This window comes from Carcharhinus amblyrhynchos, chromosome 6 (assembly GCF_965287045.1).
Source record: "Carcharhinus amblyrhynchos chromosome 6, sCarAmb.v2.hapA, whole genome shotgun sequence".
In the NCBI taxonomy this organism is placed as follows: Eukaryota; Metazoa; Chordata; class Chondrichthyes; order Carcharhiniformes; family Carcharhinidae; genus Carcharhinus; species Carcharhinus amblyrhynchos.
This window is the reverse complement of record NC_137329.1, coordinates 51,682,890-51,753,906: the sequence shown is the minus strand read 5'-3', so window position 1 is coordinate 51,753,906 and position 71,017 is coordinate 51,682,890. Positions and strand designations below refer to the sequence as shown.

General features: G+C 44.9%; 1 protein-coding gene, 1 long non-coding RNA gene and 1 pseudogene across 3 annotated transcripts in view; 2 read left to right on the top strand and 1 right to left on the bottom strand.

Moving 5' to 3' along the window:
* Positions 1 to 30,846: 30,846 nt before the first annotated feature.
* On the bottom strand, positions 30,847 to 30,999 carry LOC145344604 (U2 spliceosomal RNA; annotated as a pseudogene).
* A 10,307-nt stretch (positions 31,000 to 41,306) lies between these two features.
* Positions 41,307 to 48,631, top strand: LOC145344470 (uncharacterized). 2 transcript variants are annotated; one of them, XR_013886873.1, is made up of 3 exons: positions 41,307 to 41,591; positions 45,857 to 45,928; positions 47,001 to 48,631. It is a non-coding gene; the product is annotated as an uncharacterized LOC145344470 (long non-coding RNA). The 2 variants fall into 2 exon arrangements; XR_013886874.1 differs by having other exon boundaries at positions 41,315 to 41,591; positions 47,115 to 48,631.
* An 18,256-nt stretch (positions 48,632 to 66,887) lies between these two features.
* Positions 66,888 to 71,017, top strand: part of mrpl23 (mitochondrial ribosomal protein L23) — a 51,341-nt gene continuing 47,211 nt past the window's right edge. Inside the window, exon 1 of the mRNA XM_080190448.1 lies at positions 66,888 to 66,960. Coding sequence (XP_080046574.1) covers positions 66,944 to 66,960 — 17 coding nt within the window. The 5' untranslated portion in view covers positions 66,888 to 66,943. The remainder of the gene's footprint in view (positions 66,961 to 71,017) is intronic.

The window sequence follows — 71,017 nt, the reverse complement described above, 5'->3', positions numbered from 1 at the left end:
AAAATGAAAACCTGTGGGAGGACTGGGCGATGCAGTGGGTAACATTGTTGTCTTGAACCTTGGGGACACAAGTTCAAATCTGGTTTACACAACTCTGGTTTTACAGACCTGATGTGAAATGAGTTTAGGCAGTCTCTCAAAACTGCTGGTAAGTTACCAATCTCATCAAAATACACTACAAACTGACTGCTGTGGCAAGTGTGGCAATCTTATGATGGTACTGTAGAGAGTCCTTTTCAAGTACTGTTGCAGCAAAGTACTGAGTGTAGTAAATGCTGGTACTTCATGTCCTGTCAACATCATTCACCTTAAAAAGCACAAGAAAACCTGAATGCTTAACACTTGAATTAAAAACAGATAGTGGAAGGAGGTAATTTAACTACATTAGATGCTGATTGATTGTTAACATTCTCAGCATTTGCTGTTTTTGTACACTACAGTGAAACTCTATTATAATGAAACACTTCAATAGGCTCTGTACGGTTACAAGACTAAGACTTGACTATAGATAAAGGATTGTTGGACAAATTTCACCTGATGCAGTATCCTGGATTATACTTAATCCTGTAGTTACTCCCTGGGCCAGTCACAAGATTAAATTCCTGAATTTTTTTCTTTGCCTTAATTCTGTTCTGGAGCACTGAGATAGTTTGTATTAGTGAAAGTCTTAAGTGTTCTTCAGGGTTTGTAGTTTGCACTTACAAGGAACTAATGGTGTTAAAAGGTGGTTGATGATACAATGGAATATATATAAATTTGATTCATATACTAATAAGCCTGCTTTATGGAATTGCTATCCCAGGTCCAGAATTTTTAGAGATGGTGCAGGCAGACTAGGTGATAATTGATTTGAAATTATCTTGATTGCTTTTGGGTTTAAATTAACTATGTGCTATCCTGAATTCTATCTCTTCCTTAATTTCCTTTTGTTTGGAAGGCAGTTAAGTAAACTATGCATTACTTGACCTCACTGCAAAGAAGCTTCAGATAACTAGCAGTAAGATTGAATCAACAATGCATGTATAAAACCTTGCAGTCATTCTCTCATCTCTCACCTCAACCCATGTTGCTTAGATCTCGTGTATCATTACTCTCCCTTGGGACTATGCTAATTTCTGAGTGCTACAGGATTAATTTCTGGTCCTTGTATCAAACAGAAGAGTTATATAATAAAGTGTTAGTTACTGCATTTGTGTGATAACTGCGCACATGTTGTAAAGTAACATCACATGGGTGCAGTCCATAATTCTATTTCCACAATAGAATTTTTGTTCTCGAACAGTTTCTTTTTTAACTACTTGCTATAACCATTTTAGTTAATCTATTAATAGTGCATATGGGAATATCACAAGTATGAAGAGTTGCTAATTTTATATAATTTTATGTCTAATATATTCTATGCTGCTGAATAATTCCCCCTAGAATTATTTGGAAAATACGGTATTTTCGTAAAGTGTTATTTTATATAATTCTGTTGGAGTTACGTTGTTTGCTTCTCCCACTTCACTTTTTAAAAGGAAAAGCAATATAGTTGGTGAGAATGAATTCAATGATTGACTGGATTGGTTTTGCATTAAGGACAGTCTGATGTTTTACTGCATTTACTTTCCAATGGTTGTTTTGAGTATGGTGAATCAGGCTAAATACAGGACCCTTCGGTTCACAAACAGTGGCAACTTTGAGTATCAGTAGCTCCACTATCAAGAACAATGAAAGAAAAAGAACTTGGGGCTTGTGTTACTGGGTAGACCAGGATGATATTCCTTAGAGTTTAGAAAAATAAGATGTGATCTAATTGAAATACATAGAATTCTTAAGGAACTTGGCAGGATAGATGCTGGAAGGATGTTTTCCCGGGCTGAGAAATCCAGAACTCAGGGTCACAATCTTGCAATAACAGGTTGGCTATTTTACGATCGAGATGGGAAATTTCTTCATTGAAAGGATTGTGACTGTTTGGATATCAAGGGAATCGAGGGTTCTGCAGGAAAGTGGGGTAGAGGTAGAAGCTTATCCATGATCCTATTGCAAAGTGGGGCAGATTTGAAAGACTGAGTGGCCTACTGCTGCCCTTACCTCTTACGGAAAATGGATTCTACATCAGAAATAGGAATTTGCCTGGCATTGTCACAGTGATATGATTAGTGCTTATCCACTTTTCCCTATAATTAAATACAGTATTGAGCAATTCTATATTGTGGGGATGAATGATAATTAGATAGAATACCATAGCAGAAATAAGTCACTTACCTCAATTGGTCAGTGCTGGGGCATATACACCACCACAAACCACCTTCCACTGTATTTACCTCTTGGCACCCTGTCCCATATCCTTCAATTCCTTTGATCTCAGGGTACAACAAGCCTCCCCTTAAATCTGTTTCAACATTTTATGTGGCAATTAGTTCCACATTCAACACTCTTGAGTAAACTAATTCTCCCTAAATTTTTTATTTGATTTGCTGATAGCTAATTTGTATTTGTGGCCCTTCGTTCTAGATTCACGCAAATGTGGAAATAATTTTACTTATGTTATTCACAAAGAAAATACATTTTTTTTCTGAAGAAGAATACTATTTACAGCCCATAAGTTTTTCAGTGTCGTAGTTTATTGAGTGAATCGTCATGTTTAAAATATGTATTTGAGAGCCTCCGAAGTTTGCCCTATCTGTCTATGGTAGATAGAACCTTTCACTGTCGTTTGTAGCGTTACCCTGAATTTGCCTACACTACCTCACAGTTTACACAATGAAGATGATTATAACTTCCAGTAGATTACAGGGCAAGTTCAAAACACACTCTCGTGCTCAAGTTTGAGGCCGCAGATGGAATAAAATCCTCTGAGTGCCACTCTGCTACTTATATCTTCATCCTGCTATTTTGTGATCCATCATTATTCCATTCTATCACAATCCATTCTATCTCTGTTGACCATGATTAATTGCTGCCTCTCTCGTCAGACAAACCTGTCATTAAGCAACTCCATGCATTTAATTTAGTAAAAAAATGTAAATTAGTTATATTTTTCATAAGCCCTAATTTAAGGTGACTTGTGCAATAATACTCTCCCGGTGGCAGTTTTGAACATTCAGTGTACTTCCTTCAAGTTTCAGATTTAAAGCCTGACCCATTGCCAGATGATAGCATGTGCTGCTGAGAAATGAGCCCCAGTTTTCTCATTGACATATTCTGCTTGAGCAAGTTATACAGCAGGAGTAAACTTCTGTTCTGCCTAATTGACAATAAAACTGAAGTGCAGCAATCAAGACCTCAAGAACCTTGAATAAATCACTACATTGGATAGCGATAGAGATTCAGAAACATCCATAATTGAGGGGTTTTATAATGAAATGCCAAGTGAAAGACAGCAAGAATTTGCTTCTGTTACTGAAGGAAATTTGAACAATGACCAAAGCTGCATTTGACTGCGTATGGCATCAAAGAGCCCTAGTAAAATTGGAGTCAGTGGGAATCAGATGAAAAACACTCTGCTGGTTGGAGTCATACCTAGCACAAAGGAAGATGATGTGTTTTTGAAGGTCAATTGTCTCAGCTCCAGGACATCATTGCTGCAGTTCCTCAGGGTAGTGTCTTAGGCCCAACCATCTTCAGCTGCTTCATCAATGACCTTCCTTCCATCATAAGGTCAGAAGTGGGGATGTTTGCTATCAGCATTCCCAGATGCTGAAGCAGTCCATGCCTAAATGCAACATGAACTGAACAATATCCAGACTTGGGCTAACAAGTGGCATACGTCATTATGCTACACAAGTGCCAGGTAATGACCGTGTGCAGCAAGAGAGAATCTAACCATCACCACTTGACATGCAATGGCATTACCATCACTGGATTCCCCACTATCACCATCCTGAGGATCACCATTGACCAGAAACTGAACTGGACTAGCCATATAAATACAGTGGCTACAAGAGCAGGTCAGAGGCTGGGAATCCTGTGGCATGTAACTTGCCTCCTGACTCCACAAAGCCTGTCTACGATCTACAAGACATAAGAGAGGGGAGAAATACAAAAGGGTGCAGAGAGACAATTTTTCATACACAGGGTTGAGAGTGTCTGGAACGAGTTGCTAGAAGTGGCAGTTGAGGCAGGTACAATTTTGTCTTTTAAAAAGCATTTAAACAGTTACATGGGTAAGGTTGGTATAGAGGGATATGGGCCAAACGTAGGCAATTGGGATTAGCTTAGTGGTAAAAACTGGGCGGCATGGACAAGTTGGGCCAAAGGGCCTGTTTCCATGTTGTAAACCTCAGTGATTCTATGACGTCTATAAGTCAGGAGTGTAATGGAATGCTCTCCATTTTCCTGGATGAGTGCAGTTCCAACATCACTCAAGAAGCTTGACACATCCAGAACAAAGCAGCCTTGACTCCAAAAGAGAAAATGCTGGAAAATCTCAGTATGTCAGGCAGCATCTGTAAGGAGAGAAAAGAGCTGGCATTTCAAGTCCACATCACCCTTTCTTGGTTTCAGATCCCAGCATCCACAGTAATTTGCTTTTATCCAGCCTATTTGATTGATGTCCCTTTCACAAACATTGAATCTATCCACTATCAACACACATGCAGCAGTTTGTACCACCTACAAGATGTATTGCAGGAATTCACCCATTACGACTCCCATCTAGAAGGACAATGGCAACAGATACATGGGAACACCACCACCTTGAAGTTCTCCTTCAAGTCATTCACCATCCTGACTTAGAAATATGTTGCCATTCCTCCACTGTCGCTGGGTCAAAATCCTGGAATTTCTTCTCTGACAGCACTGTGGGTCTATATAAGAACATAAGAACTAGGAGCAGGAGTGGGCCGTCTGGCCCCTCAAGCTTCTCCACCATTCAATAAGATCATGGCTGATCTTTTTGTGGACTCAGCTCCACTTACCCTCTGCCCACCATACCCCTTAATTTTTTTATTGTTCAAAAGTCTATCTATGTTTACCTTAAAAACATTCAATGAGGTAGCCTCAACTGCTTCACTGGGCAAGGAATTCCACAGATTCACAACCCTTTGGTGAAGAAGTTCCTCCTCAACTCAGTCCTAAATCTGCTCCCCCCTATTTTGAGGCTGTGCCTCCTAGTTGTAATTTCATTTGCCAGTGGAAGCAACTTCCCTGCTTCTATCTTATTTATTTCTTTTATGATTTTATGATTCTACAAAACCTACTCTCATTCTTCTAAATTCCAATGAGTCTAGTCCCAATCTAATTGGTCTCTCCTCGTAAGCCAACCCTTTCAACTCCAGAATCAACCTAGTGAATCATCTCTGCAGACTCTCCAGTGCCAATATATCATTTCTCAAGTAAAGAGATAAAAACTGTACACAATACTCCAAGTGTGGCCTCACCAGCATCTTATTCAGCTGCAACATAATCTTGCTGTTTCTATCCCTCTGGCAATGAAGGACAAAATTCCATTTGCCTTCTTAATTACCTGCTGCAACGGCAAACCAACTTTTGTGATTCATGCTCAAGGACACCCAGGTCCCTCTGCACAGCAGCACGCTGCAATTTTTTACCATTTAAATAATGGTCCATTTTGCTGTTATTCCTACCAAAATGGAGGTCCTCACGTTTTACCAAGAAGTCAGCTCACCACTACTACCTTGAGGGCAAGTAAGAATGGACAATGAATGCTGGCCTAGCCAGTGATAGCTACATCCCTTGAATATGCAAAAAAAACTCCATTTCTGATGGGATTTGTCACCTGCATCCACAAGGATCATATGCAATTGCCATGTATGTCTTACTGCCATATTCCCATTGTTCTCTAAATGCTGGCTTCAATGAATTGCCATGTAGAGATGGATGGAGAAACAAGTCCACTGAGAATTACTGGTGATGGACAGGAGGATCATGAGCGGCCTCTCAACTGTACAATACTCTTCCCATCATTTTTTTTTTCTTATTAATTCACAGAATGTGGACCTGGACAGCATTTAGTGCCTGTCCTTCATTTGACCTTGAGAGCTGCCTCCCTAAAGGAACAAATAAATGATAGTTAAGAGTGAACCACGTTACCGTAGGTTTGTAATTACATATAGTCCGGACCAGATAAGGACAGAAGATTTACTTCCCTGAAAATGTTAGTGAAACAAATTTGTTTTAATGACAATCCTATAGTTTCACGGTCACCATTGCTGACGGTGGCTTTTTTTTCCAGATCTATTTAATTTTAATTAATGTATCAAATAGAACTTAGTGCATTTAGCTTTGCACAATTTACGACCCAAGTTCTGCTGCATCTTATTGCATCCAGTAAAATGAATGCCCTTTGAATGATATGCAACTTCACAATTGGTTATCCTCTCAGTCAGTCCATTGTTTATTTGTCTTATATATTCTCTGGCCCATGAATAACCAGGCAATTTGTGCATTTGGTCTGGACTCAAAAGTTATGGTTTTCTCTTCTAATTCCAGTTACGGTGGGTTTCACATTGCCTTGTCAGCTACTGCATTTATGTGGAGTAGAAAATTCAGAGCATGATCCAAATGGTCCTGACATGTAATGGCACAATTTGACAATGAGAAAAATTGCTGTATGAATATTTTTGTTGAGCAAAAACAGAAATCAAAGCATTTTGGACAGTAAGTTTTACAAAGACTTGAATACAAGTTAGGCGCTGGGCAGATGGAAATATTGATCTCAGTGCAGAATTTGGTAATCATGAGCCATAGTGCCTGTGTTGTCTCTATTATGTGGAATTTTGAAAGGAATGGTGGGAATTGTGATAGGACTCTTACCAGGACAATGTTGCAAAAATGGTCAGGCAGGGCAAGTCGGGAAAAGGATTAATTTTAGGTGAAAAGAATCAATTTTAGATGTAATGTTGTCTGGGAAATGAATGTGCTTTGCGAGCGTGAAGTTGTTGATTGGTGATGTTTGTAACGTTAGCTTGAATTTTTTCATTGTAATCATTTAAAAAGAGAGCGTGTTGTGCTTTTTGCAGTATGTCATCATTGAGTTAATTCTCATACAAAATAATCTGCGCTTTCTGTGCTAGATATCATTTCAATATCATGAAATATTAGTGTTGTAATTCTTCCAGTTTACAGTTTAGAAATCCATGCAGATTATGTTTCATTGGACAATTCCATTTATTGCAACACAGTAATTTGTGCAATATCCCTGAACTAAGCTAGCAGCAGTTTGAAAAGTGAGCTTAGTGATTTTTATTTTGGCATATATGTCTTTTGTTGGGGAGAACGGTTTTTGGCAAATACGCTGACCTCACTATCTATATTTACACTTTTGCCTGTATTACATTAACTATTAATGTCCTCCTTGGTAGTTTTTTCAGATGTGCTTTTCTTCATACGATGTTTGTAGCATAGTGCAAGTCTTAGCACACTCATAGAATCTACTCACCTACTGGGTGAGAAATTTGTGGGTTTGCATGTGTGTAATCTTGGTGACACTCCAGTGCAGTAGAATGAGAGTGTTACCTGTACCTCAGGTGCAGTATTAAACTGAGGTGTCACCTGCCTGCTCCGCCACTATTTGAAGAAAATAATGGGCTTACCCCGGTGTTCTGGGCAGCATTCCTCCCTCAACCAATACTACCAAAAGAAACAACTCATTTGGTTGTTTATATCATTGTCCATGTGATCTGGCAGGTAAAAAGTGGCAGGCTACGTAATGAGAGATTTTTCTTCAAAAAGTACTAAATTACATGAAGCATTTTGTGATGTTTTAATGATATGCAATGGTGCTATATAAATGCAAGTCTTTTTTCCTCTCGTTTTGTAAATTCCTTAACTGCATTGTTTGCAAATTGCTGAAAGAAAATACTTGTTATAAACATTTTTTGTTTTGTACTCATTGGGGTAGATGCTTCTCAAAATGAGAAGCAATTTGTACTGTATGAGGAAAGGTTATTGATCAGTTAGCAAGTGAATTCTATACTAGCAAGGTGGAGAATGGACCAGGGAACAGTTATTCCCAGCTTATGTTTAAATTGAAAAAATGTAGGACGTGTCTGATCAGTTGAGATATTGCTATGCAGAATGCACCAGATCTCCCATGCTTCTGTTTAACTTCAATACCCTGGACATGTTCTTTCTGTTTTCAGAGGACAGGGCCTTGAGTAAGAACATATATAACTTCTAGCAAGTCTAAGTGAGCCATATTGCAAGCCTAATTGATAATCTTATGTTGGTAATAGTTGGGTGGGCTTGTTCAGTAAGTGCTGTCCAATTGTAGAATCACGTCTAATTGAACACTCTGTTCTGAGTTTGGTTAACACAAACTGGTTGAGTACAGTCAGTCTGCCAATCGCAAACAGTTAAAGGGACATGCCAGTTGGGCACTAAGTATTTCCTGGTATACTTTCCAAGGCAACACCTTGATCAACCAGAGTCCATTTGCCAACCAATCAGCAACCCTTTCATTGCAATAGAAGTGATTTTTCCCTTTAAAATTTGGCATTTTTGTGTCTATCCTGATGACTGCAAGAGAAAACGCTTCAACAGCATGTTTTTTTTTAAACAATACTAAAATGCTGTATTACCAAGCAGCTACTTGTTTGAATATTATTTACTGAGAGCAGAACAGAGACCACAAATGCAAAATAATGTTTGGTTCCTTGTCCTCCAGCATATGGCTGATGGTGGTCAGAAATGGCATGTGTGTTTGCGAACAAAACTATCACATTGGGGAATGAATAGAACATTTAATCAGAACTTTAAAAAGTGTTGAAATAGGCCTTTCTAAAAAAAAACAAGAAGAGAATTGATTGAATCAAAATTGTCCCATGTTTCTGCCGGTGGGATAAACTTTTTAAAAAATGATTCTAATAGTACAATGCAGAGAACTGAGCAGTTTGGGAATGAGGTAGTCACCCACAAAACAGCCTCTAAGTTTGAAAGCAGACTCGCTGACGGTTAAATTAACTAATGTGAAATTGCTCCACACTTTGGCATTGATTTTCTGCTTTTAAACTTTAGGGAATAAATGAAAATACAGATAATTATTGCAGATTGCATCTTAAAAGTGGATTCAGAATTTTAATGTCATACTTTCAATTAATTGCCAAGCAAGGCCCACTGTTTTAAAAATCCAAAATCCTGAACCAACACCTCTTTAAAATATGCAACGAACAGCACGTGCCCTGTTCTGATGGATGATGACCCAGATATTGCAAAGAAAAACATGGGTAAGCCAGCAAATGGCATCAAAGGGAACTGTCAGGTTGGTTGGGAGAGGAATGCATTTGACAATCTTGGGGGTATAATTCAGGATCTGAATCCTTTGACCATTGTAACTTCAAGTATTTGAATTGAGTTATGAAAAAGGTTGACACTGATGGTTAAGATTGAGAGTTGAATAAACTATAGATAATACTTGAAGAAAAATTGACTGAAGGAACTTAACCCTACATTACTAAATACACCCTCCTTAATGATAAACAATAGAGTGCAATTTAAAATTGTTTATTTTAAAATTGGTGGAAATATGTGCTGAACAATTTGCGCAGGGATATGGTTAAAATTATATTTTTGTGTGTTTGTCCACTACTGCAGAATAATGGAGGTAATGATTTGCAAATCATGAATTTACCATGTTTTATTTCCCACAGTGGTGGGAAGAGCTCCCCTTACATTAATTGATGTTTCAAAAGAATTTGGAGCTGACTTGTTTTGCGCTTATTGCTCTGAGCAGTGCGTGCTTCCCCCTTTTTAGGAAAAGTTTTTTTTAATAAATGGATGCATCAAAAAATTAGTATTTTCTGAAGTCTATGGAAATGTGAAATATTTTCCTCGGCAGTGGGTTGTTTAAATGCAATTTTAATTGAGATCCAAAGTTAACCCGCTGTGATATTGTGTGTGTAATATTGTGAATTGCTGTTATTTGAAGTGAAGCCCTGTACATTGCGTTCTGTAGCTGCTGCATAATGGCACTGTTTAAATCTGTATATGATCTGTATTAAAAGAATCATTGAATCGTGTAATTTATGTCATGTGGCAAAATAATAAAGGTCATTGAGACCAAAGCACTCAGTTGAATCATTTGTATCTAATCTGTATTTCCTTCCTTATTCCTCATGGTGGGCAGTATATCATCATTGTTCAGATACCTTGGCCTTTTGAGTCAAAAGGTTGAAGCTCCACTCTGTTGTTTACAACAAGTGAAATTCAGCTGATGATTCAGTGCATTTTTTTTAAGGAAGCTGTACATTTAGATAAACCAAGTCCACTGTCTGCCTGTTATTCTGGTGAGAATGCCAATGATCTGTTGAAACAGATGCCATGCTTCTCATGCAGCATTAAAATGCACCCATCCCATCAACTTACAGTATCAGCAGATGTATTTTGTAAGGCACTGGTAGGAATAGCAGTGAACCTTGGTGAAAGACTTGTTAGGGATATTAGAGTAACTTGGTAAAAGAGCAGTATGGGATATTAATAAAAGATGGTTATTTAACTAGGTACTGGCAGGCACAGCAAGGAATTTAATAAGGGAGTTACAGGACCAGCTGCAAGTACAGGACTTGGAACATTGCATACAGATTTAGTCTCCATACCTAAAGATGGACATACTTGCCTTAGAAGTGATACAGCATAAATTCATTAAATTGATTTCTGGAATGAGAGAGTTGACCTCTGACATTAAATTGAGTATAATAGGCTCATATTCTCCAGCATTAGAAGAATGAGAGGCAACTGTTAAAAATTAAAACTTGAACAAAGAATCTCTATGTTGAAACTGAAGACGGTTTACCCAAGTCTGATAAATAACCCATAAAGTGGTAACAATATGCTAGATTTGGTTTGAGTTATACATTGGATGTTATTTGGAAAAAGAGGTGTTTCTCAGAGTTCAGGAAATATAATTAGTAAAAAGGGGTATCTTCATGAGATGTGTGTATAGCCATTATTGTAGTGCTGTTGTGGTGTATAATAGAACTCCAGTAAATTTGTCAGACACGACTTCCCTTTAATGAAACCGTGCTGCGTCTGCTCTATCAAGCAATTCCCTTCAAGATGCCTCGCAATTTCCTCCTTAATGACGGATTCTAACATTTTACCTACCACAGACATTAAACTAACCGGCCTATAATTCCCTGCCTTTTGCCTGGCACCCTTCTTAAACAACGGCTTAACATTAGCCGTTTTCCAATCCTCCGGCACTTCCCCGGAATCCAGCGACGTCTGGAAAATAACCACCAATGCATCCACTGTAACCTCCGCCATTTCTTTCAGAACCCTCGGATGCATTCCATCCGGTCCTGGGGACTTGTCCACAATCAGCCCCTCCAGTCTGTCGAGCACCGCCTCTCTAGTAACAGTAATGTCATTAAGACCCTCCAGTCCTACCACCTTTCCATCACTAACACCCGGCAAATTATTCACGTAATCCTCCGTGAAGACAGAAACAAAAACATAAAATATACCCCAAAGTACGTAATTACAAAGTTCCCATTAGTCTTTTTACACTGCGATAGTGCATCATTCCATCTGAATAATATGCTGTGTTACCTTTAAATGTTTCAATGTCACCTCACAAGCCCCATTCAGTCTTTCTCTGAAATTTGATACACAGACCAAAAGTGTAATCTCTGATTTCTTAGATAATAGCTTTTCTGGGATTAGTTCTCTAACTTCATGTCAATAAACCAATTCAAAAGGACTAAATCTTAGTATTATTTAGTGCATCCCTAATGGCAAATAATAGTTGAATGCATCTATCCCAGTCCTGGAGGTTGTCTTGACTATAAGCCATCATCATTGTTTTTAAAGTTTGACGCAACCTCTCTATTATTCCCTGTGATTCTGGATTTTATCCCAGTCCAACACCGGCATCTCCACATCATTCTAGATATTACGTCAGTGATTTATATATTTTTATTTTGAGGCATCTTGAGGGGAATTGCTTGATAGAGCAGACGCAGCACGGTTTCGTTAAGGGGAAGTCGTGTCTGACAAATTTATTGGAGCTCTATGAGGATGTGTCTAGGGCGGTGGATAGAGGAGAGCCGGTGGATGTGGTCTTTCTTGATTTTCAGAAGGCGTTTGACAAGGTACCTCACAAGAGGTTATTGCAGAAGGTAAGGGGACATGAAGTTGGGGGTAGGGTGTTAGCGTGGATAGAGGATTGGTTGTCAAATAGGAGACAGAGAGTGGGGGTTAATGGGTGCTATTCGGATTGGCGGTTGGTGACTAGTGGAGTGCCCCAGGGGTCGGTGCTGGGGCCTCAGCTATTTACCATTTATATAGATGATCTGGAGGAGGGAACCGAGTGTATGGTGTCGAAATTTGCTGATGATACCAAGATTGGTGGAACGGCAAATTGCGACGAGGGTGTGGAGAGTCTGCAGAAGGATCTAGATAGGCTGGGCGAATGGGCCAGGAACTGGCAAATGGAATTTAATGTTGGCAAGTGTGAGGTGGTCCACTTTGGTAGGAATAATGGTAGGAAGGACTATTACTTACGTGGCGAAAAACTGCAGCAGGCGACGGTGCAGAGGGACCTCGGGATCCTTGTGCATGAGTCGCAAAAACCCAGCCTGCAGGTGCAGCAGGTGGTCAGGAAGGCAAATGGGATGCTCAGAAAGGACAGTAGGACTAGGGGGCACTATTCATGATCTCTTTAAATAGCCCTGACATAAAATTTGACCCTTGATCCCATTTTATCTCTTTTGGTAAGCCATACCTCGTAATTCTACAGCTTTCTTGGCTGTAATGTTTCTCAATGGAATGGCTTCAGGAAATCTCATGGATACCTCCATAATAGTTAACAAGTATCGATTTCCATTTCACATTTTCTAAAGTGGTTCATCTGCAGTTTGATTTTCTACAGGCTGTTCAACCACAGTAGGCATTACTATTATGTGATCCAGCTATAGTATTCTCTAGACTGAATTGAATTCCTGCAACGGGCGGCACAATGGCACAGTGGTTAACACTGCTGCCTCACAGTGCCAGGGACCCAGGTTCATTTCCCGGCTTAAGTCACTGTCTGTGTGGAGTTTGCACATTCTCCCTGTGTCCGTGTGGATTTCCTCCTGGTGCTCCGGTTTCCCCTCTGAATCCAAAGGTGTACAGGTTAGGTTGATTGGCCATGCTAAATTGCCCTTAGTGTCAGGGGGTTAGCAGGGTAAATAAGTGGAGTTATGGGGATAAGGTGGGATTGTGGTCAGTGCAGTCTCGATGGCCAGCTGGTCTCCTGCACTGCAGGGATTCTATGACTCAATGTTTCTATCACTCCTGTCTTCACTATTACTTCTGTGTTCAAAATGCTTCTTCAGTTTACTTTCACAAGGGGAGTATTGTTTACTTCCCTGTGAATACTGCTAACCAAAACCTCTTTTTTTTGAATATCCCTTTGGATCAACGAATATCTTTATCCCGCAACATTAGGAATTGACTTGCTGCTGTATCTCTCAAAATTTTAATACCTTTCCCCATTCCATTTTGAAAACATGAAACAACTGTCACATACAGAATCCAAAAACACATCAGCTACCTGTTGTTCACTCTAGTTGTCAGGATGGCCAAATGGTCTGAGGCGCCAGACTTATGCAATGTGGTTGTTTCCCTTGCGTTGTCCTGATGAGTTCTGGTGCCTTCCTAGGGTCATGGGCTCAAATCCCACTCCTGACATTTGGAGCAGCATGGTGTCGCAGTGGTTAGTACTGCTGCCTCAGTGTCAGGGACCTGGATTCAATTCCTGGCTTAGGTGACTGTCTGTGTGGAGTTTGCATGTTCTCCCTGTGTCTGTGTGGGTTTCCTCCCACACTCCAAAGACATGCTGGTGTAGGGTCATAGAGGTTTTACATCATGGAAACAGGCCTTCGCCCCAACTTGTCCATGCTGCCCTTTGTTTTTAAACCCCTAAGCTAATCCCAATTGCTCACACTTGGCCCATATCCCTCTATACCCATCTTACTCATTTACCTTACTGTCTAAATGCTTTTTAAAGGACAAAATTGTACCCACCTCTACTACTACTTGCAACTTGTTCCAGACACTCACCACCCTCTGTGTGAAAAAAATTGCCCCTCTGGACACTTTTGTATCTCTCCCCTCTCACCTCAAACCTATGCCCTTTTGTTTTAGACTCCCTTACATAGAACATAGAACACAGAAAAACTGCAGAACAAACAGGCCCTTTGGCGCATAAGTTGCGCCGAACATCCCTACCTACTAGGCTTACCTATAACCCTCAATCCTACTAAGTCCCATGTACTCATCCAGAAGTCTCTTAAAAGACCCTATTGAATCCGCCTCCACCACCACCGACGGCAGCCGATTCCACGCACCCACCACCCTCTGAATGAAAAACTTACTCCTGACACTTCCTCTGTACCTACTCCCCAGCACCTTAAACCTGTGTCCTCTTGTGGTAGCCATTTCACCCCTGGGAAAAAGCCTCTGAGAATCCACCCGATCAATACCTCACGATATCTTATACACCTCTATCAGCTCACCTCTCATCCTTCTCTCCAAAGACAAAAGACCAAGCTCTCTCAACCTATCCTCATAAGGCACGCCACCTAATCCAGGCAATATCCTTGTAAATCTCCTCTGCACCCTTTCAATGGCTTCCACATCCTTCCTGTAATGAGGTGACCAGAACTGAGCACAGTACTCCAAGTGGGGTCTGACCAGGGTCTTATACAGCTGCAGCATTATCTCCCAACTCCTAAACTCAATTCCTCAAAGGCCAATACACCATATGCCTTCTTAACCACATCCTCTACCTGCGAAGCCGATTTGAGAGTCCTATGAACCCGAGCCACAAGATCTGTCTGATCTTCCATGCTAAGAGTCTTACCCTTCATATTATAATCCTTCATCCCATTTGACCTGCCAAAACGAACCACCACACACTTACTCAGGTTGAAGTCCATCTGCCACTTCTCCGCCCAGTGTTGCATCCTGTCTATATCTCATTGCAACTTCTGACATCCCTCCAAACTATCCACAACACCTCCAACGTTTGTGTCATCAGCAAACTTTCAACCCATCCCTCCACTTCCTCATCCAGGTCATTTATAAAAATCACAAACAGCAAGGGTCCCAGAACAGGTCGCTGGGGCACGCCACTGGTGACTGACCTCCATGTAGAAAAAGGCCCATCTACAACCACTCTTTGCCTTCTGTGGGCAAGCCAGTTCTGGATCCACAAAGCAATGTCCCATCGGATCCCATGTCCCCTCACTTTCTCAATAAGCCTTGCATAGGGGACCTTATCAAACGCCTTGCTGAAATCCATATAAACCACATCTACTGCTCTTCCTTCGCCAATGTGTTTAGTCACATCTTCAAAAAACTCGACCAGGTTCATAAGGCACGATTTGCCTTTGACAAAGCCATGCTGACTATTTTTGATCATAGTATACTTCTCCAAATATTCATAAATCCTGTCTCTCAGGATCTTCTCCATCAATTTACCAATCACTGAGGTTAGACTCACCAGTGGATAATTTCCTGGGCTATCTCTTCACCCTTTCTTGAATAGAGGAACCACATCTGCAATCCTCCAATCCTCCGGAACCTCTCCGGTCTCCATCGATGATGCAAAGATCGTTGCCAGAGGCTCTGCAATCTCTTCCCTCGCCTCCCACAGTAACCTGGGGTACATCCCATCCAGTCCTGGCGACTTATCTAACTTTTCCTTTGGGAAAAGATATTGACTATCTAGCTGATCTATGCCCCTCATTATTTTATAGACCTCTATAAGATCACCTCTCAACCACCTACGCTCCAGAGAAAAATAACCCTGTCTATCAGCCTCTCCTTATAACTCAAACCATCAAGTCCCAGTTGCATCCTAATAAATCTTTTCTGCACTCTTTCTAGTTGAATAATATCCTTTCTATAATAGGGTGACCAGAACTGTACACAGAAACGTTTGGTGAATTGGCCATAGTAAATTCTCCCTCAGTGAACCCGAACAGGCGCCGGAGCATGGCAACTAGGGGATTTTCACAGTAACTTCATTGCAGTGTGAATGTAAGCCTACTTGTGACTAATAAATAACTTTACTCCATAAATAACTTTAATTTTACTCCGTACAGGTTGTGCACCCATTTTCACACCTTCATTCATTTCTATTTTGTTCTTCTCTGTATACAAACACAACCAGTTTTTTTTTTCAGTTTCTGCTTTAACATTTCTTGAGATTTATAGTTGCAACTGGTTTGCCATTGAAACTCAAGGACAATCATTTTGCATGGTCCATTTATCATCATGAAAGCACCAGACTTTCCTTATATCCCTTATTCCCTCAGTCTGGTCCTTTTCACTCTGAGGTGAAGTCTCCTTGGAATTTTCAACCACTTCCTCTTTCCATTGTCTGTTTTTGCTTGTACTTTCCCAGTTTCTAACTTCCTCAGATTTAAAAGTGTGCCGACAAAAGACCAATTGATAGTCATCAGCAAACTCTGCAGTTTGCCTCATAGTTTTAACTCTAGGGGAGGGATTTTACAGTCTCACTTGAGTGAGATTGGAAATTCCCACCTGAGGTAAACAGACATTCCCTTATCTGCCCCTCGTTGCTCCAATTCTGTGGCGGGCAAGGCAGTAGAATTCTGGCGTTTGTTCCAGCGATGAGTTCTTATCGCTGCAGGTGAGGAATCTTTGAATTCTTCTAACACAATTACCTCTCTAAATTGCCTCATAGGTTGCTTCTACTTTTAATGCCGTTACCCAGCTTTCAAACTTACTTTGTTTAACCCTTATAAATTCAACTGGAGTCTGACCTGGCTGTTTCCTTACAGTTCAATTCTTTGTCTGTAAGCCTCCAATACTAACTCATAAGCACTCAATATAGCTTTGTTCACTGTATCATATTTCCCGACCTTTCCACTGACAAAGATGCATAGACTTCATTAGCTCTACCTACGAGTTTACTCTAAAAGCAACATCCAAATATCTTGCAACCATTTCATTTGTCGCACTTTTCTCTCAAATATGTTTCTTTAAAAATGCCGCCATATCTTTTTTCTTCAAATTATGGAAGTGCCTGTACAAATCTAAACATCTCCCCTATAGGTTCATGTGTAGAGCTACTACTTTCCAACCTGCTGTAATGTCTCTGTTTAATTTCCTACATCTCCTTTTCCCTTTCTGTCATTCTGCATTTCCAATTGTCTTTGAAAAGCTCTCTTTATCCCTTTTTTCCAGCATTTCAAGCTTCTTTGTTTCTATTTAATAAGAACATAAGAACTTAAGAAGTAGGAGCAGGAGTAGGCCATCTAGCCCTTCGAGCCTGCCCCGCCATTCAATAAGATCATGGCTGATCTGAAGTGGCTCAGTTCCACTTTCCCGCTTTCTCCCCATAACCCTTAATCCCCTTGTCTGTCAAAAACCTATCTACCCATGACTTAAATATATTTAGCGAGGTAGCATCCACCACTTCAACGGGCAGAGAATTCCAGAGATTCACCACCCTTTGAGTGAAGAAGTTCCTCCTCAACTCCGTTCTAAACTGCCCCCCCCTTATCTTGAGGCTGTGCCCTCTAGTCCTGCTGACCTTTCTGAGCGGGAAGAATCTCTCTACCTCTACCCTATCCATCCCCTTTATTACCTTATACGTCTCTATAAGATCCCCCCTCATCCTTCTAAACTCCAACGAGTACAGACCTACTCTATTTAATCTCTCTTCATAGTCCAACCCCCTCATCTCCGGTATCAGCCTAGTGAACCTCCTCTGTACTCCCGCCAAGGCCAAAATATCCTTGCACAAGTGCGGCGACCAAAACTGCACACAGTACTCCAGCTGCGGCCTCACCAGTGCCCTGTACAGTTGCAGCAAGACCTCCCTGCTTTTACCCTCGCTATAAAGGCCAGCATCCCATTTGCTTTCTTGATCACCTGCTGCACCTGCAGACTGGGTTTTTGCAACTCATGCACAAGGACCCCCAGGTCCCTCTGCACCGTAGCATGCTGCAGCTTTTCACCCTTTAAATAGTAATCCCTCCTACTATTATTCCTGCCAAAGTGGATAACCTCACACTTGCTAACATTGCACTCCATCTGCCAGGTCCTTGCCCACTCGCTTAGCCTATCTAGATCCCTCTGCAGACTTTCCACACCCTCCGCACAATTTGCTTTTCCACTCATCTTTGTGTCATCAGCAAATTTCGACACCCTACACTCAGCCCCCTCCTCCAGATCATCTATCTGATGACACCAAGATTGGGGGAACGGCAAATTGTGCGGAGGGTGTGGAGAGTCTGCAGAAGGATCTAGATAGGCTGGGCGAATGGGCCAGGAAATGGCAAATGGAATTTAATGTTGGCAAGTGTGAGGTGGTCCACTTTGGTAGGAAGAATGGTAGGAAGGACTATTACTTACGTGGCAAAAAACTGCAGCAGGCGACGGTGCAGAGGGACCTCGGGGTCCTTGTGCATGAGTCGCAAAAACCCAGCTTGCAGGTGCAGCAGGTGGTCAGGAAGGCGAATGGGATGCTGGCCTTCATAGTGAGGGGGATTGAATATAAAAGTAGGGAGGTCTTGCTGCAGCTGTATAAGGCATTGGTGAGGCCACAGCTGGAGTACTGTGTGCAGTTTTGGGCGCCGCACCTGCGCAAAGATATTTTGGCCTTGGAGGGAGTGCAGAGGAGGTTTACTAGGCTGATACCGGAGTTGAGGGGGTTGAGCTATGAGGAGAGGCTGAATAAACTAGGCTTGTACTCGTTAGAGTTTAGAAGAATGAGGGGAGATCTCATTGAGACGTATAAGATGATGAATGGGATGGATAGGATAGAGGTGGAGAGACTCTTCCCGCTCAAAAAAGACAGTAGGACTAGGGGGCACAGCCTCAAGATAAAGGGGGGGCGGTTTAGAACAGAGTTGAGGAGGAACTTCTTCACTCAAAGGGTGGTGAATCTCTGGAATTCTCTGCCCGTTGAGGTGGTGGAGGCTGCCTCGCTAAATATTTTTAAGACGCGGGTTGATGGGTTTTTGATAAGAGAGGGGATTAAGGGTTATGGGGAGAGGGCGGGAAAGTGGAACTGAGCAGCGACAGATCAGCCATGATCTTATTGAATGGCGGGGCAGGCTCGAGGGGCTAGATGGCCTACTCCTGCTCCTATTTCTTATGTTCTTATGTAAATAGCTGAGGCCCCAGCACCGATCCCTGCGGCACTCCACTAGTCACCAACCGCCAGTCCGAATAGCACCCGTTGATACTAACTCTCTGCCTCCTATTAGACAACCAATCCTCTATCCACGCTAACACCTTACCCCCAACTCCATGCCCCCTAACCTTCTGAAGCAACCTTTTGTGCGGCACCTTATCAAACGCCTTTTGAAAATCGAGAAACACCACAACCACTGGTTCCCCTCTGTCTATCACTCTAGTCACATCCTCATAGAATTCCAATAAATTTGTCAAACACAACTTCCCCTTAACGAATCCGTGCTGTGTCTGCTCTATCAAACAATTCTTCTTTAGGTGCCTCGCTATTTCTTCTTTGATGACGGATTCAAGCATTTTTCCAACAACAGACGTTAAACTAACTAGCCTATAATTCCCTCCCTTTTGCCTGCTACCTTTTTTAAACAGCAGCGTAACATTAGCTGTTTTCCAATCTTCCGGCACTTCCCCGGAATCCAGCGAAGTTTGGTAAATAATCACTAAGGCCTCTGCCATTTCCTTCAGAACCCTGGGATGCATTCCATCCAGTCCTGGGGACTTGTCCACCATCAGTCCCACTGGTCGATCAAGCACTACCTCTCTAGTGACGGTAATTGCATTCAGGCCCTCAACTCCTACCATCCTTCTACCTTTAATATCCGGCAAACTATTCACGTCCTCCTCCGTGAAGACCGAGGCAAAAAACTTATTTAAGGCCTCAGCCATTTCCTCATCTCCCACCACTAAATCCCCCTCTCATCCTCTAAGGGTCCAACACTCACTCTAGCCGGCCTCCTCCTCTTTATATATTTGTAAAAACTCTTACTGTCCTTTTTTATATTTAGTGCTAGTTTAGCTTTATAGTCTATCCTGGGCCAGGAAATGGCAAATGGAATTTAATGTTGGCAAGTGTGAGGTGGTCCACTTTGGTAGGAATAATGGTAGGAAGGACTATTACTTACGTGGCGAAAAACTGCAGCAGGCGATGGTGCAGAGGGACCTCGGGGTCCTTGTGCATGAGTCGCAAAAACCCAGCTTGCAGGTGCAGCAGGTGGTCAGGAAGGCAAATGGGATGCTGGCCTTCATCGCGAGGGGGATTGAATATAAAAGTAGGGAGGTCTTGCTGCGGCTGTATAGGGCATTGGTAAGGCCGCAGCTGGAGTACTGTGTGCAGTTTTGGGCGCCGTACTTACACAAGGATATTTTGGCCTTGGAGGGAGTGCAGAGGAGGTTTACTAGGCTGATGCCGGAGTTGAGGGGGTTGAGCTACGAGGAGAGGCTGAATAAACTAGGCTTGTACTCGTTAGAGTTTAGAAGAATGAGGGGAGATCTCATTGAGACGTATAAGATGATGAATGGGATGGATAGGATAGAGGTGGAGAGACTCTTCCCGCTCAGAAAGGACAGTAGGACTAAGGGGCATAGCCTCAAGATAAAGGGGGGGTGGTTTAGAACGGAGTTGAGGAGGAACTTCTTCACTCAAAGGGTGGTGAATCTCTGGAATTCTCTGCCCGTTGAAGTGGTGGAGGCTGCCTCGCTAAATATTTTTAAGACACGGGTTGATGGGTTTTTGATAAGAGAGGGGATTAAGGGTTATGGGGAGAGGGCGGGAAAGTGGAACTGAGCCACGACAGATCAGCCATGATCTTATTGAATGGCGGGGCAGGCTCGAGGGGCTAGATGGCCTACTCCTGCTCCTATTTCTTATGTTCTTATGTTCTTCCTTTCTTTATCAACCTCTTAGTCAATGTTTGTTGATTTTTAAACCTCTCCCAATCTTCTATTTGCCCACTACTTTTAGCCACTCTAAACGCATCAGCTTTTAATTTAATACTCTCCTTTCTATCTCCTTTTCCTTTTTATGCATTTCTAATTGTTTCATTTCTAATTGGGTTTTAGCTAATTCAATTGCATCACTTTTTAGAGAACTTGGTCTAGGTGACAAATCTTACACATTTAAATGTTTTGCTATTCTTTCAATTGCCTCAGCTTTCTTAGTCCCTCCAACTGATTGTATTCATCAATTCCATCCATTTAGCTTTAGGTACACTTTGCAAACTTTCCAAGTCTACTCCCAAATAAGTTTCAGCCATTGCAAGAGCCTGTTTCAGTCACATTATTTTAAATCATACAACATCTCATTTGGTTCAACGTTTTCCTCACTATGTTTTTCGAAATCCTGGATAAGCCCTCAATTTTATTAAGAACCCTGATGATATTAAATGTGTTGGATCCCAAAACCTAGAAAGGTAACTTGGAACACTGGTGCTTAATGGTGTTCATTTTCAATTTAGTATAATGTGAGAAAAGATGTACAAACCAGGGAGGAACAGTCTAATCTGCTTGTGATCCATTAATAAAGAATATTAACTTATAAGAAAACACACAACAGGAAAGATTATTTTCTCCACAATAGTATCCCAATTTTTAATTTTATTCCCAATTTCATTTTGTAATCTTGCTTTTCCTCAATTCTTATCCAATGTTCTAATAACTCCTAAAAATGTCAAAGGGCAGCTGATTAGAAGGAAAGATAGATGGCTGCTGATACCTAGGGAGGAGGGATGGAGGTTGGAGGCCCCTTGGCATTTAGATTGGAGACCATGGTAGAAACCATGTTAATGATGATTGAAGGCCTGGTTTGGGGCATGGTGGGGTGCCAGGGAAGGAAGTTAAAGTTCTTCTGGTAGAACCTGAGACTTTGAGACATGGCAAGGTGGTTATGTAGAAGAACAATGGACTTGATCTGATTGTCGGATCTCCTCAGGAAGGTACCTCTGTCCCTGAGTACACCAAGCCCTCACCTCAACGAAGCTGCTGAGTTTTCTGACTCTCAGGAATCCTGGCTGTAGCAGGTCAAGCCGAAAATCTGAATGGTAGCAAGGCAAGCAGCCTAATTATTGATATGGTCCAATGCACCTCCTTTGATCAGGTTGCTCACTCAGTTAAAGCTGGAACTGGGTAAGTTTGAGTTGGGAGACCGATTCCTCAGACCCCTAAACCTTGATTTCTCCTCACAGATGCTGCCTGACTTGCATAGAATTTCCAGCATTTGCCGTTTTAATTTCAGATTTCCAGCTTCTGCAGTATTTTAATTTGTGGTTTTGTCAAATGGGTGTAGAGCATTGATAGGCAGCAGTATAATATGTAGGTCACCTCAAGATGGGACAAATTCCTCTAAGTTTTCTTCACTACATTTTTATTATTATTGTTTTATATTGGGTGCCATGTCTTATTCAAAGCCAGTTTGCAACTGGCCCATGAATTCTACAGAGGAGCAGGAAGTCTGGCGTCTTTTCAATTCCTCCACCTCCCATTGGTATTGTTGAGGTCAGCTTTGTACAGCTCAGTACTGGGTGGAGTGGGGACACTAGGGAAGGTTCTAATTAGTGTTTAACCAAACCAGCAAAGGGTCGACAGGCAGATTTCATTTGAGTTGCTAGACATCATAACTGAGTAACCTCGTCAGTGAATCCAAAATGTAACATCAGCACAAGTGCCAGAGAGAGCTACAATCTATTTTTAAGTGTACGTCAAGCCCCCTCTACTGAACAAGTCACAATCTGTTCATATGCAGTAACTTCCGTTCTGCAAATCAAATTCCCCTCAGGAATTCTACAAAAACAGTTATTGGAAATTTCCTTTCCGATTTGGGTGTTTGTGCATTCTCCTGCAGGGCATTGTGAACAATTTGTAACCCATTAGTGGCCGCAGTTCCCACAGAGTGTGTTTTGTAAAGAAGATCTTTGCTACCTTGCTCTCAGGGTGTCCGTTTATCAATAAATATTGGGATTAATGGCTTAGTCTTATACCTAAATCCTTGGATATATATTCTAATTTCAGCTTTGAGGAACAGATAGCAACTTTATAGAGCCTTTCCTCACTTATACTGTGCCCTGCCATATTAAAATGTCTCAAAGTGCAGCAACTATTGAACGTAAGAACAAAAAGCAGGGTTGTACCAATTAACTTGGGAAGGAATTAATTCTTTCTGTTCTGCGTCACTGGTGTTTGTCAAATGCACTGTGGGAAACATGGGGAAGGTAGCAGAGAGGGAGGACAGGAGAATATAAACTTATACACTTGGAATATAAATAAAAGTAGTAATTTGGTGGCTTGCTCCACTGCTGTTCAGTTACATCACAGATGATCTGACCTTCTATTCTATATTCTTCATCCTTGACCTGGTTACCTTCTTTGGTATAATATCCCAGGTTAAAGTTCAGCCATAATTTATCAAAGTTAAGTCATGATCTTGTTAAGTGGCAGAGAAGGCTCAAGGGGCCAAATGAGAAACCCCTGCTTCCATTTCTTGTGTCTTTTGACGTTGTTGTTCCTCAAGCTGCCTGTATAATTTTAACACTCATTCCACCAACTCGTCTATTCCTTTGAAGTTCTACCTTCCTCATAGTTCACAATGCTTCCAAGTTTCATTTCATCAGCAAACTTTGAAATTTTGTCCTGTACACAAGCTTATAGGTCATTAATATATATTAGGAAAAATCAGGGTCCCAACACTGACTCCTAAGTAACTAAAGTCTAAACCTTCCTCCAGCATGAAAACCATCCATTAACCACTCCTCAATGTTTCCTGTTGCCCGGCCATTTTTGTACCCATGTTGTTACTATCTGTTTTCTTCCATGACTTACAACTTTGCTCTCAAGTCTGTTGTGTGGCACTGTATCAAATGCCTTTTGGAAGTTCATGTACACCACATCAACAGCATTGCCCTCATCAACCCTCATTGTTACCTCATCAAAAAATTCCAGAGAGTTAGTTAAACATAATGGTTTCTTAAGAAATCCATTCTGGATTCTTTTAATTAACCTAAACTTCTCCATTTGACTATTCTTGTTTCTAGAAGTTTCCCTATCACCAAAATTAACTCGACTGGCCTGTAATTGCTGGGCTAATCTTTACACACTTCTTTTGAACAAGGATGTAACATTTGCAATTCTCCAGCCTTCTGACACAACCCCTGAGTCTAAGGAAGACTGGAAAATTATGGCCAGTGCCTCTGCAATTTCCACGCTCATTTCCCTTTATCCTTGGATGCACCTCAGTCAGTCTTGGTGCCTTATCCATTTTTAAGTACAGGCAGCCTTCCCCTTCCTCCTTATCTATTTTAAACACCTTAGTATCTGAATTACTTCCTCTTACAACTTCAGCTGAGTTACACCTTCTTTCTTAATAAAGACAGTTTCAAAGTATTCATTTAATACTTCAGCTATGCCCTCTGCCTCCATGTGTAAATCCCCTTTTAGTTCTGAATCGATCCCACTCCTCTTAGTCTATCACTCAAACCAACCTCCCATGCATTGACACTGTCTACAATTCCGGCTGCCTCGGAAAAGCAGCCAATATAATCAAGAACTCCACGCACCCTGGACATACTCTCTTCCACCTTCTGTCAGGAGAAAGATAGAAAAGTCTGAGAATGTGTTCCAACCAACTCAAGGACAGCTTCTTCCTTGCTACTATCAGACTTTTTAATGGGTCTCTACCTCACATTAAGTCAATCTTTCTCTATACTCTATCTATGACAGTAACACTACATTCTGCACTTGTCCCTTTCCTTCCATTCTCTATGTATGGTATGCCTTGTCTGTATAGCAAGCAAGAAACAATACTTTTCACTGCACACCAATACTTGTGACAATAATAAATTAAATCAAATCAAATTCTTTTATCACCATTCTCCTATTATATGTAGAAGTTCTGGGATTTCCTTTTATGTTAGCTGCCAACTTCTTTTCGTACTCCCTCTTTGCTTCTCTTGCGCTTTTTTTTGGGGTAATTTTGATATGTTAGCTTCACCTAACTCATAGCACTGCTTTTCATTGTTTTTTTTCATACACAAGATCTCACCAGAGCAGGTCCAAAGGCGATTTATGAAAACATTGCTTTGCCTGGTCTTCAAAATTTTAGCTTTGAGGAAAAATTGGACAAATCAGGATTGTTTTCCTCTGGAATACAGGAGGCTGAGGGGGATAAAATTTTGAGGGAGCAAGAAAGAATGCATTGGAAAAACCTACTTCTCTTGAGCAGACAGGTCAGTAACAAGGGAACATAGGTTTAAAATAATTGGTAGAAGTAGTGGAGAGTTAAAAAGAAATACTTTCACCTGGTTAGTAGTGGGGGTCTGGAATTCATTGCTCAGGGTAGCAAAAGCAGAAACCCTTACAACATTTAAAATGTACTTGGATATATACACTCGAAGTGCTGTAACTTACAGGGCTATGAACCAAGATCTGGAACGTGAGACCAGATAGGATATCTGTTTTTCCAACCAGCAGACACCCAAAGAGCCAAAAGGCCTCCTTTACATACTGTAAATTTCACTCAATTTTTCATTTTATGATCATTCTTTAATCAAGCTGCATTAATGAGCTTTAGGAAAACCAAACATATTTCTAAATTGAGTTGTCTCTGTTTTAGATGTAATTTGAAGTGCAAGTTTCATATTATTTTAAATTTGACAGCATACTTTGAAGCACAATATCCTCAAGCCTACATGTGCATTTTTTCTTCTAAATGGCTTTGTTGCCAGGCACTATTTCTGTTGTGGTTGTGGACTGTTTTGACAATTCAGAAAAAGCATTCTCCTTAAACAGAAACAGAGATTGCTGGAAATACTCAGCAGTTCAGGCAGCAACAATGGAGAGAGGAACAAGAGTTTACGCTTCAGGTTAATGATCGGCTGTCTCTCCTTTATTGAGTCTTTCCTCCTAAGGCCATCGTTGCAGAACCTTGATGCATGCGCTATTTACATGTCCAACTATTTGTCAAATTGTCATTGCCCAGGTTGCCTTTTCACAACACTGCCACTGCTTCTTGGAGCAAGACTGCAGCTCCCCTTTCAGAGATACAGGATTCGGTGGCACTCACACTTATGATACTGGGCCCTCTGCTGGTGAGTGCAGTCAGCGAACTGCTCTGGCAGCACTATGCAGCAATCACTTAAAGCAGCAGTCAGCACCAATTTAACCCAATTAATCACATACTGTGATCCCCACATCCACTTTTATCCAAATTTAATCCCCAATAGGTGGTCATTTTAACCCAATCGCTCCTCGGCCTTTTGGCTAAGATCAAGCTTCAGATCAAGCCCAAGGTGGGGTGTAATCCCCTTTCTTGTCAGCTTGGATCTTGTTTGTCTCCCTTGTAGGGACCATGATTTGGATTCAATTGGAATTTGAATTTAGTTCTTGGAGCAAGCAAGAAGATGGATTCGAAGCTCCCTGGTCCACTCTGAGCATTGGCTTTGGAAGAATGGAGTAAAAAAATTTAAAAAAACTCTTGTTAGGCTGACCAAAGTTTTTCCCCCTTTACTGTCAGGTCAGGTTACCTGAAGTGCTGGCAATATGGTTTGGAGTGGTAGAGACATGTGCCAAAAACTAAGAGGAGAGCATTGCCAAGGTGAGGCAGAAACTGGGCATGTCGGAGCAACGCTCCCTCTCCACTGGGTATAAGAACCTGGTTATCAGGTGTGAGGTGCTCTCCGTGTTACTGTATGTGGTGCAGATATGGCCCATACCCCCATCTTGTGCCATAGCACTCTCCTGAGCCATCATATGGAGACCGAAGATGCATTGGGACACCATATACTAATCTCTGGATAAAACGGGGAGAAACATACCCAATGCCACCCTCATCCTGATGGCAACAGGATTACGTGCTGAGGGGCACACTCAGGCTTGGGGCAGCCGCCACCAAGACGCAATGGGGAAAGACCACTGTGTAAGGCCTTTCAGCCAATGTAAACCAAAGGGTTGGTAACCAGGTAAAACCTCGTGGACTGTCAGCTTAATCCTGATTGTGTTGCAGCACCTCAGAGTGCAAAATGACCAATATATATAATTTGTACTCTCTGCACTGAAAATACTGGAATGTTACACTGTTCTCATAACTGAACTGAAGCTCCTCAGACTGCATTGTGATCTCTGTAGCGAACGTGAGTACCTTTGCACTTTCCTGTTACGACAATTAGAAATGTTTTGGAATGTCTCTTTCAGATATTTTATGAATAAAGTACATTTTTGCAAAATAATCTGTTTTTATCAGTTTACTATGCAATCTGGAGGGTCAAATATTAAATTGATTTCGGGACAGGGAGATGGAACAGGGGCTCCTTCCATTCCCAGCCTCAGTCTGGCATTGCACTACTTCCAGGAATGGGGCACTTTGCCCCCTGAAGTAGTAGGAAACCCAAAGACACCACTTACTGGGGAGCTGATGGGACAGGGTGCATCACCACTTCTATGCTGTGCCCGATCTGACACTCTATTGAATTTAACAGAGATAAATACTGGGCTGGTGTAACACCACTGTTCCACAACCCAGGAGGTGAGTTAGGTGAAAATCACTCCTGACATTTTCCAACTTACCACAAGAAAACGGGGACTGAACTTATATGTTGTGTGTGGACTTTTAACCTGAAAGAGCACAGGGATAGGGTGAGGGTGTGGGCAGGCAGCTTAGATGCACTGACCAAGCTAAATTCTCCCTCAGTGTACCAGAACAAGCAAGGGGATTTTCACAGGAATTTCATTGCAGTGTTAATGACAGCCTACTTGTGACATTAATAATGAAGAAAATCAGAAAAATGTCAGCCTATCAGAAAACTGCCGCTGTGTTACTGACACACACCTTTCTGGATTTAGTATCAGGGGTTCAGGTTTCTCAGGCTTCGTGTAACTCTCCAACCAAAGCAAAGACAGCAACTGAAGGGGCTGAATTATCCTCAGGGAAATGAACCAATAAAAAAAAATTGCAGTCCCATTTGCGCTGTGGGCGGGGCTTAGCACGCCCAAAACCATCAGAGCTCTGAAATGTGCATGTGCAGTCAGAAAAAATTGTGAAAAATCGCGCCCATGTCAGATCGCTCCCAACCCTGAGAAAGCGGGAGCAATGGTGCACATACACATCACTGCCCCCCTTACCCATCCCCCCACTACCCACACACATCACTGCCCCCCTTACCCATCCCCCCACTACCCACACACATCACTGCCCCCCTTACCCATCCCCCCACTACCCACACACATCACTGCCCCCCTTACCCATCCCCCCACTACCCACACACATCACTGCCCCCCTTATGCAACCCCCCACTACCCACACACATCACTGCCCCCCTTACCCATCCCCCCACTACCCACACACATCACTGTCCCCCTTATCCACCCCCCCACTACCCACACACATCACTGTCCCCCTTATCCACCCCCCCCACTACCCACACACATCACTGCCCCCCTTACCCATCCCCCCACTACCCACACACATCACTGTCCCCCTTATCCACCCCCCCCACTACCCACACACATCACTGCCCCCCTTATCCACCCCCCCACTACCCACACACATCACTGTCCCCCTTATCCACCCCCCCACTACCCACACACATCACTGCCCCCCTTACCCATCCCCCCACTACCCACACACATCACTGCCCCCCTTACCCATCCCCCCACTACCCACACACATCACTGCCCCCCTTATGCAACCCCCCACTACCCACACACATCACTGCCCCCCTTACCCATCCCCCCACTACCCACACACATCACTGTCCCCCTTATCCATCCCCCCCACTACCCACACACATCACTGCCCCCCTTATCCACCCCCCCACTACCCACACACATCACTGACCCCTTATCCATCCCCCACTACCCACACACATCACTGTCCCCCTTATCCATCCCCCCCACTACCCACACACATCACTGCCCCCCTTATCCACCCCCCCACTACCCACACACATCACTGACCCCCTTATCCACCCCCCCACTACCCACACACATCACTGCCCCCCTTATCCACCCCCCCACTACCCACACACATCACTGACCCCTTATCCATCCCCCCCACTACCCACACACATCACTGCCCCCCTTATCCACCCCCCCACTACCCACACACATCACTGCCCCCCTTATCCACCTTCCCACTGCCCTCACATGACTGTTCCCCTTATCAACTGTTCCCCCCCCCCCCGTTACCCAGACTGGTTATCACCCCTACCCACTTCTCTGCCACTGATTGCCCACAGAGTGGCAGCGGACCCACCCCCCACCCCCCCGCCACCCCCACACACACAGAGATTCATCTTATCTGCCTCCCTCCTCCCAACCCCACCTGAAACCAATCTGGCCTGACTTCCCACCCCCCTACCCAGAGAATAGAAATCATAGAAATCATAGAAACCCAACCGTATAGAAAGAGGCCATTCAGCCCATTGAGTCTGCCCCGACCACAATCCCAACCAGGCCCTACCCCTACATCCCTACATATTTACCCACTAATCCCTCTAACCTATGCATCTCAGGACACTCAGGGCAGTTTTACCATGGCCAATCAACCTAACCCGCACATCTTTGGACTGGTCTGGCCTCACTCAACACTCCCCCCAGACAACGATCTGGCCTCACTCACCACCCCCCAGACAATGATCTGGCCTCACTCATTCCCCCCACCCCAGACAACGATCCGGCCTCACTAAACCCCACCCCCCACCGAGAATGAACTTGCCTCACTCACCCACCCCACCCACCCCCCAAAGGAACATCTGACCTGCCTCCTCCTCCCTCCCCACCAGCAAACTACCCAGCCTTCAGGAGAACAGTGACCACAACACCACACAACCCTGCCACAGCAACCTCTGCAAGACATGCCGGATCATCGACACGGATACCATCATCACACGTGAGAATACCATCCACCAGGTACATGGTACATACTCTTGCAACTCGGCCAACATTGTCTACCTGATACGTTGCAAGAAAGGATGTCCCGAAGCATGGTACATTGGGGAGACCATGCAGACGCTAAGACAACGGATGAATGAACATCACTCGACAATCACCAGACAAGACTGTTCCCTTCCTGTTGGCGAACACTTCAGCAGTCACGGGCATTCTGAATCTGATCTTCAGGTAAGCATTCTCCAAGGCAGCCTTCACGACATACGACAGCGCAGAGTCGCTGAACAGAGACTGATAGCCAAGTTCCGCACACATGAGGACGGCCTCAACAGGGATCTTGGGTTCATGTCGCACTATCTGTAACCCCCATGACTTGCCTGGATTTGTAACATCTCACTTAGTATCCTGTCTGGAGACAATACACATCTCTTTAACCTGTGCTAATGCTATCTCCACTCACATTGTCTGCATCTTTAAGACTTGAATAGCAGGTTAGCTGTAAAGACTTGCATTCTAATCAGTATTCTGTAAACTGTGTGTGACTTTATATGCCCTTCTCTGATCAGAACCTTCCACACACCTGACGAAGGAAAAGCGTCTCCGGTACTTGTGGGATTACTATCAAATAAACTGGTTGGACTCTAATCTGGTTTTGTGAGACTTCTTACTGTACTTTCAGTAAAGTGGCAGCTTCCAATAGAACACCATCTGCTGGCATTCCAAGGAAATGCAAGAGCTCAGGGTCAGGGTATGAATTTGATTTGAGTAGCTCCAGCACATGCAGCAGAAACTTCTGAAGGAACGCTATCCTGATGTCACACCGTCCTACCTGATGACTTCCTATTTGCACCATGTAGATCCATTGAATAATTTTTTTTGTGTTTTTATTCCAGTTCAATCAAATCAAGTCCAATTCAGAGTCCCAACAAGTTGGGACATTCCCGATCCAAGCTGACAAGACAGGGCTCTCACCTCCTGTCTTGGGCTTGATCTACATGATCCAAGCTGATTGGAGTAGGCATAGCTCCTCCTCCAAGGTTTGATCTCATTTGCATCTTAGCCAAAAGTCCAAGATGCCGCTTTTAAAAATTGCTTCAAATGAAGCTGAAATGTAACCTAGTGACTTCAACCAAGCACAGCACGTCCATACTACACTTTATCTTAGCCAAAAGGCCAAGAAGCGATGTAGATCCATTGAATAAGTGTGTGTATCTCTCTGCAAAGAAGCATTGAGTTGAAAGGTGGGCCCTACACTCACATTCTTTAAAGGGTCAGGCATCCACCTTGTAGGTAAGGCTATTTTGAAGAACCTATGCTTACTCCAAACTGCCTGGGAGTACTGTGCAGTGTTTCTGATTTCCTGGAATTAACAGGAGATGCTGGATTTAACAGCATCCTCACAGGCAGGGCAGGTGAATAAGTAGCTGACTTGTTCACACCAAGGCTGCAACAAGTAAGGGGCCAACAGCGACAAGGCCTCTGGGTCTGCAGCATAACAGGGGGATGGAGAATGGGCTGCAAAGGGAGCAATTTCTGTGGGATGGCCCCTGCCAATCTGGACCGGGTCCCCCTCTGTACTCTCTGACAGTCATGACGTGGGTATGCCGGCGTTGGACTGGCGTAAACACAGTAAAAAGTCTGACAACACCAGGTTTTAGTCCGACCGATTTATTTGATAATACTCACAAGCTTTCGAGGTTTCCCTCTTCGTCAGGTGAATGGAGAGTTCTGGCCTCAGACAGAGCATATAAAGCACAGACAGTTTAGAGATTACTGATTAGAATGCGAATCCTTACACCTAACCTGCTGTTCAAGACCTGAAGTGGCTGACAATGTGAGTGGAAGGAGCACTGATCACAGGTTACAGAGATGTGTATTGTCTCCAGACAGTACAGTGAGTGAGGTTTTGCAAACCCAGGCAAGTCACGGGGGTTACAGATAGTGCGACATGAACCCAAGATCCCTGTTGAGACCGTCCTCATGTGTGCGGAACTTGGCTATCAGTCTCTGTTCAGCGACTCTGTGCTGTCGTGTGTCGTGAAGGCTGCCTTGGAGAATGCTTACCCGAAGGTCAGAGGCTGAATGCCCGTGACCACTGAAGTGTTCGCCAACTGGAAGGGAACAGTCTTGCCTGGTGATTGTCGAGCGATGTTCATTCATCCGTTGTCGTAGCGTCTGCATGGTCTCCCCAATGTACCATGCTTCGGGACATCCTTTCTTGCAACGTATCAGGTAGACAATGTTGGCTGAGTTGCAAGAGTATTTACCATGTACCTGGTGGATGGTATTCTCACGTGTGATGATGGTATCCATGTCGATGAGCCAAAGCACCCAGCAATACAGCATGCGTGCATTAGAATTCACCTGTATGTCACCCCACTGAATCCCTGGAAGCAGTAGCTGTCTGCTACTTTGCCCTCCTCAGTGCTGGGATATGGAGCATCCTTTGCCCCAGACTGGCTGCTGCCCACTTGTGTCTGGTGACAGAACATGTCCTGATTCATATTAAGCCTCCTGCTATGGGCAGTGTCAGGATCTGACATTATGGCTGTAAGTGCCAGCTCAGCTGGCAGGGCCCCTTCATTGGAGTTGTGGCATTTGTTCTTTCTCCTCCTGCTGGGTATGCTGCGGCTGGGCAGGTGGATGGTTCAGGGGTCTCTGAAAGCAGCAGATCAGAAGGGGAAATGACAGTGGGATGGGAAACAAGAGGCCCATGGTAACACCATCGGCAGCCTGAATCCCCAGTTCTTGCATGAGGAAATCACTGATTGATCTCGTATTCATTGAATATGAGCTCCCTGGGGATTGGTAATTAACTAGATGGAGCCATGTATAAAGCGGGCCCCGTGTGTAGGTCCATTATTCCATTGTCCTGGATGGGATCGGTTGTGCTCACTACAGACTTGTGGTTTTTGCTTTACTTTATTTTATGCAATAAAGGACTGTTCCTTTACAGGTGACTCCTAGAGTTATTATACTGATCATCCAACTGGAAAGCAGAATGAGAGTGTGCTGAGAGTTGAGAAGAGGCATAGCCAGGAGTGTACCATCACCCTAATGTTCTCAGTGACATTGGATGCTACGGGCCCTGTTGCAACTGGCTATATAATGCAAAGAGCCACCTCCTCAACAACTCACAAAAAGCAATACTTTTTACTCTATACTAATACATGTGATAATAATAAATCAAATCAAATCAAATGTGCTCCAAATTTTGAGGGGAATTTTAACTTTCAATGTAGATTTTTTTATTAAAAAGTAAAATCTTTACAATCTTACCTAAACGCCAACTGCTCCTTTCAGTATCAATTGGAAATTGAAGACTAGGCAATTCACTAAGGAGGTGGGTCACTCACTTAAATGTTTTAATGACACAGTGAGGCCTTAATGTTGCCCTGTTGTAAATTTGATGTTGTTCACTGAGATTCCTGATGCTCCGAAACTGACTTGCTAGATGGAGGTGCGGATTGTGGAATGTAAGAAGTAAGTGCTTTTTCCAGCACTGCTTGTGATCCTGGAAGAACAGGAGGAGACCCCCCCCCCCCCCCCCCCCCACCCTTCCCCCAAGTTAACCTGCTTCTTTCCTCATGATTGCACTTTCCCATGGTAGCACTGCCTCCCCTCCCACCATTCATCACTGACTGCCACCCCACCCCTTCTATCCATTACCAATTTCACCCATTCTGCTCCATTCATCACTGACACACCCCTCTTGACTCCCTCTATCCATGATGTGGAGATGCCGATGTTGGACTGGGGTAAGCACAGAAAGAAGTCTTACAACACCAGGTTAAAGTCCAACAGGTTTATTTGGTGGCACAAGCCACTAGCTTTCGGAGTGCTGCTCCCTCATCAGGTGAGTGGGAGTTCAGTTCACAAACAGGGTATATAAAGACACAAAATCAATTTACAAAATAAGGGTTGGAATGCGAGTCTTTACAGGTAATCAAGTCTTAAAGGTACAGACAATGTGGTTAAAGAGGTGTGTATTGTCTCCAGCCAGGACAGTTAGTGAGATTTTGCAAGCCCAGGCAAGTCATGGGGGTTACAGATAGCGTGACATGAACCCAAGATCCCAAGAGCCCAGTTGAGACTGTCCTCATGTGCGGAACTTGGCTATCATAGGTTAGCTACAGAGTTGAATTGTTTTTAAGCATGGATATCCTTGTAGTCACTTTCCTGATATCTGTTGAGTGTTCTGTGATTAATTATCCTGAGAAAATCAGTATTGAGCTTCCAATTTCGCCATTGCTACATTCACTCATGCAGATGTAATAAAACAAAGACAAAATCTACATTTATACAGCACCTTACATGTTGTGCCAAATTGCAATGAATGAAATACTTTTGATCAGTCGCTCAGGGGGATGGCAGTTTCTAGAAGACCATTGGGTGGAGCTTGTCCCCCAGGTTACCTGACCCACTCTCTTAAAGAGGCAGCACGCACCGCCAAACTATATACATAATAATATCGGATGGTATTTTTAACCGGATGTCAACAATGGATATCAACATTTTACTAGGATTTTTCTGTGATTGACTGGTGAATTTTGAAAGGGGAAGAAATATCATTATTGAGGGAAAAGCTTAAAGTAGATGTGGGTGGGTGGGGCGGGGGGAGGGGAGGGGGTGCGGAGGGGAATAAGGAGTCTGGGAACAGGAGAAAAATCAGGGATGATTTCTCTCTCCCTGACTGTGGTATCAATAAGGCTGCATCCCGGCAATAATCCTGCAAGCCTTAGTGTTAAAACCTTAACCTTATCCACAATATTTGGGATTTCAGGTCCTGACCAGAACTGGAATTCCATAGAATCCCTACAGTGCAGGAAGAGGCCATTCAGCCCATCAAATCTGACCAAACACTGAAAGAGCATTCTACGCAGGCCCTCCCCTCTGCCCCATTCCCACAAACCTGCACATTTATCATGGCCAGTGCACCTAACCTGCACAGCTTTGGACTGTGGGGGGAAACCAGAGCGCCTGAAGGAAATCCATGCGAATACAGGAAGAATGTGCAAACACCACGTTATCAGTCACCCAAGGTCAGAATCAAACCGGGGTCCCTGGTACTGTGAGGCAACAGGGCTAACCACTGTGCCACTGTGACACCCTTTAAATGTGGTGGTTGGACCTTCACCCTTACTGGGTGATGCATGGGTGGATGAATCACTACCCGCCCCAGGATGACACCAGGAAATTCTGCCTCAGTAAAGATTGGAGTCGCTGTAACTATTGTTAGACATAGACACAAAACAATTAAATACTTTTTTTCATAGAGCTATCACATTTTGGGATTTTTGATCAACTCTCCACAAAAAGGAATAATTAAATATAATTGCTTTTAATGCTTGATTTTAAACCCGAGTGAAATTGCATAGATTTTAAAAAGAGGTAAACCAGTTAAAGAGCTAATTGTTTAGGCTTTGACTTTGACTATGACTGATTGTTAACCTGCCTCAATGATTGATGAATACCTCAGAGATGTTACACTGAGAAATGTCAGCACCTGGTTTTCCTATAGAAGTATCGGCTGAACAAAAGGAGATAAGAAATTAAATAGGTTTTTAAACACAAAACTGGGTGAAAATATTCAATAGCTCAAGAGATTAGAAAGCAAAGCAGTAGGAAGTTACTTGGAGAAGTTATACATTGGCCATCTGGAGATAAACTGAGCAAAAATCTAAGGTAAGGCCCAACTTTGTAGTTAAATGCAATTTGTCAATCTATTTATTGGATGAGCAGGCAGACAATAAGCAGTCACAAGTGTTTATTGACAGGAACCTGTGACAAAACACAAACCAAGGGGGGAGTTTTCCTGTCTTGCCTGCCGTGGGATTTTCTGGTTTTTGGGGGAGCCTAGCTGGGAATTCCCACCCCCAAGTGTTTTAAACTTCTACAAAACTAGAACGCTGCTGGTAACGGGTGCTAGAAGTCTGAAATAAAAACAGAAAATGCTGGATAAACTTAGCATGCAAGGCAGCATTTGGGTAGAGAGAAATAGAGCTCTGGATAGAATTTTCCACTCTGGAGATTAAGTGGAGTGGTGGGTGGGTTTTGCAGCATGTTTCCTTCTGGGCAGCGTGGTGGGAAATCATGCTGGATTTCACGTTCGATAGCTCATTAATTATACATGGGCCAGTAGCTCATGGTGGGGCAGGGAGTGATTCACTCACCCACACCATTACCTGGTGGTGATGAAGATCCAGATGCCATGTGTAAATGTCACCCAAACGCACACATTACCCTCAGAAGGCCAACGAAACCTCTTGAAATGGCCCTACCAAAGCAAAAAGCTGCTTCCAAGTTCAGCAATGGTTCCCTTGAGGCCCTCGCCCATGGAATCTGCCAGCACCATGATGCCCTTATCCATGGGATGGATATAGGAGGCCCACCAGCATCACCTCGCCAGCCTGGGAGACGGCTGTCAGATATTCGCCCCAGAAGCTCCATCAATGCAAGAAGAGGATGAATGATCTCATCCATTCTGCCAAGGTAAGTCACCTTTTAGCTCATTCTAATCTCACATGTTCATAATGGCATCATGCACTTCATGACTGATCACAATGCCCCCACCAGCCACTCCATGATTCTCTGTGGAGCATGGGGTGGAGGAGGTGGGGTGGACTAGAAAGTCAGGGGTTCTTCAAAGCTAATGAGAGAGTAGCAAAGATATTATGGATGCAAGACAAAGAGAGTGTTTGTTAACTGTAGCATTAAGGACCAAAGTAGATGTTGATCATGGCACAAAGGTAAGAGCAGAATGTATTAATAGGAGAACGGTGAAAGGAAAACTAAAGAACAAGTGACAAATAGCCCTGAGGCTGGGGTTCAGGCATCTCTCTCTCTTCATCTCTGAAGAGGTCGGATGGACACAAATCATGAACTATGTTTCTCTCTTCAAAGATGCTGCCGTACCTGCTGAATTTATCCAGCATTTTATTTATTTCACCCACATCCACAGTATTTTGCTTTCCATTAAAGTTAAAGGAGCTGCATCTTGAGGAGGTGTAAATGGCAGAATAATGAAAAGCTGTAGGCCAAATGTAAAACATGAGAAAGAGGAGAATAAATTTGGGACTTTTATTCCCAATTTTAAATTGGGATTGTAATAGTGTAAAGGGCAGGGATTCCTAGGATGTTTTTAAAGGGAAATATGCAGTACATTTTCAGTCTAATGAGAAAGGAGGCTGTTAGATCTGGTTCTTGGGATGAAGTGGGGAAATTGTATTAAGTATCAGTCAGAGAACATTTAGAGGATAACGATCATTGTATCATAAGGTTGAACTAGGTATGGAAAAGGATAAAAAACAATCCAGAAGAAAAGTAATTAACTGCAGGAAAGCCAACTTCAATGGGCTGAGAATGCATCTGGCTTGAATAAACTAATGTCAAAGGGCGGCAGGACAAGTGGTAGCTGAACAGTGGACTGCCGTTAAAGAAGAGAGTCTGGATACTGTCAAAGTATATTCCCTTGAGAGGAAAGATAGGACCAACAGATGGCAAAAGAGATAGAAATTAAGATTAGGAAGAGAAGTTGTGCTAATGACAGATGTCAGGTGGGAAATACAATTAAACTGAGCTGAATGTAGGTGGTTCAGAGGGGAGGTGAGAAAGCAAATAAGAGAAGCAAAGAGGGAATATGAAAACAGATTGGCTACCAACATAAAAGGGAATCTCAGTCTTTGATAAATAGTGAAAGAAGGAGGAGAGCCAATTAAGAGCCAAAAGGGGTTTTACAGCTGGCGATAGAGGGCAGGGATGATGTAGTAAATGAATACTTTACAACTGTCCTAACGAAGGGGAAGAAGATGCTACCTAGGTCATGGTACTAAAAAATGTTATTCAGACATGAGGACGGTTAAAAATTGATAAAGACAAATTGGATAAGCTGGCTGCACTGAAAATGCATCAGACACCAAAATCAGATGGGCAGGATTTTCTGTGCAACCCCTCCACATGTTTTGTGGTGGTGGAGCTGGCCTGTCTTTGGTTAGCAGTAGGATCTTCTGATCCCACCATTGTTAATGGGGCTTCCTATTGAATGCACCTCTTGTCACCAGTTTCTCAACCGCTTGAATGGCCAGAAAATTCCAACCACTGAGGGAAGTGAGAGTGGAAATTGTGGAGGCATTGGCCATGATTTTCCTGTCTTCCTTAGACTCAGTGAAAGTGTCTGAGGATTGGAGAATTTCAAATGTTACACCCTTGTTCACAAAAGGATATAGAAATAAAACCAGCAACTACAGACCAAACAGCTTAATTTTGGTGAAGGGGAAACTCCTAGGGAGGCAAATATGTAGTGGTATTGTCATCACTGGACTAGTAATCTAGAAACCCAGGTTTGAATCCCACCGTGGCAGATGGTGAAATTTGAATTCAATAAAAATCTGGAAATATAAATCTAATGATGACCATGAAACCATTGTCAATGATTGTAAAAACTCATTTGGATCACTAAGGTCCTTTAGGAAAGGAAATCTGCCGTCCTTCCTGTTCTGGCCTACATGTTACTACAGAGCCACAACAATGAGTTGACTCTTAAATACCCTTTGAAATAATCTTGCAAGCCACCCAGCTCAGGGCAATTAAGGATGGGCAATAAGTGCTACCAATATCCACAACTTAAGGATGAATAAAAAAAACTTCTCAAAGCAAACATTAGGGACAAATTTAATAGCCACATGGACAAGTGTGGGTTAATTAAGGAAATCCAGCATGGATTTCTCAAGGGAATATCATGTTTAATTAACTTGCTGAAGGTTTTTGAAGAGGTAACTGAGAAGGTTGATGAAGGCAATGCTGTTGTTGTGGTGTACATGGACTTCCAAAAGATATCAGATACTGTGCCACATAACAGACTTGTGAGAAAAGTTATTGTTGCAAAGTTGAGGAGAATGTTGGAATACTATAAAAACTGTAAATTGCTAAGAGCAGAAAGCATTGTATGTTTCCTTTTAAAAAAAGTGCAGGTTCATGGAGATCCAGACTGAAACATTGTATCGAAGGGCCAGGTTGCTTGATAACAGGCTTCAGGCATTTAAATCAGAACCAATTTGAATTAGGCACTTAGCCACCAGCAGCTATTAGATTTAAATTTGATGTTTTGGTAGCCTGAGAACCAATCTGATTGTGGGGATGTTAGATTGGGGAGCAGTGACACAAACAGAAGAAGAGAACCTGCCACCTGCCGATTCACAGCTTAGTTCAGCTCTGAAAAATAGACTGGCTGGTTCTCATAGTTGCATTTATGTCTTAAAAGAAAGCCTCATCACGATAGTGAAAATAGCAAAAGAAGACAGAAATTCCAAACAGAAGAAAGAAGACAGAAATCTGGAGGATGAGAAATCTGGTCATAATTTAGAGAGTGACTAAAAAGTTCTTTCTTTTTAGTAAAGGGGGATTGCATTTATCTAAATAGCATTCCATTAGAATAATGTTTTATTGGGTTTGTTAATAGTTTAATTAACCTGTTCATTGTTAGTTAGATAGATAACATGTTATTTGTTGATTTTAAAGAGAAAGTCTCAGGTAGTTGTTTTGATTTAACCACTAAAAGTTTTTGGAGCACAGAACATATCTCTTCTCACATACTTTTAACAGTTTATGAGGCGAGGCATTCCTCTTTGGGGATTTCAGAGTTTGGTCTCAAGGTAGGGATCAACCTTCCTTTTATGACATTATAAGCCATGGAATAAAGGAAACAGTAGAAACATGGATACAGAATTGGTTGAACAGCAGGAAACAAAGAGTAGTGGTTAATGGATGGTTTTTGATTCAGGAGGAACGTTTATAGGGGAGTTTCCCAGGAGTCAGTATTGGGACCCTTATTTTTCCTGTTATATATTAATGACCCAAACCTGGTGTACAGGGCATTATTTCAAAATTTACATATGATACAAAAGTATTATGAACTTTAAGAATAGTACAGCAATTCAAAAGGAACCAGACAAGTTGGTGGAATGGACGGATAAATGGCAGATGAAGTTCAATGTGGAGAAATGTGAAGTGATTCATTTTGTTGAGAACTTCTATAGGATTCTGGTTTGGTCTCAGTTGAATATTGTGTCCACTTCTGGGTGCCACACTTAAGAAAAATATGAAAGCATTGGAGAGATTATAGACAAGATTCATGAGAATAGTTGCAGAGTTGAGAAACATCAAGTTGATTGTAGAAGTTAGTACTATTTTCCTTGGGGAAGAGAAAGTTGAGTGGCTGATTGATATAGCTATTCAAAATCATGAGGGTCTGGACAGAATAGATAGAAACTTTCTCACTTGTGAAAGGATTGAGAACAAAAGAACACAGATTTAAAGTAATTTGCTAAAGAAGGAAAAACAATATGAGAAAAACCTTTTTCACACAGTGAGTACTTAAGGTCCAGAATACATTGCCTGAGAGTATGGTGGAGACAGGTTCCAATGAGGCATCCAAAAAGGAATTGGACTGTCATTTGAAAAGGAAGAATATGCATAGTTATCGAGAGAATGGCAATAAGTGAACTGTTTTTTCAGACAGCTGGTGCAGACATGATGGGCCAAATGGCCTCTTTCTGCACTCAACAATTCTGTGATGCTGAAAACCAAAAACTGTGAAGATAAAGGGAACAAAATGGTATGAACTTGCTGAACTTAGTGTTGAGCCTGGAAGGCTGGAAAGGAACATAGGAACAAGGGAATTAGGAGCTGAAGTAGGCAAATTCAGCACTTTGAGCCTGCTCCACCATTCAATCAGAATATGGCTGATCTCTCCCTGGTCTTAAATCCACCTCTAGGCCTGTTCCTGACATCCCTTTATCCCTTCTTTTATTAGAAATATATCTATCTCCTTTTTGAAACCATATAACGATTCAGACTCGCTGGGGCAGTGAGTTCCACAAATTCTGTGGGAAGAGAAAGTGCCTAATTGATCGTTGAGATGCTGTTCCTTGCGCTTACGCTGAGCTTTATTGGAATAATGCGAGAGGTCAAGGACAGAGAGGGCAGTGTGATAGCAAGGTGTTGGATTTACAATGACAGGATCACACTCCTGGACAGAATAGAATGTTCTGCAAAGTGGTCACCCAATCTGCCCTTGATCTCCCCAGCGTAGAGCAGACCGCATTGTGAAAGGCAAATTTTAAACTTGTAGGTGTTTTTTATTGGAATGAAACCTTTCTGCCTCCTAAAACTAAAACAAAAATACAGTCTCACTAACAGTGCACAATGATTCTATTGCCTTTATCAATGCTAGTGAATATGACAAACTATCTGTGACTATGGAAAATACTGTTTAAGATACTGCACTGCTGTCTGCAAATCACTGCTTGGAGGATGACTCATCCACAATCCCAGAAATCAACTGGAATATAACTGCATTTCTGCAGTTTTGTAACTGCACACAGTGACCTTGAAAAATAACAACTAGGGAGTCAGAATAATCTACATGATATTCAAAAGTAGCTGACAAATTGAATCATATTCTCAACATATTTTTGTCAGTATGTCCCTAACATTCACACGGACAGAATTCCATGTTTTATTAATAAAATTGGTTGGTGTTGTAATCACCCACAGTCTGACAGGAGTGGTAGATTCCAATTCTCCAGCTCATAGCTGGCTCTCCAATATACTGCCTCCTTCCTATCTTGGTTGTATTGATCCAGCATCTTCAGACGTTAGGCCCAGCTTTTTGCAGTGAGGTTGGAAGGACCGGGGACGTCACAGGGTTGCAGCAGAGGAACAGGCTAATGGTTGTGATTCCAGGAAGCCCGAAGGAAAAGCAGAGCAGAAACTAGCAGGTAGGATGGCTTAATTAAGCGGCATCGGCACAAGGCTTTGATCTGCTAGTACCTGGTGATAATGGAAAACTGCACTGCATTGTCTTCAGATCTGGCTGGGTGTAATTTAGCTAACAGAGGTCAGGCTGCTGGATGTCTGCAGAGAAGCAGCCTGAACATGGGGGCAGCATTTAACAAATTTAGTTTTGTTAAGGAGGGAAAGAAATCACTGTAATAAGGCAGCCAGCTGCAACATCCTCTTGCCACAAGCATGATAAAGATATACATTTAAATGCTGTAAATACAAATCATATTCCAAATGAATGACTCATTTCACAATATGTATTTTTTTAACCATTGCTGTGCGGGAGTTAATGTTTTTTTAGAAACTCCGATGATTTCTAAGAGAATTCTAAGCTGATTGCAATTGAAATAAAGAGAACCCCCACCCCTTTCCCCCCCATCTCCCATTCCTCTTATGACATGCAGAGTAGAAGACAGATATGTTTCTAAAATGAATTGTCTGTCAGTTGAAAGGACCTTTAAAACAGTTGCAGATGTGGGTCCTCACTGTTGTAGGACTTGACCTTGAATGCTTGGGCCATGGGCTATGTTATTAAAGTCCATTACAGATCAGTAACGCACAGCTCCGGACCCCTTTGCTCTTGACGGAAATTTGCAGAATGCTGGAAGTGAGGGAAAGGAAGAAAAGGAATGTCAAGAGATGCTTTTTATTCAAGTGTATAATGAATTTCAATGAGCACAGGAGGGATGCTGACTCTAATACTACTCGCAATGTTTGAAGGTTGTGACTCATGGGGAGAATTGCTTAATGGACCACACAGGGACATTTGCTGTTTGTCAAATCCAATTTCCCTTGAACAGTTAGGCAAACATTATATATTAACAGATTATTGGCTGAGGATGACATTTTGGGACCATGCCTTAATGTGGAACCCCATTTACTCTGCAGAAGCAAAGGGTTTCAGGACTACAATTTGTGCCTTGCAAACTGGTGCATTCACTGACAGACTGACGCTAGCTTGTCAGCTTGCCCATTATTTTCCTCAAGTAGGCCTGTGTTAGGAGGGGCTGCCTCTAACCAGCAAATTCCCAAAGTAAGGCGGGTTGATAGGGACTAGGCCATTTTTAGCCCACAATCTCTAATTAACTCTCAGTCCCCTGTGTTATGCACATTGACTCATTAAATATTTGATTCCACAGTTGAAACATATTTATGTCCTTGACCCACTTATAACTTGAATAAGAACTTTGTTTCTACAAAACTTGTTTTGCCCTCAACATTGTTGGAGATGAAATGTGGGCAACGCATCCACCGAAAGGAACATTAGGGTCCCCTGTCTGAGAGCTCAATTACCAAAGACATCCCTCTGAGTTAAGCTGAAGGTCGTAGTTGGAGGAGGGTGGGTTATTTGAACCATCCAAAGGATACTTCGGGAATATAGATCCAATTACCAGAAGCACCTCTGAGTTGAGATCAGCATCCAAAGTATGGGTCAGCCACGCTCCCACAGATTGCACACGATTACTGTCGGCTGCGATAGTCATTGTTGGTGAAACGCAAATTGATTTGCTATTCTAAGTATAAAATTCTGGTCTCTGTTGCCTGACCTACAAGAATTCAAACCCACACTTGTCAGCAAGTAACTGTTTTTCTGTGGGGGAGAGTTCTTTATGGCCAACTTGACTCCAAGATGGAATGAGAGAGGGGTGTGGATCCAACATGGCAGATAAGGTACCTGAGCCAAGTGGCTCTGCAGTACTAATGAGCATAGCTGGCAGTAAGCCTGGTTCAACTTTATCTTCATTGGGCTATGTTGTTAAAAGCTCAATTTTAACCAGAGCATGAACACAACGAAGCAGCTAAGAAAAGCAGACTGCATATTGTGGAATAGAATTGATGGAATTGTGGTTGAGAATTGTCCAGCATTAGTCACTCTCATTAGAAGCCTTGTTAGGAGGCAGGAGCTGGGGAGGATAATTCAAATTACACCCACAAACAAAGCTAACAGGCTCTCATTTCACTTTAATGGGTAGGGAGCTGTTGCTGCAGTCAGTGGGAGGTACATTTCCAAGCCCGAGTGACAGATCCCTAGCTGAACAATAAGTTATGAGTCACATTTCAATCACATGTCAAACATTCCTTCTTGAAAACAGATCTTTTCCCCCCATTGCTTTGCATAGAATATATTTGTCTGTTCTGAAAGAGCATTTTTTTGATAGACTGAGTTTGTGCTAAATAAATGTAAAATGAACAGCACATCACATGGCAGCATAAACAGTGTTCTACAGTCAACAAAGGATTGTACACCCTTAATATTTATACTTTGGAAGCTCACCCATCAAAGCAAGAAAATAAAATGTACTTTCAGAAGGATGAACTTCTTTTGGTAAATGATGGAAGGGTGTGTAAAAGAGTGATTAGATTTACTGTGGTAAATATTCAGGCTGTGCTTGAAGCAAAAGCCTGAGGATCAATAGAATTTGGTCTTTGGGCTTCATTTGCATACTTGAGTAAGCTACCAGTGTTACTTGCACTCACATAAACAACCTGCTCAATTGGAGAATTACATTTTAAGGTTGCTTGTTGCATTGGCAGTCACTCTGTGTTAGGTCCTATGAGTTAGGGTTGTAGCAAGCTGCATGGGTGGCAGTTTAGAGCAGGGGTGGTCCAAGAAACCCTGATGCCTCTGAAGTTGGAGGAGGTGGACAGGGGTGGAGAAAGCACTCTTGTTCCTCCTCATTCCACAGAAAGGGTTTAAAAGACATTTCCGCACATACTTTTAGTTACTGGCCTTGAGGACAGCTGTAGAATCCTAAACAGGGAAAGTCTTGGATAGCTGCCCTACTCATCAGGAACTAATTTCGTGAAAGGGTCCTCATCAGGAAATGGACCTATCTCACCCCTCCATAGTCAGCATTTGTGCGAGGCTTAAAGGCAATTCTTGGCACACATCTGGGACGACTAAATGATGGCTCCCATTAATCTAGCAGTGGGAATGCTGTCTGTGCAAATTGGGTCCAGGGCATACTACTGCCAAATTTTCACCCATCTATCACCAAAACAACTGGGTGGAGATTGGCTAACCTCATTCCCACAATAATAGAACTTCCACAGATAGCAGGAAGATTAAATTGCATCAATCTGATCAAAGTCAAGTTGCAGAGACAGAAGGCCAGTATTAAAGCCATTTCACCATTCAAAGGTAGGGTAACCCTGTCTTTTATTTTTCCCTTCCATCTTCTCTGTAGGAAATGTTCAGGTCCCATTTGATGCTAAACTGTCATTTCACCTGTGCCACATTCAATGTAAATTTTGTATGCAAAAAATACCTCCACTGTTATGCATGTTGCTAAATATGTGAACAATACAATAGCTTATGAAATGCTTGTCTAAATAACTAAACACAATTAGTATGAGCTATATTTGCAATAATGGCTAGTTGGAAAATCGCATTAATAGGTTCCATCTACAGATCTTGGCACAAGTTCTAATTACTGCCTACCATAAATGAAGAAATTCTCCCACACAGAAGGACACTATTTGGAAAATCATGTCTATGTCCACTCTCCAAATCAGTAACAAAGTGCGATTCTACACTACCCCTTTCCCCTACACTCAAAAAAAATGTTTTCCTTCAAAGGTTCATTCCTTTCCCTTTGAAAAGCTATCATGTCTTCTGAAAGGTCATCCCATGACCTAACAACCCTTTTATTAATACAATTTAATTGAACTTTGCTCTTTTGATGATGATCTTAAAATTATGCCCCCTAGTTACCGACATACTAGTTACAACCAGCGAATAGAGCTTTCCCAATTCACCAACTCACTCTACATATTTTTAGACATCAGTTCTAACTTCCTTTATTTTAATGAAAAGGGTTATAGTTTCTGTTGTCTCTCTTATAACTGAAATCTTGCATTCTTGGCACCAGCTTACTGAATCTCTTCACAGACCCCTCATGTCTGACTTCCTTCTTACAGTAGGGTCTCCCCACAGAACAGGGCACAGTTTTATAACTGCATCCTCATTATTTTGTTTATTATCTCTGTTTTTATACTGCACATCACTATTTGTAAAATAAAAGAAATTAGGATCCCATAAGACTTTTTAACAGCTTTGATTTGAAAACATAACGGTCATATTTAAATACTGAAGAGGAACTGTTTTTACGTGGGCAACAATGATTCGCTTTTTGAAAGGGCCTTTTGTTGACTCACCCAGTGGCTTAGCAAATAATGCAGCACGTGGTGTGATCCACAGATCAGAAGAGCTCCAAGTTTGATTCCTGGTCCATGCTGAATAGCCATCACTACAATTGCCTCCAGAATTCCTGTAAGTAAAATTGTTTACAGTTTGTGCTGCGGATTCCTGTCTGATAATCCCAATTGGAAAGTGTACATATGCACTTGGGGAGGCGATGATGTGGTGCTATTGTCACTGGACTAATAATCCTATCCAGGGCAATGCCCTGAGGCCTTGAGTTCGAATCCCACTATGGCAGAGGGTAAAATTTGAATTCAATAAAAGTCTAGTAATGTGCATGAAACCATTGTCAATGCTGTAAAAAAAATCTGGTTCACTAATGTCCTTTAGGGAAGGAAATGTGCCATCCTTATCCAGTCTTATCTACAGATCCACAACCATGTGGTTGACTCTTAAATACCCTCTGAAATGTCCTAGCAAGCCACTTAATTGAAGGGCAACTAGGAATGGGCAATAAATGCCCACATCACATGAATGAATAAATTTTAAAAAACTTCAAAGCAGGACAGGGCCATGCCTGGGTTGGTTGGTTCATTTTGGTCAAATTGTCTGCCACTGTTTAATGCCTAGGCTCACATACCAAGAATATTTTCATAAATGCTGGAGGATTACCGATGCCCGCAGCTGGCCGACTTCAAACAGAATTGAAGAGGATTTAAAAGCTATTGCAATCAGCACAGTGAAATCATTAAAATTTAAAAAGCTGCATTTGATTGTGAAAGATTGCCAACAATTGCATTTATTTATCAATAGGTAGGACTATTTTTTGTACACAGTCGATCTTACAACACCGAAGGTGGCCTTTCATTCCATTGTGTTGGCACTGGCTCTTTCAAAGGGCTCTTTCTCTATAGTTCAGCAAATGTTTTCTTTTTGGGTACCTGCTCAATTCTCTTTTGAAATCTGCCACTGAATTTTCTTACACCATTCTTTCAGACCATATCAGCTCATTGCATAAAAGGTTTACTCTTTTATCTCCTCAAAGGCTCATTTGCCAATTATCTTAAATCTGTGTCCTTGGTTACCATCCCTCTTGCAGGTATCTATCTCCTTCATCAAAGCTTTTCGTGATTTTAATCATCTCGATTAAATCTCCGCTTAAACTATTGTTCTGACTGATTGTTCTATTTGCTCTTTTAAGGTTGTTCCATCAAGACTGTGGAATATGAGAATTGAAGAGATAACTGAAAAGGAGACCTGTTCATTTACAATGAATACATTTTAAAAAGACCATCTGATGATTTTGCCTTTGTAGATTGGAAATTACTGAAAAGCACAATCGTCGTGGTGCTGAGATTCGCCCAGAGAGGGAGAGTTTGGAACGAAGCTTGAACGTAGCTATGGAAACGAGAAACAGATCCAAGGCAGATGCTAAGGAGTCCCCCAAGGTTGCCACGTTGAAAACAAGCACGGCGGCTGGGGATAAGAAAGAATTTGCCAGCAAACCACCCGAACCCACCAGTGCCCCTAAGAAACCAGCTGCAGAGGTAACTGCAACCAGTGAACCGAGGTCCACAGGAGACAACTCAGTAACACCGCCTGTCAGCAGCTCTGAAAGCAAGAAGGCAACAGATGCCCAGCCAGAAGGCCAGGATAATAAGGAAGAGTCTTCTGAAGGCCAGCCCAGCAATTTCTTTGAAAACATGAAGCCATATATACTGGGAGGGGCTGCCATCACAGCCCTTGCTGTCCTCGTAGGCGTGGCTTTCATACTACACAAGAAATAAGAAAATGTATAAAGTTGTATATCAATGCTGGTTATTTTCTGCATGTGTGTACATTGGAGGAAATACCTTCCAGCTTCTAAATAAGTAATTGTACAACTGTGTTCGCCACTATAAGTCTTGGTTTAAAGTGACGGTATTTAACTCAGTGTCCATAAACATTGAAAGATTTTGAATTAACCTGTATATTGTAAAAGTGGACTCTCCCTCCCTCCCACCCACTCCTCCATCGCCACCTTGTACAAAGCTTATTGCAATGTAAAATGGGCCACACTTGTTCCCATGCTAGCTTCCCAGTAAAACTTTTCACACACTGTAGGTTCCCCTTCCCCCCCTCCCCCATAAGCATTGAATGTATATCTTATATTCTAGTAGGAAGCCTTGTAAAAGTAGCTGACTCCCTTGTAGCAAACCAAATGAGATGTATTTCAGCAGCATGTAAACCAATTTATTTTCCCCCGGGGCCCATCTCACATCTATACGTCTCTCTTTTGCTACAATCATCAGTGACAGCAACCGCACCAAAATAAAAACACCTCTAATTGGATCACGGTGATGATCAGTGGCACCAAGGTTATGAGATAAAAAGGAAAGGCGAAAAAGGAAAGCGATGTGACGAAAGCAATAAATCCGAGTTCCACTCCGAACTCCCATTCCTTCTAGAACTTACTAGTAGATTCTCTGTGTGATTTGTTCTTGGGCCCAAGAAAGTATTTAATTCAACTAATGATGTCACATTTATTTTGACTTAAAACAAGCGTATACATGCAATAAAAAGCTAAGTTTAAAAAAAAACAAATTACTAGTTGGAAGTTGATAATAGGTAGAGTAGCTGTGCACAGTGTGACCCAGGCGGCTATTAATGTACCCATCTCTCCTATACCCACATACTCTGGACACTGCTTGTTATTTTAAGTGTTGTAACAGCTTTGAGTGAACAGTGAGGTTGGCTAACAGATGTTATGTATGTGGACTACATATTCTTTACTCTGTACATAATAAATGAGCCGCTATTTGTCAGAATTTAATGTCTGGCTATCCTGTTGCTCTAAGGAATGTGATTCAATAAATTAACATTTCTGAAGGTCAGATGTGATGTGTTGGTTTGCAGGATGCCATTCCCCTCAGGTGGGGCTATCCCATCTTAGGTTCCTTATTTTTACTTGTCGTCAGTAAGTTACACATGCTTTGAGACTTAGGTTTCATCACACAGAATCTGTGGGAGAATACGTTGCCTTATTAGGATTGTTGGCAGTGCTGCTTGAGGGTTGAGGTTTTGAGGATAACCTTTGTCTCACCTGCCCTGGTAGGTTGGGGTGGATTGTCCTTTTTGCACTCCATCCAATATAGCCTCCTTCAAAACAGGCACCTGCCTCTAATTCAACCTATGGACTAAGTTTTGATTATTCTCATTGAGCCATGCGAAGATCAGGAACATCGCAGGCCTGATTTTTGGCTGTTTCTGAGTTGGCTGATCTCAGCCGGACTGGGGATCAGGGCACTACAATCGATTCCCCGGGCAAGAAGAAGCATAATCAGTCATGGTTTCATTCCTTTCAGCAGAATTCAGTGACCACCAATGGAAGGTGCACAGGGATCCAATGAGAATTGGATCAGGTTTCAATGATTCCACCATCTGCTGTCACTCAGTATCTGACCACACGCAAGAAGAATGCTCTCCATTACCTTATCAGGCAGCAGCACTTCATCTACATTTGGATGGTGCGAGGTGGTGCATTTTGAGAAGACTAACAAGGCAAGGGAAAACGCAATGAACAGTAGAATGTTAGGAAGTACAAAGGAGCAGAGGGACCCTGGGCTGCATGTCCATAAATCCCTGAAGACTAGCAGGACATGTAGATAATGTGGTTAAGAAGGCATTTGGGATAGGGAGGTTCTGATGGAGCTGTATGAATGCTTGTTTGGCCACAGCTAGAGTACTGTATGCAGTTCTGGTCGTTGCACAGTAGGAAGGATGTGATTGCAGTAGGATGGGCAGATTCAACAGAATGTTACCCAGGCTGGTGTGTTTCAGCTATGAAGAAAGGCTGGTTAGGTTGGTGTTGTTCTCCTTAGAGCAGAGAAGGCTGTGAGGGACCTGATTGAGGTTACAAGATTATGAAGGACACAGGCTAAAACGTTCCTCTTTGTCAAGGAGAAACATTCCCCTTTGTCAAGGGGTCAATAACCAGGGGGCATATATTTAAGATAAGGAGCAGGAGATTTAGAGGGGATTTGAGAAAAAGGTTTTTCACCCAGAGGGTAGTGGGAATCTGAAACTCATTGCCTGAAATGGTGTTAGAGCAGGAACCCTCACAACATTTAAGAAATACTTAGATGACCACAGGAAATGGCATAGCTTAATGTAAAGTTTATTTACTAATCACAAGTAAGGCTTGATTAACACTGCAATTAAGTTACTGTGAAATTTCTCTAGCTTAGAAGGCTACAGGCCAAGTGCTGCAAAATGGTATTAGAATAGATTGGTGCTTGATGGCCAGCATGGGCATGATGGGCTAAAGGGGCTCTTTCTGTGCTGTAAAACTCTAAGTCTTTAGCAACACAGGTGAAGAAGGTAATCTGTTGCCCTGGAGATGGCCAGTGCCTTTTTGTGGCCTGTTACCATCACCAGTGCTATGTGCAGCTAGCTACCAGGAGAGACATAATAGCAGAAATACACCTAACCTTTCCTCATCCACTGTGGATGTGCCTGCTTTGTACCTCACCATGCTCAGATACAGTGCTGAGCTGAAGGTGGGGCCTGCAACCCTCACTCCCATATTGCTAGCAGCTCAACTTCTGTGAACGCAGGAACAGATGATGGAAATATCCAGCAGCTCAGGCAGCCTATTGTGGAGCAACAGACCAACTTATCCTTTCAGGCCAGCAGCCTTTTATCAGAACTGGTAAAAGAAATGGAGCAGGTTTTATCAAGTGCAGAGACAGGAAAAGAGGGTGGAGTGGGGGAAAGGACATCAGGGAAGGTCTGTGATAGTGTGGAAAGCAGAATAAATTAAATGAAACAACAAAAGGAATGACAGCGCAAGGTAAAAGGAAATGAAAATGAGACAAGGAAATAAAAAACATTATCTGGACTTAATCCTGTTGCTGTTTGTGTAACCTTGCTGTGTGCAAATTGGCTGCGATCTTTTCTACATTACAGCAGCAATCGCAATACAAAATCTCTTCATTGAAATTGTGAAAGATACTGTCCAAATGCAAGTTCTTGCTTTTTCTATGATGTTTTCCTTACATTCTATTTTCTAAGGTATTGATAGTGTGCCACCTTTCAGGACTGCTGCTGACGGCTGAAGGGCATCTTATCTTTCAGCAGAGAAGTATTATTTTTATACTGAAAGTGTAGAATCAAACCAGGCATCTGTCAGACAGATGCAGTGGCACACTGCATGCCTATGATAAATAGGCATTATCTTTTGGGTTCACTTGCAAGCATTCATTAGCTAAGCTCTCCTTTTGGGATTGCTCCTGCGCACACAATCTTGAATAGGTTTGTCATATTTTGCTTTTTCCTAAATGTAAAAATCCCTGCTCTATCTGAGCGTTTATTTTCCTGGTCGTCTAATGGTCACACTAATGGTAACTTCCCTGTCTTCAAGATTGACTTTCTTTTGTATTGTTTATGGCGAGTGCTTGTCATTTTGTCTCTCAGTTGCCTTAATGTGTTTTGGCAGATTTTTTAATATTCGCCATCTTCCAAAGATATGTAGGTTAGGTTGATTGGCCATGCTAAATTGCCCCTTTGTGTTGGGCGATTGGCAGGGTAAATACATGGGGTTACGGTGATAAGACCTGGGTGGGATTGTTGTCGGTGCAGGCTCGATGGGCCTCCTTCTGCACTGCACGGATTCTATGATCTTCTTCCTCACCTCCTTTTGGGTCCTATGAATCTGAAGAAACATTGACAAGCTCACTGTTCTTGCCCAGGTCTGCAGAAACAGGCTCAAAAGGAGCAAGGGTGACAGGAGCCAAGAGGGTGGCAATCTGTCCTGCAGATTGTCTGCTTCTGTTCCTTCCTTGTAGCCATGTCAGTAAAACAGCGCTTTTGTTTGTGCCTGGATTGTTTGAATGTACAGGGAGTTTGCTAAACAAACAGTGTGACTGCGTTGTTGTTTCAATTGTTTGGATGAGAACTCAGTGCTATTGAAAGGTATCAGATCCAATTATTAATCATACTGTTCAAGAGGCAAGAGTGCTGCTACCGACCCATAGCTTGGTTCAATTGGGAGTACCCATGCAGGTTCATGTCCAACTGCAGAGATTTGGAGCATGTCATGCAGGTTGACACTCTAGTGCCTGCTCTCTCAGTTCATTATAAAAGATCCCAAGTCATTTTACTGAAGAAGAACAATTTAGTTCTCCCTCATGTTGTACGGTGGCACAATGGTTAGCACTGCTGCCTCACAGCACCAGGGAACTGGGTTCAATTTCTGGCTTGGGTCACTATCTGTGCGGAGTCTGCACATTCTCCCCATGTCGGCGTGGGATTCCTCTGGGTGCTTCGGTTTTCTCTCACAGTCTGAAAGACGGGCTAGTTAGGTCTTTCTCCCTCAGTGTACCCAAAGAGGCATTGGAGCGTGGCAGCTAGGGGATTTTCACAGTAACTTCATTACAGTGTTAATTAAGCCTACGTGTGACACTAATAAATAATAAAAAAATGTCTTTGCTGACATTTAATGCTCAACTACAACCAAAGATTCTGCTGGATGGCCTGTTGTTTAATCATTATCGTGCATGCCTCTGCTGTAGTGAAGGAAATTTACAAATTGTGAGTTCTCAAGCTTGCTTAAGAAACTGAAAAAAGAAAAAAAATCCTTGCATATATGTAGTACTTTTTACAATCAGTGGACACTCAGAGCGCTTTACAGTCAATGAAGTATTTTTGAAGTGTAGTGAACATTACAGTATAGCAAATGCAGTGCCAAACTCTCAAAAACAGCAGTGTGATAATGAACAGATAATCTGTTTTTGTGATGTTGACTGAGGGATAAATATTGTCAGAACACCATAGATAGCATTCTGCTCTTTTTCAAAACAGTCCCTGGGACCCAAGTTTAACATCTCATCTGAAAAACAGCATCCCCAATATCACAGCACTCCATCAGTACCACACTTGAGTGTAAACTTTTGTACTCAAGCTCTGGAGTGGGACTTGAACCAGGAAACTTGGGACCCAGAGGCAAGCATGCTACCAATTGAGCCACAGCTCACATAGCAATAACACTCCTTCGTTATCACATAAATAGTAACTTGCATCATTATTTACATTTAATAGAGTGCCCTTACTGACCTGTAACTGTGAAAGATCTTGAGTGGAGTGATGTATTCTACAATTGTAGGCCACGCTCTGTGACAAAGTGCCTCAACCGAAGTGATTTTGGAATAAACCCCCATCAGAGGTCCTTTGAATAGACTGGATTCAACTGATGTATCTTTTTTGCCTGAATAAAACATTATTTGGTAGTGAATGCTGCAGGAACAGAGCAAGCAAAATTAGAAGACAAACTTGTCCCTCTGGATTAGTAACTGGTCAATACTCATCTGAAATTATAATTCTTATTTTCTGTCCAAGGCTTACTAAAGCTGCTGTAACTGACTGTAGAAGTAAGCAAAAGTAGCTTTGTATCCATTAGGTATGGAATCCTGATACTTAGAAACACGATTAAATCTCGGAATGTGAAGCTATCTGTTCAGGTTTGAATACAGAGGCTGGAAAAATTATTGACATCACACCATTTTTTGTTGTTTCCAAAATGCCACATTACATTGGACTGTTCCAAATAAAATCTGGACATGCGCAGATCTATATTAAATGCTGATTTAAAAATTTAAATACATCATTTGTTGTAAGGCAAGTTTGTAATATTGGTCTGTCCCGCAGCCTGACTTACCACTCACTCAGCAACATTTGGAGCTAAGAGATAGCAAGGATCCTTTAGCAGAATAATTCGAGGGCTCATTGACCACACACAGCTTAGTTGCTAGTTGATCCTTTTAAGCTGCTGGTTAACTGCTGGGAAGTTTTTGGACCCAATTTCCTGACTCACAAAACAATTTTTGACTTTTTCTGATGTTGCACTACTTTGGCTGCCTTTAGCCATGACAGACATGATGGGCCGAATGGCCTCTTGCACTATATCAATTTTGTGATACTGTAAAAGCAGTTTTACTGTCATCATACGTGATCTGATAGGGATACCTTTGGATTGGAGGCAAAGGTAGGAGTGAGCAGGAGAATCTGTGAGAGGTGGGAGGGCAATGGTTTGTACAGATAACCACATTCTCATGAATCATTTTTCCTTTTAATGCCTCTGAAGAGTATTGTCTGAGGCACCTTCAGAAGGAAGGTTATCACTGAAGTGTGTCACTTGCTGCAGCTATAGCTTGAAACTCAAACCAGGGCTCGGCCACCTGGCCAGTACTGCCTATGGCTGTCAATGTTTTTGTGGCAATAAGAAATAGGAACAGGAGTAGGCCAAACAGCCCTTCAAGTCTGCTCCACCATTTAATAAAATCATGGTTGATCCAACACTTATCAAGTTCACTTTCCTGCCTTATCTTGTAACCTTTAATTCTTCTACTGATTAAAAATCTATTAATTGCAGCCTTGAAAATGTTCAAGGACTCGGCCTCCACTGCTTCCTGGGGTAAAGAATTCCAAAGATTCACTACTCTTTGAAAGAAGAAATTCTCCCTCAGATCCATCTTAAATGAGCTTTCCCTTTATTCTGCGACTATTTACTCTAGTTCTACAGTCCCTCACGAGTAGAAAAATCCTCTCAAAATTTACCCTATCCTACCCACTAAGAATCTTTTATGTTTCAATCATACCCTCTCATTCTTCTGAATTCTAAGGAGTATAGACCCAACCTGTTTAACCTTTCCTCATATGGTGGTCCCTCCATATCCAGGATTATCCCTGTAAACCTCCTCTATACTGCCTCCAATGATTATATATCCTTCCTTAAAGAAGGGGTACAAAACTGTACACAGTTTTCTTTGATTTGATTTATTATTGTCACATGTATTTGTATACAATGAAAAGTACTGTTTCTTGTGTGTTATACAGACAAAGCATACTGTTTACAGAGAAGAAAAGGAGAGAGTGCAGTGTTACAGTCATAGCTAGGAAGTAGACAAAGGTCAACTTAATGCGAGGTAGGTCCATTTAAAATTCTGATGGCAGCAGGGAAGAAGCTGTTCTTGAGTCGGTTGGTATGTATCCTCTGATTTTTGTATCTTTTTCCCGACAGAAGAAGATCACCAACAACCTGTTCTGGTTTCCCCCATCCAAAACTGTAGTTAAGAAAGCCCACCAACACCTCTACTTTCTCAGAAGACTAAGGAAATTTGGCATGTCCACTATGACTCTCACCAACCTTTGCAGATGCACCAGAAAAAAACATTCTTTCTGGTTGTATCACAGCTTGGTATGCCTCCTGCTCTGTACAGGACTGCAAAAAACTATAAACGGTTGTGAATGTAGCCCAATTCATCACACAAACCAGCCTCCCAAAAATTAACTCTGTCTATACTTCCCGTTCCTTGGAAAAGCAGCCAGCATAATTGAGGACCCCACGCACCCTGGACATACTATCTTCCATGGAAGGGTTTGTACAGAAGACCACATTCACATGAATCATTTTTCCTTCATTTTGATGTCTCTGAAGAGCCTTGTCTGAGGCACCTTCAGAAGAGAGGTTATCACTGAGATATGTCATTTGGTAGCTTGAAGCTTAAACCAGGGCAGGTTAAAAGGACCAGGACAAATTGTTGGTGATCTGGACATTTAAAAACTGGAAGCTCTCGACCATTTCTACTTCATCCCCATTGATGTAGACGGGGTACATCCTCCATTACGCTTCCTGAAGTCGATGACTATCTCCTTCGTTTTGTTGGCATTGAGGGGGAGATTATTGTTTTTGCACCAGTTCACCCAGATTCTCTATCTCTTTCCTGTACTCTGTCTCATCATTGTTTGACATCTGACTCACTATGGTGATGTCATCAGCAAACCTGAAAATCACTTGGAGGGGAATTTGAGCATACAGTCATAGGTTTTTAAGGCGAATAGGAAGGGGTTGAGAACACACCCTTGTGGGGTACTGGTATTGAGGATGATCATGGAGGAGGTGTTGTTCCCTGTCCTTACTGATTGTGGTCTGTGAGTTAGGAAGTTAGGATCCAGCCTCAGAGGGAGGAGCTGAGCCCCAGGCCACAGAGTTTGGAGATGAATTTCATAGGAATAATGGTGTTAAGACTGAGCTATATTCAATATATAGAAGTCTGACATAGGTATCTTTGTTATCTAGGTGTTCCAGGGTTGAGTGCAGGGCCAAAGAGACATTCTATATCCTCCTTACAATCTGTCTTCTCTCCCACCTTTGCATCATCCTCAAATTGTCCACTACACACTCTGTTCCTTCCTCCAAATCATAAATATGTATTGTGGAGAACTACAATTCCAACACTGATCCCTCTGTTACTCCACTGGTTCTTGCTATCCAACACAAGGAAGACCCCTTATCATGGCCAACTGCTTCATGTTAGTTAGTCATTCTTCTACCCATGCCAGAATATTACTTCTAACATCTGAGCTCCTGTCCTGCATTGTAGCCTTTTGTGTGGCACCTCATCAAATGCCCTTTGAAAATCCAAATATACGACAGCGACTGATTTTCCTCTATCTATTTTGGATAATGTCTCTTCAAAGAACGCTAGTAAATTTGGCATACATGATTTCCACTCATGAAACCATACTAGCTCTGCTTGATCAGATGCCTTTCCAAATGCACTGCTATTCTCTCCTTAATAATCTTTCTGAATACTTTCCACTAACTGACTTTAGACGAACTGGCCTGTAGTTTTCTTCATTTTGCCTCCTTCTCTTTTTAAACATTAGCAGTTTTCCAATCCTTCCAATCCAGAATCCAAGGAATTTTGGAAAATGACTAGCAGTGTATCCATGATCTTTGAAGCTACTTCCTTTAAGATCCTGAAGTGCAAACCATCAAGTCCATTAGGCTTGTCAGCCTTTAACCCCATAAGTTTGCCTAAAATTAATTCTTTGATGATGGTGATATATTTAGTTCTTCCCTTGTCTATTTTACTATGCTACAACAAAGACCAATGCAAATTAGCTATATAACTACTCTATTCTTTCTTTATTTTTATACTTAGCTGATGAAGGAGCAGTGCTGCAAAAGCTCATGATTCCAAATAATCCTGTTGGACTTTAACTTGGGGTTGTGAGACTTCTTACTGGGCCCACCCCAGTCCAACACTGGCATCTCCACATCGTATTATTTCTTTACTCCCCGTAATTATTTCCACAGTTTTATTCTCTAATGGGTCAATGCAATTGTTTATTTCTCTCTTCCCTTTAATGTACTGGAAACAATTTTTTTTCTGTTTTTCGCTAGTTTGCCCTCAAAGTTTGTCTTCTCCTTCCTGATTTTGTTTAGTCCATCTTTGCTGCATTTTGAATCTCTCCCAGTCTTCTGGCCAACCAATAACTTTTGCCAACTTACATGTTTCTGCTTTCAACTTAATATCCTCATGGTAGGTTCTCCCTTCCCTTAGAGTCTTTCCTCCTCATTGGGATGTAGTTTTGCTGAGAGTCATAAATTGTCTCTGTGAATGTCTGCCACTACTCATCTCTTGTCTTACCGACTAATCTACTTGACCAGTCCTCTTTGGCCAATTCCATTTTCATACCTCAGTGATTCCCCCTCTTTCAGGTTAACACTAATATTTCAGTCCCAATTTTCTCAAACTCAAGCTGAATGCTAAATTCTATCATACCATGATCTCCAATTCCTAGGGGTTCCTTAACCTTTTTATTAGAACCAGTCCTTAACACCATCTGGGCAATGAGTGGTAGTGGGTGAAGGAGTAGTTTTCATGAAAGAAATGAAGAACAAGAGCATCAAAACCACCAGTGTCCTTGCTGCCAGAGATCTTAGAACATCCAAGAGTGCTTCCCATGAACCAGTCATTCCATGTCTAATGAGTGCCACAATCCTTACCAGCACTATCGATTTCACTATCGATTTATCATGGATACTGTCAACTCGATGGCTTTTTTTTCAGTAAAACTTCACCAATCTCACCTACAATTCACATAAAATATAAATTCCCAAACCAAACACAAAACAAAATAAGATTAATATCATCAAACAAACACTCATCGGTAACTGTTTCTAATACTGAACAGAAATAATTGTTCACCACCATTGTGCAAGATCTTAGAGCCTATCTCTCTGCTTGATTACCTATCCTAGTACTGTGTAAATTAGGGCGATTAGTAAGGTAAATACGTGGGGTTATGGGGATAGGACATGGGTAAGGTGCTCTATCAGGGAGTTGGTGCAGACCCAATGGGCCAAATGGTTTCCTTCTGCATTGTAGAGATTCTATGATATTCTATGAGTACGAGGTCCAGCGAAGGAGCGAGGTGAGGCTGAGATACAGCCCTGGGAATGGGACAAGGCAAGATCAGGACCCAACCCAGTAGTGGGACGATGCTGGGATCTAGCTCAGGGGTGAGGCAGGTTTAATGTCTAGCTTGGGAGCAAGGTGAGGCTGGGTTGCAGCCTGTGAGAGAGAGAAACGAGTTTTGTGAAGCCCCAAAGAGGGAGTGAGAGGCCAGAAGGAGGGGGTGTTGAGTGAGAAGGGACAGTGGAGCGAGGGAGGGGGAGAGCATGGACACTGGATGGAGTATGGGATGGGGTTGGTGGAATGGGATAGAATTTAGGCCTAGAGACTTGAGGGTGAAAAATATAGACCTTGAGATTAAAATTAATTATGAACTGACAGGGATCAGGTGATGCTGCCAAGCATGTATTGTTCAGCGAAACAAGAATGTTGGGCCTAAATAAAAAACCGAATAAATCAGATGTTATTTAAGGAAGTAATTCCCTTGTATTTTTCAATGCAAGGTGCTGAGTGTGTTGGGAATTGATTTGATTTAAATAGCTGTGAGTTCACTATCAAATGTAATAATAAATTCATTCCAAATTAGTACTACGGATGTCAAATTGTAATTGAAGACATGTTGTTCGTCATCGCTGATGAGGACCTCGGCACCATTAGTCATTTTGAAGCTGGGTGCGGTGTGTCTGAAGATGACTGATCAGGCCAATTCGGGCATGGAATGTCCTGGCACATATTGGCCAGACTTGTGTAGTCACTGTAGTTGTTGCGCTGGTGGCTCCAGACTTGCGCAGCTCGTGCTTAAGTTGTGCTTCAGCATTGCATCTTGCTTCGTAAGCTTGACAGCTCTTGTGGATGAGGCAGCGCCAGGCAGGGGCAGTTTTGTGCCAGTGTTTCTCAGGTGGTTGTGTCAACTCAAGGTTATAGTCACCACTCCAGCTGTTCATCAAGATTGGTGCTGACTTCCCCAAACAAAATGTTCCAGCAAAGATGGGCATGGATTTGGGAATTTTTTGTTGCTGTTTGTCCATCGTCGTCGATGAGGACCTCAACACCATTAGTCATTTTGAGGCTGGATAAGGTGTGTCCAAAGATAACTGATCAGGCCAATTTGGGTGCGAAATGTCCTGGCATGTATTAGATAGACTTATATAGGCACTTACGTAGGCGCTGGCGGCTCTGGACTTGCACAGCTTGCGCTTAAGTTGTGCTTCAGCAATGCACCTTGCTTTGTAAGCTTGATAGCCTTTGTGGATGAGGCAGTGCCAGGTAGGGCGGTTTTGTGCCAGTGTTTCCCAGATGGTTGTGTCTATGCCAAGCAACTTCAGGGAGGCCTTGAGAGTATCTTTGAAACATTTCTTCTGCCCTCCACGCGAGCGTCTTCCAGCAGAGAGTTTTCCAAAAAGGAGCTGCTTGGGTATGCGCTCGTCTGACATACGGATGACATGACCTGCCCACTGAGTCTGCGCTCTCATCAGCAGTGTGTGGACTGATGATAGACTTTCTCTAGAGAGAACTTTAATGTCTGGTACTTTGTCTTGCCATCTGATGCGTAATATTCTGCAAAGACAAGTCATGTGGAAATGATTGAGCTGTCTTGCATGCCTTCGATACACAGTCCACATTTCACAGGCATACAGGGGGGTAGTGAGCACCACGGTGCTGCAGACCTTCTGTTTTGTTGCTGGGCTGATTCCTCAACATTCCCAGAACTTGCTTTTGCTATTCTGCAGTTAACTTCTGTATCGATAGTTACTGTTTGGGAGAGGGTGCCGCCAAGATAAGTGAACTGGCCCATTGCCTGTAGTTTCTTCCCTTTGATTGCGAATATGGGTTCTGCATACAGTGCATGAGGTGCAGGCTGGTGCATGACTTCAGTCTTTTTAATGTTGATGGTGAGTTCAAAGTTGTCACAAGCTGTAGAAAACTTGTCCATACTGACTTGCATCTCTGGCTCTGAGCCAGTATACAAGGCGCAGTCATTGGCAAAGAGGAAGTCTCTCAGAACAGTCTCCTTCACTTTGGTAATAGCTTGAAGTCACCTCAGGTTAAAGAGCTTCCCATCCATTCTGTACTTGAAGCTGATTCCAGCATCACTGTCCTGGAAGGTATCATTCAGCATGGCAGTAAACATCATGCTGAACAGTGTGAGTGTGAGCACACAGCCTTGTTTGACGCCATTGGTGACTAGGAATGCCTCAGAGGATTCTCCGCCATCCAGTACTCGGCCATCATGCCATTTTGGAACTGGCATACCATCTGAATGAATCTTGGCAGCCAAACTTTGACATGATCCTCAACAGGCCTTGTCGGCTTACAGTGTTGAAGGCTTTCGCGGTGTCAACAAAGGTTGTGTAGAGCTCGCGATTCTGCTCCTGACACTTCTCCTGAAGTTGGCGCACAGCAAAAATCATGTCAGTAGTCCTTTGCGGAAGCCACACTGTGGATCTGGAAGCAGGCCCAGCTCCAGGTGAGTGACCAGGTGATTTAGCAGGACGATTTGCAAGGGTTTTTCCTGTGATGGAGAGCAGCGAGATTCCTTGGTGGTTGTCGCATACTTGCCGATTGCCCTTCCTCTTATAGAGGTATACGCTGGAAGCATCTTTAAGTTCCTGAGGAATGGATCCTTGCTTCCAAAAGGACTGGAACAAATCGGTGAGTTTCTCGATAAGTACAGAACCAGCAGCTTTGTAGATCTCTGCGGGTATGGGACTTTGCCGCTGGATAGCTGGCTGACAGCTTTCGTGACTTTGGCTACTATTGGTGGGTCATCCATGGCGCTGTTGATACTGACCTGGGGAATTGTATCTATTGCCTCATTGTTAATAGATGACGGTCAGTTGAGGACAGCTTCAAAGTGTTCAGCCCATCCCTGCAGAATCTGAGCCCTCATTGTAATGAGAGTTGTACCATCTGTATTCAGGAGGGGGATCTCCTGAGAGATTGAGGTCTGTACAGAATGTTGAGGGCTTCATAGAACCGTTTCAAATTGATTCTGTCAGCGTATCCCTGTATTTCATCTGTCTTGGCACTCAGCCAGGCATCCTGCATTTTATTCAGTTTGTTCGCGACTACCCAGAATAAACAGAGGAGATGTTAGGGGTAAGTTTTTCACTCAGAGGGTAGTGAGTGAGTGGAATCGGCTGCCATCGGTGGTGGTAAAGGCGAACTCCCCGGGGTCTTTTAAAAGACTTCTGGATGAGTACATGGGAATTAATGGGATTGGGAGTTATAGTTCTATGGCCTGGTAGGTATGGATATGATTGGTGCAACTTGTGGACCGAAGGGCCTGTTTGTGCTGTTGTGTTCTATGTTCTATCCTGCAAGCACTGGTAAAAGCATTTCTCTGGGCAGCTGATGATGGGTCGTTCTGACAGACCCGATGAAAACGGTGCTTTTCAACAAGTAGAGCTTATATCTCCTCTCATCAAAACAGTCATGCTGCTTGCGGGTAGAGAGCCTGAGCATCTTCAGCGCAGATGTATGGTTAGCATCCCTGAAGTGTTCCCAGTCATCCTCAGCATTGCCTGCGAGGTGTGGGTCAGCAAGCTTGATTTCTAAGTCTTCAGCCAGTGCTGAAGTTATAAGAACATAAGAACATAAGAAATAGGAGCAGGAGTAGGCCATCTAGCCCTTCGAGCCTGCCCCGCCATTCAATAAGATCATGGCTGATCTGTCATGGCTCAGTTCCACATTCCCGCCCTCTCCCCATAACCCTTAATCCCCTCTCTTACCAAAAACCCATCAACCCGTGTCTTAAAAATATTTAGCGAGGCAGCCTCCACCACTTCAACGGGCAGAGAATTCCAGAGATTCACCACTCTTTGAGTGAAGAAGTTCTTCCTCAACTCCGTTCTAAACCGCCCCCCCTTTATCTTGAGGCTGTGCCCCCAAGTCCTACTGTCCTTTCTGAGTGGGAAGAGCCTCTCCACCTCTATCCTATCCATCCCATTCATCATCTTATATGTCTCAATGAGATCTCCCCTCATTCTTCTAAACTCTAACGAGTACAAGCCTCGTTTATTCAGCCTCTCCTCATAGCTCAACCCCCTCAACTCCGGCATCAGCCTAGTAAACCTCCTCTGCACTCCCTCCAAGGCCAAAATATCCTTGCGTAAGTGCGGTGACCAAAACTGCACACAGTACTCCAGCTGCGGCCTCACCAGTGCCCTATACAGCCGCAGCAAGACCTCCCTACTTTTATATTCAATCCCCCTCGCTATGAAGGCCAGCATCCCATTTGCCTTCCTGACCACCTGCTGCACCTGCAAGCTGGGTTTTTGCGACGTAAGCACAAGGACCCCGAGGTCCCTCTGCACTGTCGCCTGCTGCAGTTTTTCTCCACGTAAGTAATAATCCTTCCTACCATTATTCCTACCAAAGTGGACCACCTCGCACTTGCCAACATTAAATTCCATTTGCCAGTTCCTGGCCCATTCGCCCAGCCTATCTAGATCCTTCTGCAGACTCTCCACACCCTCCGCACAATTTGCCGTTCCACCAATCTTGGTGTCATCAGCAAATTTCGACACCACACACTCGGTTCCCTCCTCCAGATCATCTATATAAATGGTAAATAGCTGAGGCCCCAGCACCGACCCCTGAGGCACTCCACTAGTCACCAACCGCCAATCCGAATAGCACCCATTGACCCCCACTCTCTGTCTCCTATTTGACAACCAGTCCTCTATCCATGCTAACACCCTACCCCCAACTCCATGTCCCCTGACCTTATGCAATAACCTCTTGTGAGGTACCTTGTCAAACGCCTTCTGAAAATCAAGAAAGACCACATCCACCGTCTCTCCTCTATCCACCGCCCTAGACACATCCTCATAGAACTCCAGTAAATTTGTCAGACACGACTTCCCCTTAACGAAACCGTGCTGCGTCTGCTCTATCAAACAATTCCCCTCAAGATGCTTTGCTATTTCCTCCTTGATGACGGATTCTAACATTTTACCTACAACAGACGTTAAACTAACCGGCCTATAATTCCCCGCCTTTTGCCTCGCACCCTTCTTAAACAACGGCGTAACATTAGCCGCTTTCCAATCTTCCGGCACTTCCCCGGAATCCAGCGACGTCTGGAAAATAACCACCAAGGCATCCACTATCACCTCCGCCAAAGTTATGCTGGGGTTCTTTAGCTTGGCCACATTGATTCATTTCATAACCTTGCTTCCTTGTGGTCGCCTCTTGGGTCTGATGCGGAGCCTAATTTTGGAGACAATGAGCCTGTGATCTATCCAGCAGTCAGCACCACACATGGCCTTGGTCACTCTGACATCCTGCCTGTTTTTCCTCCTGATAATGACATAGTCGATAAGATGCCAACGCTTAGAGGAGGGGTGTCTCCAGGAGGTCTTGTTACAGGTAGGCAGACAGAAGGTTGTGTTGGTGATGAGGAAATTGTGTGCTGCACAAGTCTTCATTAAGAGTAGGCTGTTACTGTTACACTTGCTCACTCCATGCCTCCCAATGACTCCCTGCCAGATTGCAGAGTTACACCCTACTCGCACTGAAATCGCCAAGCAAGATCAGCTTGTTGGTATTGCTCACTGCTGATAGTAGGGCGTCTAGTTCTTCACAGAACTTGTCTTTCATCTCGTCTGGGTTGTTCATTACAGGGGCATAGGCGCTGATCAGGGTGGCTTGACTTCTGTTCTGTAGCGGAAGCTATAATGTCATTAGTAGGTCGTTCACACCCTTGGGTAGACTAGCAAGTTTCTGAACAAGGTTACTCCTGATGGCAATCCAACTCCAGCATCACAACGCTCATTGCTACTGTGACAGCTCCAGAAATGTATCCATCTCCAGTTTCAGTCAACTGACGTATGTTGGCAAGACGAGTTTCACTTGGGGCTGCAGTGTCAGTGTTGTATCTTGCCAGCTCTCTGGCAACTAAGACTGTTCTTCCCTCTGGTCTGTCTGCTGTAGGGTTGTCCAAAAGCATGCGCACGTTCCAAGTGTCGATGGTGAGCGGTGTCACCTTGTGTTTTACTGTGTTTGTTTGACCGCAAAAGGGGATCCCCGCCAGTTGCAGTAAACTGGCCAGGGTGTAGTGAAGCAGGCAATGGCCTTTTCTCGCCCCTTTCTCATTCTATGGAGGTGAGCAGTGTGTTCCTGAAGAGGACTGCTCAGTCACCGAGGTAGACGCCGAGTTTCACTGCTGCTTCGGTCAGCGGAAAATGACCATTAGACCTGAGCCACCTGTGTGCAGGTCTGTGACTACAGCTCCCAGTGTATCCGCACCTGCTGTTTCGTCGCTCGCCCATCGCTACAGGGCTTCAAAGGTTGAACAGGATGATGATGACGATGATGGTGTCAAGACTAGCGCTTGATTTGGATTAAAGTGAGGGAGAGTTGCGCAGCTTCAGTCTCACTCTCTCTTCCCAATTCCCATCTGGATCCAGTGGCAAGACAACAGTTGAGATGGCTGGAGACGGGACTAGGTGCAGTGGATGATCAGGACGTCTTCTGTGCCTTGTCCTGCTCTTCGCATTTCGCAATGCTTGCAGAGACCGTCTTCTTAACCATTGGACCTTCCATTGGTCCCGTCCGCTCAATCCGTCAGAGTCTGTCTTCATATGCTGGGATAGACATCTCCTGTCTCACTGAGGGTTGAGATCCGTCGGCTACCCTCACCTGGTTTAGCCGGCTTGTCGAAGCCGTTGCCTGGAGTGTGGCTGCTGTTGCATGCAAACAGCTATGGGGAGCTGAACGCCAGGTGGGGACAAAGGGTGAAGACTGAAAGAGGACATGAGAAGATTTTGGCTGATAGGATTAAGGAGAATCCTAAGGCGTTCTATAGATATGTTAAGAACAGAAGATTGGTTAGGGCAAGATTAGGACCAGTTAGAGACAGCAGTGGGAAGTTATGTGTGGAACCGGAAGAGATTGGAGAGGCATTGAACCAATATTTCTCTTCGGTATTCACGCAGGGAGACATAAATGTAGCTGTGGAGAACACTGGGTTACAGGGTTGTAAACTGGACAGTATTGCAGTTGATAAGGAGGATGTGCTAGATATTCTTGAGGGTTTGAAAATAGATAAGTCCCCTGGGCCGGACGGGATTTACCCTAGGATTCTCTGGGAGGCAAGAGAGGTGATTGCAGAGCCTCTGGCTCTGATCTTCAGGTCGTCGTTGGTCACAGGTATAGTGCCAGAAGATTGGAGGATAGCGAATGTTGTCCCATTGTTTAAGAAGGGGAACAGAGACTTTCCTGGGAATTATAGACCGGTGAGTCTTACTTCTGTTGTGGGCAAGGTTTCAGAAAAAATTATTAGGGATAGGATTTATAGTATTTAGAGAGTAATGAATTGATTGGAGATAGTCAGCATGGTTTTGTGGAGGGTAGGTCGTGCCTTACTAACCTTATTGAGTTTTTTGAGAAAGTGATCAAAGAGGTGGATGGGGGTAAGGCAGTTGACGTGGTATATATGGACTTTAGTAAGGCGTTTGATAAGGTTCACCATGGAAGGCTTCTGCAGAAAATGCAGATGTATGGGATTGAGGGTGATTTAGTTAATTGGATCAGGAATTGGCTAGCAGATAGGAGACAGAGGGTGGTGGTTGATGGTAAGTATTCGTCATGGAGTTCGGTTACAAGTGGTGTGCCTCAGGGATCTATTTTGGGGCCACTGCTGTTTGTAATTTTTATAAATGATCTGGATGAGAGTATAGTTGGGTGGATTAGTAAATTTGCTGATGACACCAAAGTCGGAGGTGTGGTAGATAGTGAGGAGGGATGTCATAGTTTACAGAGAGACTTGGACAAGTTGCAGAGCTGGGCCGAGAGGTGGCGGATGGAGTTTAATGCGGAAAAGTGTGAGGTAATTCACTTTGGCAGGAATAACAGATGTGTAGAGTATAGGGCTAACGGTAGGACTTTGAATAGTGTTGATGAACAGAGGGATCTAGGTGTACATAGATCCCTGAAAGTTGGGAATCAAGTAGATAAGGTTGTTAGGAAGGCATATGGTGTCTTGGCGTTTATTGGTAGGGGGATTGAATTTAGGAGCCGCAGCGTCATGTTGCAACTGTACAAAACTCTGGTGCGGCCGCACTTGGAGTATTGTGTGCAGTTCTGGTCCCCACATTATAGGAAGGATGTGGAGGCTTTGGAGAGGGTGCAGAGGAGGTTTACCAGGATGTTGCCTGGTATGGAGGGGAGGTCCTATGAGGAGAGACTGAGGGAATTGAGGTTGTTTTCATTAGAAAGAAGGCGGCTAAGAGGGGACCTTATTGAAACATATAAGATGATTAGAGGTTTAGATAGGGTGGACAGTGATAGCCTTTTCCCTCGGATGGAGAAAGCTAGCACGAGGGGGCATAGCTTTAAATTAAGGGGTGGTAGTTATAGGACAGATGTCAGAGGTAGGTTCTTTACCCAGAGGGTGGTGAGGGATTGGAATGCCCTGCCTGCTGCAGTTGTAAATGCGCCTAGTTTGGGGGCGTTTAAGAGATCCGTGGATAGGTTTATGGATGGAAAGGGATTGGTTTAGGTTAGAGGGTCATTGCTTTTTAATTGGTCGGTGCAACATTGTGGGCCGAAGGGCCTGTTCTGCGCTGTAATGTTTTATGTTCAAACCGCCCTGAAAAACACTTGACGTGATTCCCCCATCAGAGGTACTACTCCTCCCTGACACCCCATACACCTTTGGGAAGTGACCACGTATTGAAGGATTTGGAACCATGCCAAAATACAGGTTAAATATTTTACTAAGTGTGTTTAAATAATCCTGAAACGAGAGCAATGGAAAATAAGGAAAACTGCAAGGGTGTTAAGAAGTTAAAGGTGTAATGCGGCCTGGTGCCGCCAGGTTCCGCTATTTGTGGCGAAGGAGTTAGGGCCTAGGGAGCCGGGAGCTGGAGCCAGAATCAGGGCGGAGGGAGACAGCGCGATGGCGCGGAAAGCAATGTGAGTGAGTGAGTGAGTGGGAGAGAGGCCCGGGCCTGGGTTTCCGAGGCCTCGAAACGGGTTATCATGTTCCCACCGGCGGAGAGTGCGGCGGTCCCGGGTCATTCGCTATTCGGGATGTGAAAGGGCCTGAGATTGCGGCCAAACTACCCGAGAACTAAATCATCCTCATCGCCCTACCCCCCCCACACCTCACCCCACCCCCTCACACGCCCCCCACCCCTGCACACACCCCCCCACCCCACCCCCGGGCACCCCAACCCCCCCCCCTGCCCCGGACACACCCCCCACACCCCTGGAAACCCCCACACCCCCCCCACCCCCCTCCCTCCCCAACACCCCCCCCTCACCACCCCCCCACTTCACCCCTCCCCCCCCACCCCCCCACTTCACCCCTCCCCCCCCACCCCCCCACTTCACCCCTCCCCCCCCACCCCCCCACTTCACCCCTCCCCCCCCACCCCCCCACTTCACCCCTCCCCCCACACCCCCCCACTTCACCCCTCCCCCCCCACCCCCCCACTTCACCCCTCCCCCCCCACCCCCCCACTTCACCCCTCCCCCCCACCCCTCTCCCACCCCTCCCCTCTCCCACCCCTCCCCATCACCCCTCTCCCACCCCTCCCCATCACCCCTCTCCCACCCCTCCCCATCACCCCTCTCCCACCCCTCCCCCCACCCCCCTTCACCCCTTCACCCCACCCCCCCACCCCCCTTCACCCCACCCCCCCACCCCCCTTCACCCCACCCCCCCACCCCCCTTCACCCCACCCCCCCACCCCCCTTCACCCCACCCCCCCTTCAGCCCTCCCCCCACCCCCCACCCCCCCTTCAGCCCTCCCCCCCACCCCCCACCCCCCTTCAGCCCTCCCCCCCACCCCCCACCCCCCTTCAGCCCTCCCCCCCACCCCCCACCCCCCTTCAGCCCTCCCCCCCACCCCCCAACCCCCTTCAGCCCTCCCCCCCACCCCCCAACCCCCTTCAGCCCTCCCCCCACCCCCCAACCCCCTTCAGCCCTCCCCCCACTCCCCTTCAGCCCTCCCCCCCACCCCCCTTCACCCCTCCCCTCCCCCCCTCACCCCTCCCCCCCACCCCCCCTCACCCCTCCCCCCCCACCCCCCCTCACCCCTCCCCCCCACCACCCCCCCTCCCCCCCACCACCCCCTTCACCCCACCACCCCCCTTCACCCCTCCCCCCTTCGCCCCCCACACCCCCCCACCCCTCCCCCCCTCCCCCCCACCCCCCCTCTCCCCACCCCCCACCCCTCCACCCCACCCCCCACCCCTCCACCCCACCCCCCACCCCTCCACCCCACAACCCACACCCCTCCCCCCTCCACCCCTCCCCCCCACCCCCTCCCCCCTTCACTCCTCCCCCCACCCCCCTCCCCCCTTCACTCCTCCCCCCCACCCCCCTCCCCCCTTCACTCCTCCCCCCCACCCCCCTCCCCCCTTCACTCCTCCCCCCCACCCCCCTCCCCCCTTCACTCCTCCCCCCACCCCCCTCCCCCCTTCACTCCTCCCCCCCACCCCCCTCCCCCCTTCACTCCTCCCCCCCACCCCCCTCCCCCCTTCACTCCTCCCCCCCACTCCCCTTCACCCCTCCCCCCCACTTCACCCCTCCCCCCCACCCCCCCACTTCACCGCTCCCCCCACCCCCCCACTTCACCGCTCCCCCCAACCCCCCCACTTCACCCCTCCCCCCCACCCCCCCACTTCACCCCTCCCCCCACCCCCCCACTTCACCCCTCCCCCCCACTCCCCCACTTCACCCCTCCCCCCCACTTCACCCCTCCCCCCCTCCCCCCCACTTCACCCCTCCCCCCCTCCCCCCCACTTCACCCCTCCCCCCCACTTCACCCCTCCCCCCCACCCCCCCACTTCACCCCTCCCCCCACACCCCCCCCGCTTCACCCCACACCCCCCCCGCTTCACCCCACACCCCCCCCGCATCACCCCACACCCCCCCGCTTCACCCCACACCCCCCCGCTTCACCCCACACCCCCCCGCTTCACCCCACACCCCCCCCGCTTCACCCCACACCCCCCCCGCTTCACCCCACACCCCCCCCGCTTCACCCCACACCCCCCCCGCTTCACCCCACACCCCCCCCGCTTCACCCCACACCCCCCCCGCTTCACCCCACACCCCCCCGCTTCACCCCACACCCCCCCGCTTCACCCCACACCCCCCCCGCTTCACCCCACACCCCCCCCGCTTCACCCCACACCCCCCCCGCTTCACCCCACACCCCCCCCGCTTCACCCCACACCCCCCCCGCTTCACCCCACACCCCCCCCGCTTCACCCCACACCCCCCCGCTTCACCCCACACCCCCCCCGCTTCACCCCACACCCCCCCCGCTTCACCCCACACCCCCCCCGCTTCACCCCACACCCCCCCCGCTTCACCCCACACCCCCCCCGCTTCACCCCACACCCCCCCCGCTTCACCCCACACCCCCCCCGCTTCACCCCACACCCCCCCCGCTTCACCCCACACCCCCCCCGCTTCACCCCACACCCCCCCCGCTTCACCCCACACCCCCCCCGCTTCACCCCACACCCCCCCCGCTTCACCCCACACCCCCCCCGCTTCACCCCACACCCCCCCCGCTTCACCCCACACCCCCCCGCTTCACCCCACACCCCCCCGCTTCACCCCACACCCCCCCCGCTTCACCCCACACCCCCCCCGCTTCACCCCACACCCCCCCCGCTTCACCCCACACCCCCCCCGCTTCACCCCACACCCCCCCCGCTTCACCCCACACCCCCCCCGCTTCACCCCACACCCCCCCCGCTTCACCCCACACCCCCCCCGCTTCACCCCACACCCCCCCCGCTTCACCCCACACCCCCCCCGCTTCACCCCACACCCCCCCCGCTTCACCCCACACCCCCCCCCGCTTCCCTCCCCCCAACTTCCCTCCCCCCCACTTCCCTCCCCCCCACTTCCCTCCCCCCCACTTCCCTCCCCCCCACTTCCCTCCCCCCCACTTCCCTCCCCCCCACTTCCCTCCCCCCCACTTCCCTCCCCCCCACTTCCCTCCCCCCCACTTCCCTCCCCCCCACTTCCCTCCCCCCCACTTCCCTCCCCCCCACTTCCCTCCCCCCCACTTCCCTCCCCCCCACTTCCCTCCCCCCCACTTCCCTCCCCCCCACTTCCCTCCCCCCCACTTCCCTCCCCCCCCCTTCCCTCCCCCCCACTTCCCTCCCCCCCACTTCCCTCCCCCCCACTTCCCTCCCCCCCACTTCCCCCCGACCCACCCACCCGTCCCCCCCGTCCCCTCCCCCGTCCCCTCGCCCACCCACCCACCCACCCGTCCCCCCCGTCCCCTCCCCCGTCCCCCCCGTCCCCTCCCCCACCCACCCGTCCCCCCGTCCCCTCCCCCACCCACCCGTCCCCCCCGTCCCCTCCCCCACCCACCCGTCCCCCCCGTCCCCTCCCCCACCCACCCGTCCCCCCCGTCCCCTCCCCCACCCACCCGTCCCCCCCGTCCCCTCCCCCACCCACCCGTCCCCCCCGTCCCCTCCCCCACCCACCCGTCCCCCCCGTCCCCTCCCCCACCCACCCGTCCCCCCCGTCCCCTCCCCCACCCACCCGTCCCCCCCGTCCCCTCCCCCACCCACCCGTCCCCCCCGTCCCCTCCCCCACCCACCCGTCCCCCCCGTCCCCTCCCCCACCCACCCGTCCCCCCCGTCCCCTCCCCCACCCACCCGTCCCCCCCGTCCCCTCCCCCACCCACCCGTCCCCCCCGTCCCCTCCCCGACCCACCCGTCCCCCCCGTCCCCTCCCCGACCCACCCACCCACCCAACCCCCCGTCCCCTCCCCCACCCACCCGTCCCCTCCCCCACCCACCCACCCCCCCCGTCCCCTCACCCACCCACCCACCCCCCCGTCCCCTCACCCACCCACCCACCCGTCCCCTCCCCCACCCACCCACCCCCCCGTCCCCTCCCCCACCCACCCACCCACCCACCCCCCCGTCCCGTCCCCCACCCACCCACCCCCCCGTCCCCTCCCCACCCACCCACCCCCCCGTCCCCTCCCCC